Source organism: Protomyctophum bolini (genome assembly GCF_963924005.1).
Source record: "Protomyctophum bolini genome assembly, chromosome: 6".
In the NCBI taxonomy this organism is placed as follows: Eukaryota; Metazoa; Chordata; class Actinopteri; order Myctophiformes; family Myctophidae; genus Protomyctophum; species Protomyctophum bolini.
In genome coordinates, this window is record NC_137867.1 from 39,193,237 (window position 1) to 39,265,325 (window position 72,089).

At 42.8% G+C, this 72,089-nt stretch overlaps 4 protein-coding genes across 4 annotated transcripts; 2 read left to right on the top strand and 2 right to left on the bottom strand.

The window, feature by feature from the left end:
• Window positions 1-1,860: 1,860 nt before the first annotated feature.
• Window positions 1,861-39,029, bottom strand: nol6 (nucleolar protein 6 (RNA-associated)). Its single transcript, XM_080766346.1, has 26 exons — window positions 38,902-39,029; window positions 36,639-36,872; window positions 35,269-35,385; window positions 34,256-34,435; window positions 33,407-33,575; window positions 33,049-33,183; window positions 32,502-32,662; window positions 31,905-32,025; window positions 31,596-31,654; window positions 31,373-31,474; window positions 29,741-29,856; window positions 28,872-29,049; window positions 28,346-28,468; window positions 27,819-27,967; window positions 23,040-23,115; window positions 21,122-21,262; window positions 20,544-20,661; window positions 19,569-19,723; window positions 18,098-18,261; window positions 17,001-17,153; window positions 14,687-14,784; window positions 13,131-13,255; window positions 8,674-8,763; window positions 7,306-7,506; window positions 6,383-6,484; window positions 1,861-2,701 (listed from the first exon to the last, which is right to left on the bottom strand). Exons 1-26 carry the CDS (start codon window positions 38,938-38,940, stop codon window positions 2,552-2,554), a joined length of 3,456 nt encoding a protein of 1,151 aa, XP_080622472.1. The 5' UTR covers window positions 38,941-39,029; the 3' UTR covers window positions 1,861-2,551.
• Window positions 10,018-11,764, top strand: LOC308317383 (cocaine- and amphetamine-regulated transcript protein-like). The gene is made up of 3 exons (XM_080766351.1): window positions 10,018-10,214; window positions 11,254-11,337; window positions 11,447-11,764. The coding sequence occupies exons 1-3, from the start codon at window positions 10,077-10,079 to the stop codon at window positions 11,552-11,554; spliced, it is 330 nt and encodes a 109-aa protein (XP_080622477.1). The 5' UTR covers window positions 10,018-10,076; the 3' UTR covers window positions 11,555-11,764.
• On the top strand, window positions 24,091-27,750 carry LOC308317379 (E3 SUMO-protein ligase ZBED1-like). The gene is made up of 3 exons (XM_080766347.1): window positions 24,091-24,324; window positions 24,782-25,804; window positions 26,269-27,750. The coding sequence occupies exons 1-3, from the start codon at window positions 24,109-24,111 to the stop codon at window positions 26,818-26,820; spliced, it is 1,791 nt and encodes a 596-aa protein (XP_080622473.1). The 5' UTR covers window positions 24,091-24,108; the 3' UTR covers window positions 26,821-27,750.
• Window positions 39,030-46,322: 7,293 nt separating the features above from the next.
• On the bottom strand, window positions 46,323-51,862 carry fgf17 (fibroblast growth factor 17). The gene is made up of 5 exons (XM_080765320.1): window positions 51,435-51,862; window positions 51,282-51,318; window positions 50,777-50,954; window positions 48,023-48,129; window positions 46,323-46,770 (listed from the first exon to the last, which is right to left on the bottom strand). Exons 1-5 carry the CDS (start codon window positions 51,464-51,466, stop codon window positions 46,480-46,482), a joined length of 645 nt encoding a protein of 214 aa, XP_080621446.1. The 5' UTR covers window positions 51,467-51,862; the 3' UTR covers window positions 46,323-46,479.
• Window positions 51,863-72,089: the final 20,227 nt, after the last annotated feature.

Sequence of the window (72,089 nt, forward strand, 5' to 3'; positions counted from 1 at the left end):
CATATATGTACTGTATGACGAGCATATCACAAATTAAGTTGAAATGACCAGAAACGCACGAAAGGGCAGTGATGCAAATAGCCTGCATCCTTACTCACTAAAGAGAAAGGATGCAATCATGTCTATGTCTACCCTCCGAGGTCCAGGGTTGCAATACTGTACTCTAATGTTGTTGAAGTAGGACTCATAAAATGTCCCTGGGACCCATCTAAAACAACCACTGGTACACGGACCGGTGCCGGTACACGGGACATGTACCACAGCCACTGGTACGCGAGAAGTTAGGGCATCCCAAGTTTTCCAGACAGTGATTCACCAGGCTTTGCCAGACAGTGGTGACAAGTTGACTCGGTCAAATGAAGATATCAAGGATTTGTCAGCGACGCGGCATCACTGACTGTGGTTTATAAACTGCTTTGAGTCTGTGTTACTTCTGTGTTGCGTAGCACAACAGGGACATCACTGTCAAATCCGTGGCATATTTAATGTTTTTTTTGTGGCTTTCGCCTTTATTTTATATTTTTTTATGGAGGGACAGACAGTAGGCTGACAGGAAATGGGGAGAGAGATGGGGGGAAGACATGCAGTAAATGCCGTCGGGATCGGAAGTCGAATCAGACTGGATTACCAGCCAAGGTGCCTGGACCGCTGAGCCACAGCCCAGGCCAAATATCTGTGGTATCTTTACCGTTCACGTGTGTTCAGCGAGCAGCTCCAGCAGGGTCACAACAAGCTGTAGCTATATTTTGTCCCGCTCACGCTAATGAAACAAAACACTACACGGTATGTGATTATTACTACATGTCACAACATTCATGTATCAGAAGACGATCTAACCCAGGTAAAGTAATCTGTCACTTTGCATGTTTAGCTTTTGCACATGTGACATGTCCAAATTCATTTCTGAAAAAGACAGACCACCCCCCATTGAAAACATTACATTGAAAACCTATTTACATCACTGAAAGGCATTTAATATCCAGTCGACCACATCATTATTCCAAGAACCCCACAAGACATGCTGCCAGAACTGTCAGATCTACTGTCACCTCTATGGCCCAACCAATGTGATTTCATCACATAGTCACATTGTGTATCGCCATCTAGTGGCCATCAGAATACTTTCTCCTTTATATCAAACGCCACACAATAATGGCAGGACTGATGGATGGAGACAAACAATGCATGAAAGCATTGGAAAGAAGCAACACAAAAGCAGAGTAAACTAGAATGCTATCTGGCCCTAAACAGAGAATACACAGTGGCAGAATACCTGAGCACCGTGACCGACCCAAAACAAAGAAAAATCTTAACTAGGTACAGACTCAGTGAGCACAGTCTCGCGATCGAGAAAGGCCGTCATAGGCAGACCTGTATCCCGAGAGAAGACAGACTATGCACCCACTGCACACTAAACGAAGTGGAAACCGAGCTACACTTCCTAACCATCTGTCCATTGTACCAAGACATCAGAGACACATACTTCCCACAGATTACAACCACACACTGAGATTTTGAAAACATGACCAATGACAAAAAACTCCCATATCTGCTGGGCGAAGTACAACAATGTGCAAACACAGCAGCAAGATTTGTGAGTTGCTGTGATAGGAGAAGGATATCAAATGGAACACAACCACCCTAAAGACTAATCATTGTGTATATTCCTGCACTATACCTGCATCGAGTTATCTTGGTACACAGAAGTTGATCTATTGAAGATTCTGACCTTCAAAGTACATAATTTTTGTTTTGATTGTATTGCTGTATTGTTGTATTGTTCTTTCTGCTTTGGCAATGTAAACGTATGTTTTCTCATGCCAATAAAGCCCTTTGAATTGAATTGAATTGAATTGCATGAAGCAAGATTTAACAAGCATGCCTTTATTAGACATGGTGCTGTGTCAACAAAACAAACATTATACTTAAAATGATTATTTATCTTGTATGAATTGTTAACAGATTAATACAAAAACAAACTACCAAACAAAACAGACAAAAGAACAATCCAAAACACAAATGTAATATCTATAATACATCCATTGAAATTGACGGTTCATTCCTTTGTGTGTGTGTGTGTGTGGGGTCCAGACCAGTGTTTCCCAAACGTTTTAGCTCAAGACGCAAAAGAGAAATTGGAGGTTTGCCCAGGAGCCAAACTAGTGAAAATAGTTTCTTAAACCATTTATAGACATTATTAGATTCTATTCATTTTAATAATAGAAGTAGAAATAAATGGGATCCCGCACGGATGACGGTCTGAACGACCGAAACGTTGCTCAATAAAATGCTGTTAAGTGAAGATAGTGCGCGGGATCCCATTTTGTTTCTACTTCTCCAGTTCCATCCTGTCCTCTGTAGGTGTGCATAAGGACTTTATTTCTTCATTCATTGCATTTATGAAATACTTTTGAAAAACATTAATTATTAATTGATGAAAAGTTGAGATTTGTTTTTGTGTTTAAATCTTTTTAAATCATTTAAAGAAATGTATGAAACGGAGGAAAAAAAGGAGATATATTTCTACTACTGTTTGAGAAACAACTGGTCTCTAGACTGCCCATCTCTCGGTCCTGGCCTCCACTAACTTGACCAGGCCCTTCCCCATGATGCTGAAGTCCTCGATGATGGCCTCCACATTGGGGCTGGTTTGAGCCTGCTCGCCGCTCACCTCCACACGCCGAGCAGATACCTGGGATGTCTGGGTGACAGAAAGGGAGGCGCTGTGGCTTGATTGATTGATTGAAACTTGTATTAACAGTGTGCAGAATGGGTACAGTTCAAGGAAAGTACAGGTCCGATAAACCTCTTTTTACTATTTTGAAAAACATTTTTTAATTGTTCAAATAGCTGATCTACAAGCTCGCAATGTGTCGATGTTAATCGCTATTTGAAGAAAAGAAATTTAGGGATAAGGGGTAAGGTTCCGGTAAAAATAGGTACGTACTCAAGTAACTCAACCGCAGAACTTGAGTCAAAATATAGATATATATATAGTCCTCCTGGTCAAATATTACTCACTACAAGTGAAAGTTGCTCTGTCAAATTTGAAATAGAGTTAAAATGTAGTACTGGAGAGAAGTAATCTAAAGTAGAAATGACAAAGCGCAGTATATTTTAAAATATCAGTGCGTAGCTGTAATATAATGTAGAGAGCTTTACCCCAAACTTCACAGATTTTCCTGAAAAACTTTAAATAAAAACAATAATGAAAATATCAGATCTACAAGCTCACAATCTGTATTTTCACTATATTGAAATAGGGCTTAAGTGATAAATAATGTACTTTTTCCCTTCCAAGAAATGTAGAGTAGATTGTCTCTGAAATGTAGTGGAATAAAAGTATCAAACAATACAAATACGCAAGTGAAGTACAGATAAAACCTTTTTAGTTTTTACTTGTAAACTAACTTGTCTTTCCTCTTATACCCCAGATTTGGAACCGTTTTCCTGCTCAGACAAGTGCTGCTGATGTTTTTTCTCTCTTTTCTTTTTTACCATTGAACCGGCCTAAATTGAATCTTAACCATCAAGTTAAAATTCGTGTCAGATCCTGTGTCTAGTTGAGAAATGATGGCCTTTGACACAATCTAAATGTCTCAATAGAATAGTGGTGAGACAAAACCACAACCACCCCAATTGAATAATGTTATGTTGTATTAACATACAGTACATACACTAAAGGGTGTTCTGGGCTTCCTTTCGGAACTCGCACTGCGGGTGAGTTCCTGCAGCATCGCAGGCGTGCATTAATGATGGTAAAGATCACCCTCAAGTGTAATATTGCAATTATATATATATATATATATATATATATGTGTGAACCTTTATTGAGAAAAGGATATCCCCTTGAGATGTATATCTCGTTTTCGAGGGGGTCGAACAACATACAGCAAATACAGAAGAATGGACAAAAACAAACAACAAAGCTCTCCTAAAACTAGCCCACTCCCACCCCACCTAATCACCCGCAACATAGTATCAATAAATCTGTATATTAATGTAAGGATATAAAGATGTAAAGATGAACATACGTACACCGGAAGGCAAAGACAGGCCAAAAACCATAACAGACATGCAAATGCGATGTCCTGCATTAACAACATCCTTGAGTACAAACATGCACATGCACCTTAGTAGTTGAATGACAGCATGTTGAAGTAGACACTTTGAACATATTGAAGGAGTTAATGGATCTAAGGCAGGGGTTTTAACCTGGGGACCACCACCCTGACTGAGAATTAACCTGGGGACCATTGTTGTGTTGGGAGGGGGGATACCGTCGTGGTGTGGGGGAAAGAAATTAACCTTCCATATTAAACTCATGTTGCTGTTCATTGTAACTTGAACAAGCAGACACTTGCGGTTGATTATGGGCACATTTTTATATTCATTAATTTCATATACATTCTTTATAATGGTGACTCAACCAGGCGATCCGGTATGGTTTCCCTTGAGATTCTAACTCACTTTTCTGTGGAAGTTCAGAGTAGACTTCCCAGTAACTGAAATTTGTCACCAGATCATTTACTGCATTGTTTCTCAACTTGTGGTCAATACAATAAATTCAAATACGAATCTTCACTTTCCTACATTACTAAATGCATGGTCAGGGACCACATGCAACACCTTCACGGACCACCAGTGGTCCACGGACCACCTGTTGAAAACCCATGATCTAAGGGAACTAGGGAGATTGTTCCAGTTGAAAGGAGCTTTAAATTTAAAAGCACGTCGACCAACTTCTTTCCTGATGTTGGTGGGGACAAAGAGGTAAGGATAATCCTGATGTTGGTGGGGACAAAGAGGTAAGGATAATCCTGATGTTGGTGGGGACAATGAGGTAAGGATAATCTGTGTGCCTCAGGTTGTATGGTGAGCTGAAGGGACGCAGATATTGTTTCAGATATTCAGGGTAGTTAAAAGTAAAAGTAAAAGTAAAGTAAATGCATCTAAAGATAAATAGTAGCCAGTGAGAGTGTCTTCAAGCTTTTTAGTGTTAACCAGTTGAGACTCATACTGTACATGGCACAATGGTGGGTCATTAGGGACACCTCAATATAAATTGATTGTTATGTTACGTTGAGGGGATAGAGGTGTGTATCGGAGGACTTTTGGTAAACAATGTCAGCATAGTCTAATCTTGGGATGATTAGTTGTGAGATGATTATTTTCCTGACCTGAAGGGTGAAGCAGTTCATTGATCGATAGAGTACTTTCAGACTGAAATTTACTTTCTGGACAACAGAGGTAATATGAGGCTTGAATGGGAGTTGAGGGTCGAGCCAGAGGCCGAGATATTTTAATTTGTCCACCTTTTCGAGCTGTGAGCCATCAGCAAATATAATCCACAGAGGCAAAGAAGTTGGTCTTGTGGAAAAGAGCATGCCAACAGATTTCTTCTTATTCAATATCAGCTTGTTGAGACAGAACCATCTTTGAACGGCATCAAAGTCAGCCTGTAGTGTACGCTGGATTTGGGCGACATCAGATTTTGATGAATAGATGACTGTCATCGGCAATATAATTGAATATGGCAATCGGAACAGATTGTGGGCAGGTCATTAATAAGAACTCTGGGGTACGCCTTTCTCCATAATTCTAAATTCCGATCGGTTCCCCTGATACGAGACAGAACTATTATACAACTAAGATACCGGTAATCACTAAAAAGAAATCATAATTTTTTAATGACAGATGTAGACAGACAGGGAGGCGCCGGGTGTGGTGGGTTGATTGATTGATTGAAACTTGTTTGCAGAATGGGTACAGTTCAGAGAAAGTACAGGTAAATACACAAAACGGCTACGAGGATAAAACCAGAAAAAGCACTAAGACTTGTTTACATAATGATCCTCCATTTTCAATTCATCAACTACAAATTGTTGTTAGTCACGACACATACGGTGGAGAACAAAAGGCCCTATTTTTTCCGGTGCATTACCCGTTACCGATAAACCTCTTTGACTTTTTAGGGCCCAAAGTACTCGACCGCAGAACTTCCAAAAGGCAGCGCAGAGGTGCATTAATGACGGTAAAGAACACCCTCGAGTGTGATATTGCAATTATACAATTGCAGTTACCCTTAAAACTAAGATAATCACACAAAAAAAAGTTAATGACAGATGTAGCCACTACGACCACGAATGTCACAAGAAACTCGCTAGCCTTGCAACCCAGTCTGCTGCGCTCTGGGAGAACAGAGCATCTGATTTCTATGTTTTGATTAGGTGTTCCTTTATGCTAGTTCAAACAATCAGATTGCTCCCTCGAAATGACCCGTTGTATAATCTACCATACAGAATGGACACACCAGACCAGCATGAAATGATGCACGTTATCGGTGCCTGGTGGAAAAACGGGAGACAGACGTTGTTCTTACCTTGAACGGCGCCGAGATGAAAGCCTTTGGCTTCCACAGCACTGCGATCACTGTGCCGCCATAGGGGTCGTAGAAGAAGAGAGCCAAATCCCCAAACGCATCCTTTTGGAATGGATTAGTAACATACAGTATGTGTCACAACAGATGCCTTTCATCTTTTGATTACTCGTACAGTTTTCTCCTTTCGGGGAGGGGGAGGGGGGTGCCATATACTGTTCCCCGCAGGTTATCAGTTAAAAGGAGGGGGAGTGGTCTCTTTATCACCTCTAAGCGTCATATATGTGGGCTTGGCTCCCATTATGGAGATGTCTGAATCGATATCTGGAAAAGGTGATGCATATTTCTATGAAGCAGAACCCTTTAATGTGTTAAATTGCTTATTATTGGCAATGTCCAGAGTACGACAGCGGCGTGCAGCCAAGTCAATTATGAATAGATCTCATACTACCACAACCTAAATTAAGAATAAATAAAGAAGAATGAACAAATGCTCGCAGACCAAGGGCTCCAAAATCTGTGACGTTTCACTTTCAATCACACATTGTGTGATTGAAAGAGTGTCTGAGGAAGAGATCAAGGCTCGAAACGTCCATGGAAGACATGCTGACTTCCAAGGAATCCAAACGACTGAAACCAGTCGTGGTGACTGAGAACTTTAATCCAAGCACCTACGGTTGATTTAGTTGACTAAAATGCATGTTGGCGGGCCTTGATAACGCCATAACAGATGCTTTTACCACTTTGTCGCATGGGGGAAATAGTCGATCTACAAGCTCACAACACGTCGCAGTGCGATGCGACGAACATTTTTTGTCATAGTTTTAGCCGACGAAATAAACAGTGCACACATGCGCGCGCACACGCACACGCACACACACACACACACACACACACACACACACACACACACAGACAGCACTCACCCGGAGCTCTGTGAGGTAGCAGGACACAGGGTTGTAGCCGATGACGGGCAGGGCCCCTCCACTGGGGGCCACGCTGCCCTCCATGGCGCCCCGGTTGAAGATGACGGCGGGCGGGTCCACCGCCTGGCTGACCAGGGGCACCTGCAGCGGGTTCAGGTGGATGAGCACGTCGTAGGGCTCCAGCGGAGGACGCAGCGCGACCTGCAGCACACACACACACACACACACACACACACACTGGAGTCGGTGAGGAAATCAATGAAGTGCAGCGGCAAAGTGGCTGCCGTGGCACCCTAGGGTGACTTGACACGAGGCGGCCTCAGAATATTTCGATTTGACTTTTATTCATTTCACCTTTATTTAACCCATTTAGACCTGAGAACAGATTCTACAAATGTCGTCCAACTCCTGACATTTTTCAGAAAAACCTATGTTTCTATGTCAGCGGTGCTCAAACTATTTCATGTCAAGGACCCCCAGAATTATCTGTATTTGGCCGCCGACCCGATCTGGAAATACGTTGTTCCAGAAGCAAATATTTGATTTTCAAAAACGCTTGCTGTGAAAGAATATTATACTGGTATTCAAACTTTCAATGATTTGCAACATTTTCACGATAAAAAAAAAAAAAAAAAAAAAAAAAAGGCTAGCACACATCCAAACATGTGCAGATGTTGGACTGTACAATGATAATTTGGAATGAATCAGTGTCACTTCAGTTTAACCGTCTTAGACACTCTAAGACAGGGGTATAGGCCTGTCTCACAGCTATTCCCGTCCCCTTTCCAGACAGGGATGTAGCTCTGGTCCATGAGTAAGGTCATGGACCAGAGCTACATCCCTACCGGCTTTCTCTGCACCATTTAAGGCCGTTTCCAAATGTTAAATTGTAAGACCAATATTATTATGAAGAAAACAAGATGTTAAGACTGCTAAACCAAATAGAATTAAGTTCAGTACCTTCAGAAAACATCACACGGCATCACGTTGCGACGGGTTGTGAGCTTGTAGATGGGTGTTTGTAGATGCGTGTTTCGGACACGCAGCAAAATTACATATTTAATATTCTTTTGCTGCTGAGCGGACCGGTCTGAGCGGCGCGACTGGCGGGTATCAACATGAACGAATGAGCGAGTGTCACAACAGACCCCTGGAGCGAGGAGCGGCATTTCACCCCGCTCCACTTCGCTCGTATGCTCCAACGGCGTGTCCACGTACATTGTTGTTAGTGGGAATGAAAACATAGAGGGCCTAAGGCCGCGCAAACGGGGCAACATCCTGTTATCCACGTCTGTCTGAGGCAAATTCAAAGGAGAACAGGGTGCTGTTTTTTCCTCTTTTTTTTTGGCCAAATGGCATTATACGAACCTTGACATCATGTGTCTGGCTGCTGTCCATCATCTGGGGTTCCAGAGCCTTGAGGCTCTCTGCAGCCAGCATGACCACACGCTGTAGCATCTGTAACACACACACACACACACACACACACACACACACACACACACACTTCAGTGATATGAACCTAGGAGGATCCATAACACGACACAACAATGTCCCCCTCAAAAATCACACCGTGACCCCCCCCCCAGTCCAGACTGCAGTAGACTATTCCTTTATGCCGGGAACGTCACATCACATTCCACAAACTGAACAGCAGGCACACGGTTTGGCGAAGGAGGAAAAACAAAATTAGTTTCTAAGTTTAACGTCTAAAATGAACCTCTTATTACATTTCCGCAGCCACACCTGACGTTACTGCTGTTCCAGCAACAACAACAACAACAAACAACCACCGTTGTGCTGCTATTACAGACGTTGGCGATTGTAGCGCACCGGTTGATGAAGTTATATTGACCAACCTTATGGTGACACCTCTTTCCATGAGGACGATAATGGTGGTGATCACAGCATCAGCAAGAGAGCCAGGGTAATGTTTATCCATGCAGGCAATGACACAGCCACCTCATACACTTTATTCATCGACTTCAATACAATAACAAACTCTGCTCCTCCACTTTTCTCGTAAATGAATGGCCTACACTACAGTACTTCGTCATACAAGAATGTTCCACAAAGGTAGTGAAAATAGCAGATCTACAAGATCACACCGTGTACTGATGTGATGATGATGTGAGCATGTAGATCTTCTATTTTCAGTATTTTGGAGTGGTGCAACCACTCCCTTACGGAGTTGTGTGTAGGTGGCTGGCTGGCTGGGTGGGTGGGTGCCTGCCTGGCTGGGTATGAGCACAAAAACAGCATGGTTGTTTTTCACCACCTGTGAACCTAACACAAATACACACGCACATTTTAACTGTGTATATATGATGATTTCGGGTGTGCCAGTACAGTACAGTACAGTACAGGGACTGGCACACGGTAACTCTGTCATTTCTCAACCGTTTCGGACGCGAACTCCCCCCCCCCGAACTCCCCCCCCCCCCCCCCCCCGGGGACCCCCACACGGAGTTGCACCACTCAATTCACACGGGTGTGATTTTTCCTAACAAAAAATAAAAGTTCCAGTATTTGGTACAAGGTTTCCACCCCGACACAGCGATGGTTCATGATGCCGTTGTGTCTTTGAGGAGTGGAGGACACCTCTAAAGCAGGACGTCACAGAGGACCCAGCCCCCCCCCCCCAGCTCACAGGGGTATAAAACCACAACACAGGGACTCTGTGTGTCAACAACAAAGGTCTACGAGGTGGAAGGGAGACCACGGAGCACTGTGGACGGAGTAGGAAGCTTATCTGGGTCAGAGGACACACCATGGGGGTCTACCTTCTCCGTACGCTGCTGTGTGCCGCTGTGGTCTGCTGCCACTACCAAGCCGCTCACACCAGGGAGATCCAGTCTACGTATCTGACTTATTTCCTTTCCTCGGAGGACTCTAACGAAAAGAAACTGGTGAGAAATAAGTTTAGGCAGACTCTTAGTGAGCAATTTTTTCTTTTTTTAACCCATTTAGGCCCGACGTCGACATTTTAAAAATGTCTTCTAAATTCTGACAGTTTTCTGAAATACCCATGTTTCTGTATCAGTGGTGCTCAATATTTCATGTCAAGGACCCCAAAACTATATGGCCACTGACCCCCATCTGAAAATATGTTGTTCCAGGAACCCCTCAGAAGTAAAGATTTTAGTTAAAAACATTCTGAAAGAATATATTCAAAGATTTGTGCCGCATTTTCACGATTTAAAAAAAATAGCTAAAGTATAACATAATGCTTAAAACACCAAAAGGGGTTCTCACCCAGAATGGGTTAAATAGTTTTAAATATTTTATTCAATCAACACCACAGCTACTGATATATTTCAGTCGGACCATGTTAATTAATCATTATATGCATCTACTTATTTATATATTTACTTTTAATAATTACCATTTAATTATATTGTATTATTCCTTGATCATAATCTGTTAATACTGTATATAATTCCTAGATCATAATCTGTCTAAATTTCATTTCATATTTATTTATTTCATTTCAGTTTGGTTTTTACATATTCATTTTACATATTTTTCTTTTTTTTACATATTCCAAAACTGAAAAGAAAAGGAGCAGGAAGAAGATAAATCTTATTTATACCTGCCCCTAAATGAACATTTGTTGAAAATAGCATACAAAGTGGCAAATTGAGACGCATTGCAAACTGAGCTATTTTTTGCTAAAGAGATTTGGTGTAGAGGGGGAAAAAGGAGGAGGCTTAATATAGACCCCTGGGGTACTCCAGTCAATGAAGTACCGTTTTGTAGATAGGGTTTATAAAACCTGGAAAATCTGTGTCATTTTATACTGTATACGTTGGCTATTCAGAAATAGCAAGCTTGTACATCTGCTATTTTTGAAAAATCGTGAAATTGTGAGAACTACTGATTTAGAATGGGCCTCATGTCTGAATGGGTCAAGTGGTTAACACACAGAACTTGTGGTGTCGTTTGCAGATCAGTGATTTGCACGGGGTCCTGGAGAGGCTGAAGAACAACAGGTTCCCCCCTCTGGGGAAGAAGCCGAGTTATCTGCCTATGGTGGGTGATGATAATGATGATGTACACATTAATTTACCACCATGTAATAATATTACAAAATAATATTACTGGTGACACTGATGCTGATGCTGTGTTTCTATATCCACAGTGTGACGCAGGGGAACAGTGTGCGCTGAGGAAAGGCTCCAGGATTGGAAAGCTGTGCGACTGCCCCCTGGCCAGAACGTGCAACTCCTTTCTACTCCGCTGTCTGTGACACTCTCTCCCTCCTCGTCTCTCTCTATACTCTGTTTACACCGTCCTTTTTGACTGCTATGAAAGAACGAAACCATGACACAAAATCACTGACGACGACGCCAACTACGTTGAATGTATTTGTTAAAAGATTATATTTTGTCTACTTGAGTATTTACGTTTCCTCGTTACTCCATGACGATGGGCTCAACAATGTGGAAACCTCTGCACATTGTACAGTAGATGTTCTATGGTATGTTGAATTGTCCACAAGCCCCCTAGCCTACAGTATAAGATGCTTCGCTATAAAAACGTTGTCTCAAACAGTAGAGGATCTTAAAGGGATGAAGGGAAAAAAAATCTTTTTAGGTTTTCTGAGCTCAATTGCACCCAAGAAATCTGAACTAACATCAAGTAGATTTTCTGTGGTCTGGGGGTTTCTGGCTCAAAAAAGTGCTCCGATTTGCCTGTGGAGTCTTGCCTCACAGTCCACAGCGTGGACTGTAAGGCAAGAGTCCACAAATCCCAAATATGACATGGGAATTTTCCAGCAGGTTTTTTGGGTGTAATCGAGGTCATAAAACACCTTTAAATCACTTACATCCTATATATTTCATTGACCGCGGTCTTTTGAAAGTTATGTTAATGATTTTTTTCAGACCTCCAGTTCTAGGAAACACAACCGCTCTAAGGCAATATTAATGATTGATATAGTGATAATAGTGTTGAAAATGAGTTGAATGCCCCTTTAATTATTTTTCATCATTTCATTGGCGTAATTATTGCATATTTATGTTCTTATCATTGCTAGTTTTTGTCTGATGTTTTTATACTGCATGGTGTTTCAAACCTTCTCTTTTTACCTCAATGTGACTTCCTGCTCAAAAAAGGTTTATCCAGTATATCCATTATTGTAGACATATTTCAGTGTGTTGTAATACTGACACTATTTTTACATGTTAAAGGAAGCCGTTTATGTCAGTACTGTACAGTATCATAATTGGTAATCATTGTATGCTCTGTATTGCATATTATGTATTTAAGTATGTACAGTATACTGTAGGTGTAGGGTAGGTTGAGGGTAAGCTGTTGGCTAGGTGTTTTTAATACGTACATACTGTGTCTATAATGTCTATACACATGTGCAGACAGTGTATTTGCATGTTTTAGGGCGCGTACCAGCAATATGTCCAAGTTAATCAGAGTGACTAAAAACTGACTATATACTGAATGTGGCTTCTGTGAGTCTGTCATTTTATTGTTTCACTCTACCGACGAGTCGTCATTAGAAATACTCTTTTGTTTGGCTCCTTTTATTCACTACTGTTTTGCAGGTTGTACTGTTATGTCAACATCTCTTCATGTTAAATAATAATAAAAATGGGATCCGAAAGACAACGTGTGTGTGTGTGTGTGTGTGTGTGTGTGTGTGGAGGAAGCCTCGGTAATGACCAAAAATCAGTAGTGAGAGGACTGCAGATTGCAGGAATGCCCAAACCAACAGCTAAGGCATTGGCACAATTCTGTTCAGTATCTGTGATAATTGGCAGTCGCCATTGTGTGTGTGTGTGTGTGTGTGTGTGTGTGTGTGTTCTGACCTGTACACTAGGAGCCACTTTAGTCCATAGAGACCGCTTCTTGTCTTGGGGGCTGGCAATAAACATGACAGGCAGAGACTCCCTGGAGGCCATGAAGTCATTCCTGATCTCGGTGTAGTCGGCAGCTACACGTGACAGAGAGGAAATATGGGTGGGTGGGGAGGGGAGATTTGACCCTAGTCTAAAACAAACTGGGGCGTATAAACGGACCAGGATGTGTGTGTAGGATGTGGATGTGTGTGTTTGTTGTGTGACACAGATACAGTGATAGAGAGAAATCTACACTACATAAAACATTCAGCAAATATTGCTGATGTACAACCTTACAATGTGTCACGAGAAGCATGTTATTTAGGGTTTAAGTGGTTAACGGGTGTAGAACTGGTTCTGTTCTGGTTCTCGCACCCAATTTAGAACCGGTTTATAGTGTTTCGACTGAAGATCAATTGGTTCTTCTGAACCCTAAAATTGGGTTAGGAACTGCAACCGAAAGTTGCGCTAAAATACAAACTACAGTGGGTGTAGCTATTCTAGAGGTTGGAAGATGCAGATGCATGTAAATAAGGGTGAATTAAAGTTTTATTTTTTATCATAAAATAAAAACAATGCATTAGTCATACTAGTTTGATACTAAAGCTTGTATCTATGTTTAGCTCCTCCTGTCTACATGTCGTAGTGTCCTTGGGCAAGACAATGAACCCTAGATTGCCTCCAATGAGTCGGTCGGTGTGAGCTTGCCACCATTGGTGTGTGAATGTGGGAAGTGAGGACGCTGGCGTCGACTGTTCGCCGCTTCACCTCCCAATGTATGAATGAATGAACCATTGTAAAGTGCTTTGAGCACTTGGAAAAGCGCTATAATAATGGAATTCATTATAAATGTCACTACAGAAAATTACATTCTCACCGTGTTGTCACAGATAGTCTGTCTTTGTTGTTGCACGACACTTGCATGTGTGTGTAACCCACAAATCATATTCACTTTACATATTCCATTTTTACACATTCTTAAGGACTTAAACATCTTACAATATTGTCTGTCTTTCAAATATGCGTGCAGAGTTTACTTTGGGAAGCTGTAGGGATAGCGTTGTTGCACGACATGTGTATTTGTGTGTAACCCACAAATCAGCCCCATATCCACTTTAGATATTCTATATATATATATATATATATGCATTCTTAACAGCTTAAACATCTTACAATATTTGCTGTCTTTCAAATATGCGTGCAGAGTTTACTTTGGGAAGCTGCAGGAATCAACGCCCTCCGTTGATTACAATGGTTCTGCTTAAAACCAGTGGAAATGCGGGCCGGTTCGCTAGAAAGCCCCACGGTTCCAAGAATCTATAACGGAACCGGTGCTAGAGCCAAAGTTTATTTTGGTGGGAAGGAAAGGGGCATTTGAGAGTGCGCGGATAAACTGTGCAGTTCACTAGAAAGCACCAATGTTCCAAGAACCCACAAAATCACCAAAGTAATTTTGGTGGGAAAGAAAGAGGGCATGTGAGAGTGTGCAGATACTGTATGCCCTCTCCTCTTCTATGTGTGCTTACCAGTGAGCTGGTTGTTTAGGTTCACCACCAAGGGATTGTTCTTCCAATCAAAGGAAGAGAGTAGATGGAGGAAGCGAAGGAAGCCCACCTGAAGAGAACTGAGAGAGAGAGAGACATACGTTTCATGCACTTGACCTGGTGAATAACAAAGGCACAGATTTTAGTATGGAATATATAATGTAGAGGGCTGTCCACACCAAGCACTATCTATACATATGGTTCACCACTACTGTCGTCATTAGTTACTCTGCCATCTGCTTGAGTTAGCAAGAATTGTTTTTAAATATTTTTATAATTATAGTTACAGTTCAAAGCCGGCTTTTCTGTAATGCATGAAATGTAATCTGTATTGTAGAGTACGGTATGTTAATACAACATAACTTATACAATTGGGGTGGTTGTATTTTGCCTCGCTGCTCTTCTATTGAGCCATTTAGATCCTGCATGTGAGACGGAGACATGACCTTTGACATAATCCTGTTTGACCTGAAGGTCCAGATTCAATGCATCCTCCCTGAGCAAGCAGGCAGGCTTTGCTATTGTGAGTGGAGAAGATTGCGCAGGTCACCAAGGGTTGAATTCTGAATGTACTGTATGTAAGACAGGAAGTGACATAGCGCTGAATTGTTTGTGTTGTTTCTTTTCATTATATTTCGTATTGTGCTTTTGTTCCAACTGAGCTATTTTAGCTTACTAGGTTTCCAGCTCTAGTTTGTTCCGGCCCTCTATGTCCAGAAAAGCACAGGGATCTTTCAGGCCACCGAGTTACACCCTGGGCAAGGAAGTTGCAGGATTTTAGCGGAAGTATCGCCCAAGGAAATTACCTTGATGCTTTATAAATCAGTTTACATTCTCCGTGAATGAAGTGTTGTGATTGGTCGGGAAAATATCGTATCCGGGGGAAATAAATCTGACGGATGTTCCGGAGGATACATCCGCCGATAGCTTCTCTGCCTTACGTTGTGACCAGGCTTTTCTTTTCGCAGATAAGTACGCCTGGAACCCAGGCTAACCGAGTTATGGCCTTTTGAAGTGTTAAACACTGCTGTAGTGGCCCATATGTGTGCAAATTCGTTTTTTTGGTGTGGCTATTTTCATGGCGAACCCCTGAACAGTGTTTGTACCAAGTTTGGTACAGATTGGAGCAACAGGGTCGTTTAAATGTGAAAAGAAGTTTAATGGGAAAAACATAATTTCAAAATAATTTCCACCATATCTCATAAAGGCCTATACTCTCACACTGCGGGAAGGTGATTTATTACTGTAAAAATGCTGTGATCAGCAATAGAAAAGCATTTTAATGACAATTTCTTCCACCATGTCGCCCACTAATAAGCATTTTTTCTAACGCGTTAAGGATGACAGTATACTTGGACCCTTACATTTGACAGTGAAAGAACCAAATGATAGCGAATGATGATCAGAAGTTGGGCTCAACCCAAACTGACCAAACCTTGGTTTGGTGTGTCACAGATGTTTAGCAGCAATCAAGGAAGGGTCCAAGTATACTGTCATCCTTAACGCGTTAGAAAAAATGCTTATTAGTGGGCGACATGGTGGAAGAAATTGTCATTAAAATGCTTTTCTATTGCTGATCACAGCATTTTTACAGTAATAAATCACCTTCCCGCAGTGTGAGAGTATAGGCCTTTATGAGATATGGTGGAAATTATTTTGAAATTATGTTTTTCCCATTAAACTTCTTTTCACATTTAAACGACCCTGTATAATTATGGAACACAGACAAGCATTCAAATGCTTGCGAGCACGTTGTCAGCTTGCAGAAACCAATTAAGTGAAAGTGGTTAAGCGCATCTGTGGGTTTTATAAATATTGAACTAATGAAAAGTGAACTTGTGACTAACTAATAACTACAATTGGATTCAATCCATTGGAACACAGGTTATTTTTGTTCTATTTCCTGAAAAGTCATGGTTTTGGAGATACAAGGTTTCCACCCGACAGTGACAAAATTAGGCTTAAATTAACCCATTTAGGTATGAGGCGATTCTAAAAAAAAAAGTCTTCTAAATCCTAAAAGTTTTCTGAAAAACCTCATGTTTCTATGTCAATGGTTCTCAAACTATTTCATGTCAAGGACCCCAAAAAATTATATGTAATTGTCCACCAACCCCCCCATCTGAAAATATGTTGTTCCAGGGATCCTCCCAGAAGCAAACATATGAGTTAAAAACGTTCGCTCTGAAAGAATACATATTCAAAGATTTGCACCACATTTTTCAAAAAATAGCAGATCTACAAGCTCTTAGCGCGGAGAACCCAGAATGGGTTAAATTAATGGAGAACCAGTTACCCAGGAGGAGTGAACGGGGCCGGCTGCAGGAAGAGGAACGCCACCAGCAGGTCTGCCACGTTTTCTGTGACGTCGTCGCTGAAGAGCTGGGCACCCAACCAACGCTTGGCCAGGCGACACACTCCCCCGAAACACGGGTGCTGCTGCTGGAGGCTGAGGAGTGGAAAACGTGAGAGGTCAAGATACAGAGAAGTAGATTAACCCACTGACCTGAGATCAGATTCTAAAAATGTCTTCTACATCCTGACAGTTTTACATTCTGACCTGAGATCAGATTAAAAAAATGTCTTCTACATCCTGACAGTTTTACATTCTTCTGACCTGAGATCAGATTCTAAAAATGTCTTCTACATCCTGACAGTTTTACATTCTGACCTGAGATCAGATTCTAAAAATGTCAGTCGCTCTTCGATTACTCAAAAATAGCAGACCTACAAGCTCGTAGCGCGCCACTCGGTGGCGCTACGGTTAAAAAGGAAAAGAGAAAAATTAAGTGATGAAAATGAGAAATGCTTTAGGACTGGTGCAGATCAGAGTGATAAGATGCATCACTGCATCCAGCACGTATGCGAGGACTACAGTACTACAATGTGTGCACACAAACTAGTGTACGCACATTGTAGAAATACTGTAAGTGTGCACACAGTTGAGTAACTTATCTATATCTTCCATGGCCAATGGGGGATTTCCCTCTGGCCTTGGAGGTAGACGTTTGGTTTCCCACACTGGAGATCCGGGTTCAATGAAATGGTAAATAGTAAATGGTGCACTTATATAGATCTTTTATCCAAAGCCCTTTACAAACATTACAATCACCCATTCAAACACACATGCATACACCTATGGCGGAGGAAACCACGCAAGGCACCAACCTGCACATGGGGAGCAATTAGGGGTTCAGAGACTTGCTCAACGACACCAACTCTGGGGGAGGGGGGGGGAGGACCCGGGATCGAACCGGGATAGAACCGGGAACCTCACGCTCTACCCATGAGCCACTGGCGCCAAATGTGCTCGTTCGCTCTCTCTCACACACTCACACACACACACACACACACACACAACACTTGACTTAAATGTCCCTGTGTGAGCCGTACCCGTGCAGCATGCTGGTCAGTAGGGGCTTGTGAACGGTCTCCATCTCCAGAGCCTGAGCCTCGTCGTTGTCTCTGACCAGGAGCAGTCCCTCTGGGCTCACGCTCTCTCTCAGCACCTGAGGCTCACGCTTGTACGCAACCTGGATACGGAACGCTAAGCCGTCCTACACACACACACACACACACACACAGTTAATTTATTTTATTTCTTCATTACTGAAATAAACCATTTAATTTGTTTTTAATTCATGGAAAATGTTGCTTTTTGGTGGGGGGGTGATGTTTTCAGGCCGCAACCCCAAAATAATGCTGCCGTTGCCTCACGACCGCAACCTAACTCTGGAGGTAATTTTACGCACATAAACGTGCACATTTTGCCGCACGTGTAATGTATTAATCCCATTATGGGTTTTGTAACAATGACGGTTAAAATTAATTTGTAATCAAATTTACATTGTATGTCGCTCATTCTGTTGAATTCTATTCATGTGTGTAAAATATCTTTGATGACCCCAAAACAATTTCTCCACCCCCCACCGTCAAGTGTCCTGCGAACCCCATGTGTGAGGTCCCGACCCCGACTTTGTGAAGCCCTGCTCTAGCTGTAGTAGACTGGAACTCACCTATGCTTTCTATGGCATAGGCACTGGACATGAGACGAATTAATTAAAGCGACAGAGAGAGAGAGAGGAGTATCTCTGTGCGTCAATTTAACAAAGGTGCAGACGATCAGACATCAGCAGAGAGTGAGCGACATTTGCGCTACTGTATGCCGACGGCGACTTGAAGTGGATTTGGCCCCAGACTTTTTTTTCTCTTCCCTGGAAATAAAAACGTCTGGGTTTTCCCGAGGCTACAGGTGTAGTGGTGCTGCTGCTTACCTTCCACACGTCCAGGTGTGTGGAGCAGGCTTTACAGGTGTAGTGGTGCTGCTGCTTACCTTCCACACGTCCAGGTGTGTGGAGCAGGCTTTACAGGTGTAGTGGTGCTGCTGCTTACCTTCCACACGTCCAGGTGTGTGAGGCAGGCTTTACAGGTGTAGTGGTGCTGCTGCTTACCTTCCACACGTCCAGGTGTGTGGGGCAGGCTTTACAGGTGTAGTGGTGCTGCTGCTTACCTTCCACACGTCCAGGTGTGTGGGGCAGGCTTTACAGGTGTAGTGGTGCTGCTGCTTACCTTCCACACGTCCAGGTGTGTGGGGCAGGCTTTACAGGTGTAGTGGTGCTGCTGCTTACCTTCCACACGTCCAGGTGTGTGGAGCAGGCTTTACAGGTGTAGTGGTGCTGCTGCTTACCTTCCACACGTCCAGGTGTGTGGGGCAGGCTTTACAGGTGTAGTGGTGCTGCTGCTTACCTTCCACACGTCCAGGTGTGTGGAGCAGGCTTTACAGGTGTAGTGGTGCTGCTGCTTACCTTCCACACGTCCAGGTGTGTGGGGCAGGCTTTACAGGTGTAGTGGTGCTGCTGCTTACCTTCCACACGTCCAGGTGTGTGGGGCAGGCTTTACAGGTGTAGTGGTGCTGCTTTTGAAGCTGCTCTGCCATGCTGATGTGGAAGGCAGCCTTGAGGTGACGGATGGCCAGGCGGTCCTGAGGCCACTTCCCGCTGCCCTCCATGTGACAGATCACTGCAACAGGACAGACCCCAGGCTTGTTTATTTACATTAACCCATTTTTTTAGACCAGATTCAACAAAATTACTTCTAAATCATGACAGTTTTTCTGAAAGACCTATGTTTCTAAGTCAGTGTTTTGTTTTTTTTCCAAACCATTTCATGTCAAGGACCCCAAAAATTATATGGATTTGGCTGCCGACCCCCAATCTGGAAATATGTTGTTCCAGAACTTTGTTTTCTATGTTGTGTGGGGTTTTTTTAAATGGTGGTTCTATATGCACTGTATACTGCAACTGAACAATCTCCAAATCACCAAAGCCTCAATAAAAATACACCGAAAAACATCAAAACATTCAGGAGCACAGCTTTTTAGAAAACTGTGTGTGGCTCTAGTAAAGAGGCCTGTAATTCGGAACTAGCTAGGACATGAGCGCCCTCTAGTGGACATACTGTATAGTGTATATAGAGAGAGGAACAGAGACCCCTCAGCACCAACCGCTTTGATCAGCTAAACAATATTAAAACACACACACACACACACACACACACACACACTTGAATTATTTTATTTGGATCTGCACAAGAGGCGTAATACAATAGACCCAAAATAAATATATATAGCACATTGTTGACATACTATTACTTGACACTACTAGACAGGATGTTTGTTTTGGGTTCACACACACACGCACACACACACACACACACACACACACACTTTATTATGCACTCAATTGTATTTCACTTCACGCTTCTCTTTTAACTGCAATGATGAGCCTGCACAACTGTATTGGTTTTTTAATTGAATGTCGCCAAAGGATGACGTATGTACCTGTGACAGGGGTGATGTAGACGGGGCAGGGTTTTCCTTCCTTTGGAACCAGCGACCTTGACGAGGATTCTCTGTCGAAGAACCAGTAGTCCAACTTTAGAGGCACAGGAGGAAACACCTGGACAGGAGATCATGGAAACATCAGCAGCACGTCTACACAGGACAAGATCCATTTGTAATCCCTATGGTAGTTCAAGCATCCCCCAAACATATCATAGGGCTTAATTATGGCACACTAAATTCCACACTACATAATTCCACATAATAACTTTAACATAATAACATTGGTAAGACACAGATGGTTTAGAGTAGACTTTACATCGTTTCCAACCACTTTTGCAACTGAACTGTTCAATTAAAGACGAACTCTACCTAAAAATAGAAGCCGCTTGTGTTAATAACAACAATAAACAATAAATGATTATGTTCATAGCACCTTTCAAGTGTTTCATGAGTACAAGAGAAAGTAACCATAATAGAAGAATATGAGATATTGAACGGGGGAAAGGAACATTATAATAGAAATTAAAAAATGATAATAGATAATTATGAAGTGGATAATAATAATAATATAATACCTGTGTGTATCTGAGGGCCGGGTGGGCTCCTTGTACTGAGGTGACTGACAGAGGAAGACCCTCCAGCTTCCACAGCTTCCCACTGAGGTCATCAAAAGACTGAATGACCGCCAGACTCTCCTCCTCTCCGGTGCTCGGCACCTTATGGACACAGCGTGCATTGGACAAACACTTAGAAGCTATTGAATATTGAGTATTTAAAACACGCTGCACCATTCCTCTGATAACTAGGCTACACATTTTGCTTTTGTAGTAAATTCAAAGGACAGCAGTGGTGCAGGGAAAGCCTTTAAGGTGTTTAAGACTGGGAACCACTGCCGAAGCCTGTGAATGGTGACACTTAACTGTCAAACTTTTCAGGTGTAACAAAGTGAAGATTTTGTATTTTCTTCCACGGAACAGTGCACTAAGCTTTTGTGCACCGTTCCGTGGAAGTGCGTCAATGTTTATCAGAATTACTGAAAAGGCAGTTAGAATCTCAAGAAGGGTAAGTGTACCAGCTTGCCTGATTGAGTCATAAATAGGATATGTGCCCATATAATCATGTGCTATATCTTGCACGTATTTGCCATTTTTGAGGGGCGCTCCTATATACAGGTTTAATGTTTATTTTTAGTTCAATGTTTGTTTTAAAAACGCCATTGAAAATGAAGGGAACATTTACGTCATATTGTCTGTAATGACGATTTCCTGTATCAGCAGGGAGCTGTCAGTGGGCTGTGTAAGAATCTCCTTGAGGATGTCTTATGGTTCAGGCGCCTTAGGTGTTGGGGAGGGAGTCGGATAGCTTGGGCCCAATATCTTTTTATTGCTTTAAGTATATTATTATATTATCCTATTTTGGGCAGGAACCCCTTTTGGTGTTTTAAACATTACGTTATAATTTAGCTATTGAAAAATAGCAGATCTACAAGCTCATAGCGCGCCACTGAGTGGCGCGCTACGAGCTTGTAGGTCTGCTATTTTTGAAAAATCGCGAAAATATTTATTTCAGAAAACTGGAGGATTTAGAAGATTTTTTTTTTTTCGACGTCAGGCCTGAATGGGTTATTGATCTTCTTTCTACAGCTTGACACTTTTTTGATCTCACTTCCTGGTGGGTCTGTGTCTGTGCCTCACTTTATCCCATTCTGACCCGAGATCAGATTCAAAGAATGTCTTCTACATCCTGACCGTTTTCTGAAAAAGCTATGTTTCTATGTCAGTCGATCTTTGATTTTTCAAAAATAGCAGACCTACAAGCTCTGCTATTTTTAGACTTTAAGCCTAAAAAGGAGGTAAACTGGTCAAACACTGGCAGAAAGTGTCATTGGAAAGGGGTGCGCACGCTTATCCGACACACCAAAACTCTGACATGCTCAAATCACCCGTTGATCCCGACATGCGTTGATCCGACATGCATTGCGTCGTGCTTGCGGTTAGGGTTTGGGGTAGGCGGGTGTCGGACTAAATAATGACTGTCGGACTGTTAGTATGTGCAGGGAACTTATGCCTACAATTCCAGTATTTGTCAGGGTGGGGATCCCCAGTTAAAAAGGGCCCCCCTTTTTAACAGTATTCTTGATTTGATTTGATTTTTTTTAACTTTTCAGCTGCACCAAACTTGGCAAAAACACTGCTCAGAGAAAACTAGTCTTCTAAAGATGCCAAAAAAGTACAATGGATGAGATAAGTCGAGTAGAGAGTATAATTATTATCCATTATATATATATATATATATATATATATATATATATATATAATAAACTAATATATATATATATCTCCTTAGATTGGAGTCAGACAAAAATGCTGATCAAATCTGGGCTGACATGAGAGAATCACTGAGGTAGTGATTGGAACAGCGACGCCCTCTACTGGCTAATATCCGCAACTACGAGTATTATTATTAGCATTATATATTTATTTGTTTACATACCTCCCGTCCCACGCTGATGACGTCGTCCATCGCCGCCCCGACATACGTGACACATGTTTCAGGGATGTCTGCATGTCTACAGACACAAAAAAACACATACAAAAGATGTTTCAGGCCTGGGATGTCTGCATGTCTGATACAGAGAAAAACACACGAAAGAAGACAGGATTGAACGGACGATGATATTGACAGGTTACCCACACAACTGCAGAGTATAAAATATAACATTACCCAGGAAAACGTTGACCACACGGCCTGCAAAAGTTAATTCTCGACGGCGATTTTTTATAAATCCAAACTATAAATGGAGCAGATGATGAGTGAATACGACGAGGACGAAAAGCCCACGACGTCGAGCCTCGGATCCCGATGTGCGCCGCCGCAGTCGGAGGAGAACCACCACCACCGGCTCTCCTCCACCTCCGGACCCGCACGGCCGTTTAGAACGGCGGCGGAGGAGGCGACCTCCTCCTCCTCGGTCCCCATGCAGAACAACAACATGGTCCCGCTGCACAACACCAGCAGTTGCGGGACCTCCACCTCCAGCAGCGAGCTGCAGGTATGGCTGCCAGCCTGCCACTGTGTCATCACGATTGCACATTTAAGTTGACGATTGTCACACAAGTCGTATGCTTGTCGTATGCGTGTGCTTTTTATGGGTTTATCCTCGTAGCAGTTTTGTATTGACCTGTACTTTCGACTTTCGTCGAACTGCATGTATACCCATTCTACAAACTTCAATCAATTGTGATTAACAATTCAATTGTGTGTTTTTTTGCATTGAACTTTTTGAAAGGCTTCGTAATCACAAATTGCACAGGGCAGATATGACAATGTAGAAATAAAGAAAGAAATCACTGAGACATTAAAACATTAATATTTTGCAAAAAAAAATTGAAAAGTGGAAATAATTGATCTACAAGCTGCTATTTCTGAAACCGTTTGAAAATGTATGGACATTTATCAACATGGAAACAATTGACGCTTATGCAAAAAAAAATCACACCTGTGTGAACTGAGTGGTGCAACTCCCCCCTAATCTAACCTGCAGGTGGGCTTGAGGAAGCGCATGAAGCGCAGCTCCGTGTGGGACGTGTTCGTCAAGACGGACAACGAAGTCCACTGCAAGCTGTGCGACGCCAAGCTCAAGTACTTCAGCAGCACCACCAGCATGATGTACCACATCAAGAACAAGCACTCGCACGCGCCTCAGGAGGACCACCACCAGGGGGCCGGCGGCGGGGACCCGCCACAGGCAGCCATCGAGGCCATGTCGCACTCAGAGGTGACTCTTTGACAGACGTCATGTTTGTAGTGTCCCAAACGGGTCCAATTTGGTTCGATCTGGACACTCTCAGAGTTAAGGTCAGTCCACTCCAATGCAACTGCAACTACTACTTGCAACCATTAGGCTATCCCCGAATCTGCAACTGGTCAGTCCTGACCGCTGCAGTTTCTTGCAAGTGCATCTGGGTTGCAAGTTGTGACCACACCAGTTGCATTGGTGTAGCCTACCCTGAATTTTAATTTCATTATTTTTGAATGGGCATGGCTAGTGATTCAGGGACTGGAGAAAGGCTAGCATTGGTGTGGTCTGGCCTTTCTAGTTGCTTGTTGTATTTGAATGACCATTTACCATGTCATTTATTTATTGACTAGGGTTTAGACTGTTCTTGCTCTCTGCAAGTGGCTCTGTATAAGCGTGTCTGCTACATGACTAAATTGTAAACTTGTAATTGCAGATTACCCAGCGCATCTGTGTAATGATGGAGAAGGACATGCTTCCCCTCAGCATGGTGGACGGCGTAGGATTCCGCAAACTGCTGGCTTACATCGTGCGTGACTACACCGTGCCCACAGTCGAAGAGGTGACGGCTCACGTCGAATCACATTTCCGCGCAAAGGCCCACGAGCTGAGGCGGCTGCTGGACACGGCAGAGGCTGTGGCTCTGTGCACGGAGCGCTGGGCGGCCATGCCCGCCGAGCGCTACATGACCGTCTACTGCCACTTCATAACGGAGGACTGGCACGCCAGGAGGGCGGTGCTGCAGACGCACGGCATGCCGCCGGTCGGCCATGCACCGTCCGCCAGTACTACGGACGACTTTGCGGAGAAGCTCATCGAGACGGTGGGGGGCTGGGGACTCGCCGGCCGAGTGACCGCTTGCGTTCGCGACGACGCAAAGAACGCCACGACGGCGGCCCACAGCTGTGCGCGCGTCACCTGGGACTCCGTGGTGTGCTTCGCCTGCGCGCTGCAGTCGTCCGTCAGCCGCGGTGTGAGCGGCGACGTTCTGGGTGTCGTCGCTGCCGCTGGCAAACTGGTGAAACACTTCAACCACAACTCGCACGCGGGCATGGCTCTGGAGCTCAGGCAGGTCCAGATGTGTCTGCCGGGCCACGCGCTGATCCAGTCCAGCAAGACCAGGTGGGAAACCATCGGGGACATGTTCGAGAGGCTGATCGAACAGAGGTGGGCCGTCAAAGCTGTTCTGTCTGACCGCACAGTCACCAGCAGGCAAGAGGCCCACGCGCTCGACATGAAGGACGAGTACTGGCAAATGATCGAGGACATCACGCCCGTGATGGCTACTCTGAAGTGGGCGATGACGGTCATGTCTGCCGAAACGGAGGCGTCGGTCTCCAACATCTACCCCATCACCTTCAGTCTCCTCCACACTCACCTCACAGCGAGAGAGCACGAGAGCAAACTAGTCTCAGAGTTTAAGATCAAGGTTCGGGAGTCATTGAGGAAACACATGGAGGTAGGCACAGTCACAACCGCCTAGCTTTACCATGTAATGCTTTCATTTAGAGTAGACAGGCCTGATAATTTGGAGATCATCAGAATCTTTTTATTGGCCAGCCAGATACAGTATATAGTTCCCGTACAAGGAATTGTACTTGACGCATTGCTTTCACATAGAAAACATACAGCAAAATACAGCAAATTACAACAAGCCACAGGATCCATTTATCACTTTATTATATAGCCTTCATCCCACGTGCAAATTGCTTTTCAGCTCATTTAAGCTGGTTTGATAAATTGATAAATGAGGGCCTATGTGCTTATACTGCATCTCTCAGTGACCTGCAGAAGCCAGTATATTACCTGCCTATGTTGTCGGTCGTTTGTTTTTATGTTGACCTGCATACATTTCCTCCGTGTCATGTACCTCACACTCAATAAAAATGTTCTGAAGCAGCAACATTAATTCAATGTTCACAGGTTGACGCTGGTGACCTGGCCTCCAAACCAGCTCTGATGGCCTCCATGCTGGACCCTCGTCACAAGCACCTCAGCTTCCTGACACCCACTGTGAGACTGGCCGCAAAAGTCAAACTGCATGAAATGGTTTCAAAGTTGGACATGATAAGTAGTACCGTTTTAGCTGCCAAGATCGAAAAGATGGAGACGTTAGCCACGCATCCAGTCAGCCAAGCATCCCAGCCAAAGGCAGGCGATGCCAAAAACGCAATGCTGTTACTCCTAGGCGACAACTACAGCTCGTCTTATGCGGATGACTCTGAGGCTCAGGTTGAGTACTACTTAAGAGACATCTCACCCTCGCTGGACATAAATCCTCTCGACTGGTGGAGGGTTAATGGACCAAGATTCCCTGGCCTGGCAATTTTGGCAAAACGCTACCTATGCATACCTGGCGTATCGGTACCTTCAAACCTGATGTCCTTGGAAGACAGAAGGACATACGCGAGAATGCGGACGAGACTCAGCCCAGAGCATGTCGACATGATGATCTTTTTAAATAAGAATGGGTAGTAAAGGAGCCGTCCTTGTAGACATTGTACTTGAATGTGGACATTTTACTAAAGATATATGAATATCCGAATATATATGCATATTATCCATTATCTGGATTGTTATTATTATTTTTAGATCGTGGAGTTAAAGCAGCACTATGTAACTTTCCTCTCTTCTACCCCAGATTTGAACTCCGTTTCCTGCACAAGTGCTGGAGTCCTATTCTTTACCATTGTGCCAATAGAGCCTGCCTGCTTGCTCAGGGGATACATTGAATCTTGACCATCAGGTCAAAACCCTTTGTTCAGAGAGACATGACCTTTGACACAATCTAAAATGTCTCACTAGAAGAGCAGGGGGACAAAACAGCACACACCCCAATTGTATAAGTTATGTTGCATCAAACATACAATTGGACGGAATTCAAATCTATTCATAAAAGAAAAGTTACATAGTGCTGCTTTAAGTAGTTGTAGCAGCTTAGGCATGTTCCTGGTAGGATGTTGAATGTGTAGGCGTTTACATATGGTTGCCTTTATCTCACAATTCTACATGGTTATATAATGTTCTGCTTAGTCTGTGATTCAGATGTACAATATCAAGATCCAAACCATTGTGCATGATGCAAAACTGGGCCCCTGAAATCACCCTCTCTCTCCAATAGAAAAATGGAAGATTACCGTCCCTCTAACGATGTTGTCGGGCAGAAACCTTGCATCTATATAATATTGTTTTTAAATGTACATATGTAAGCTCACAACGTGTCACGAAGCAACATGCTGTGAGCTTTCAGATCTGCTGGTTTTGGTACGGTTTAGAAACAAAGTTGAAGTGTAACCACTTCAGTCTGTCTGTGTGTTTTATAAATAGTGAACCTATTAACAAGAGCTTGAATCCATTTAAGCTCTCTACTACTTTTCCTGAAAAGTAACAGTTTTTCCATGTGACTAACCATGCGCTAACCATGTACTTGTCTTGACAAACTAAATTGTGCCCACTCGGGTAGAAATACATACAGCTCTAGCAGGTGAGTGATGATCTGTTTGGGGATCAGTCTTTTCTGGCAATCGGTCTGTCCTTTCCACACCACCGTTTCAATGATGGTTCCGTCCGGGAAGCGCCTCAGGTCGGATAGAGGGCCCCACAGCTGGCGAAACTGCACTGCCTAGAAAGAGAACATACTGTAGGTGTCTGTACTGTACATCTGTCGATTCATGTTTAAATGCAATTCATTTGGTGGACTTTTTAAGTTATTGCAAATACCCAAGTTCTGAAATTGTGTTTTCAGAACCGTTTACCCAGCAGTCAAAAAGGGAACATAAAATGTTATTCACTATTTGGTGCACAATAGCATATTGTAGTAGCAGTATTTTATTCACTCATGATCACACAAAATACAAAACTTGTACACTGTATACAATGTTATTACAATAAATATAGACAGTATATAGGCCTATTGTGTATCTCTTTAACTGGAATATTTTACAGGATTTATCACTAGCTCAATTATTCCATCAAAAGAAATTGACACACACGTGTGTACCTTGGGGCTGTCTGCCGGTGGACCTCTCTCCAGGACGGCTGCTGCTTGCTCTGGCCTCAAGATCAACCCAAACGTTAGGGGGGGCTGAGCCTTGTGCTGGGGGGCTGCACTCTCTACGGACCACTGTGACCATAATGTATGCACAAAGGAATAATAATATTACACTTGATGAATGCAACGAAGCACGGAATGCAACTGCTCTTTGAAAGGTGTATAAGATAGAAAATGAATGGAGAGTGGGCAGGGTTAAATATCAACGTCATATCAATGTTTTTTTTGCGTTGTACAACACTGAAATAGTGATATAGCCAATATTGATCTATATTGTGTTATATATTTTCAGATGCCAATTACATAAAAATATTGGGGTCCTTGACATGAAATCTTGCGCACCACTGATATAAACATAGGTATTTCAGAAAACTGTCTACCTTTTTAAAATTTCGACGTCAGGCCTAAATGGGCTGAAACACCAAAAGGGGTTCCCGTCCTGAATGGGTTTTAACTGTAGCACCCCTAGTCTTACCTCCGGGTCAGGAGAGAGGGAGTGGGTGAGCAGCTGGACCCTCTGGCCCAGACCTCGCCGGAGGATGGACAGGATGTAGGGCAGAGCTGTGTGGACGTAGTTCCCACTGTGGTCCATCAGTTCACCCAGCAGGTTGAGCTTTTTACAGCTGGACTGAAGCTTCACCAACTCACAGAGACTGACGGTTGAGACAGAGAAAACAAAACAATTTAACGTTGGGTTTAGCCGAGCGGTTCTCAAAGCTTTTTTTTTTAACCCAGAATGATATGCTTTTGGCCGCGGACCCCCGTCGGAAAATGTTTTGTGCCAGGAGACACAGCAGAGAAAATGAAACACTATTTTTCAAAAACATTAATGTTAAAAAATGTGACGGATCAGTTTCAGTTTTCTGAAAAACCCATGCAACTACTTGCAAGCATTATCCCCAATGGAAGTTGTGAAGAGTTGCATTGGTGTGGACAGGACTAAAGCCCAAAACACACCAAAGGGTCGGTAAAACTGTTTTGTTGCAAGGAGTTGCGACTAGTTGCATTGGTGCGGTCTGGCCTTTAGTAGCACTTGCCAAAGCGCTTGCCCTAGTCTTGATGACCTTACAGGCTTATTCAAAGGCTAAAATGACATTTAGATAGCACGTTATGTAGACCTGGCATCCTATAGTTTGTATAGTACAGACTATAGATGTTTTTGATATTATACCGTTTAGACTGACGATGGGTTCTTGGTTTATCTGCTATGATCCTAGATTACTATTCCTATGCATTTGATGTAGTACCTCGTGTTTTCCTTGCCTACCATAAATGGCTCTGGATTAAGAGCGTCTGCTAAATGCCTAAATTGTACGTATAACAAAGTGTTGAACAGGCCCTTACTGGAAGACGTGGTCACATGTGCGTATCATGGGTTTGGGGGTCATGAGGAGTGCGTGGAAACCGTCCACAGTGGGGTCGTCCCAGAACTGCATGGACGACGATGCCTCGTGCTGCACCTGAGGAGCGATAACATTTGGGAATGTGGTCAAACCACCATCCATGACATGTGTTAATAGTATATCAATGGAAATCTGTGTCACGTCTGTCAGGTCAAGGGCCCCCAAATTGATATGCATTTATTAGGCAGAGGACAGCGCATTTAAAAAAGATTTGGTGCCAGAGGCCCTCATAAGAGATCTTAACAGTTCCTGTGTCCAAGACTTCCACAGACGTCCTGGGAATTACCGCTATGTGGTGCCCAGGACGTGTGTGGACGTCTTAAAAATAATATATATTTTTATTTATTATTATTTTTTTAAGGCAAAAATGACAAATATAACATTGGGCACCCTGGGTCACTATTTTGAAAGTGTTGTGTTTTTTGTGGCTTTCGCCTTCATTTTATATTTTTTTATGGAGGGACAGACAGTAGGCTGACAGGAAATGGGGAGAAAGATGGGGGAGTGACATGCAGTAAAGGCCGTCGGGATCGGGAGTTGAACCCGTGGCACACTGCCAGACTGGATTACCAGCCAAGGTGCCTGGACCACTGAACCACAGCCCAGGCCCCCATAAGAGATGTTAGTTGCTAAATTGAGTACAGAACTCAATTAACTAACAACTGTATTACTGTATGTAGGTAGTAAAATGTACAACTTCCAACTGGCTACTGGCCAATCACAGCGCATCCTTGCACAAGCGGTATAGGCTTTGGTATGGCGCTGGACCTTTGGGTGTCACCAGCACACGTTAAAAGTCCTCAGATTTGGCTGCTACATCATGTCATGAGTGGGGGCATGTTGATTTTTGGGGGAGCATGAATAAGACAAACATTAAAAGTCTGTAGACTTGGCTGCACATTACATCATAATCGAAATCCAGGCAAAGGGGCTAGCGCCCCTCAAAAAGTTCAATAAGTAAACAAAAACTGAAAAACTTTGCACAATTTCTGATTCATTAAAAAAGCGTGCCGTGGGTTCGACTCCCGATCCCGACGGCCTTTGCCGCATGTCATCCCCCCATCTCTCTCCACATTTCCTGTCAGTCTACTTTCAACCTATCAATAAAGGCAGAAAAAGACAAACAAATATCTTAAAAAAGGGGGGGAAAAGCTGTGTGATTAAACGATACGGCTGTATCTTCATAATAATACAAAGCATACCAAATAGCATGCATATAAGGTGTCATCAGTATCTCACACACAAACCACAGTGCCAAAAATAATTAATAGAAAACAGATTAACCTTTAGGAAATTCAGTATCAAAATGCTTCTCCTTGTAATAATAACCAGTCTCTATCCGGTGTCTATGCCAAGTTGAAACCTCATGGTACATATTAACAGTATCATGTCGAATACTGTTGAAGTGAATGGATATAGGGGATTTTTCATCTTTTGTTCCGATACCGTTTTTGTTCTGTGATCCTGGTTCTTAACTCCCTTTTTGTTTTTCCTACGTAGCAGAAGGCACACGGTCATTTAAGGAAGTGCTTTGTAATCTGTCACCCAGTTTATCCAAATAAAAAGAGTTCACCTGTTTGTAGGTGCAGGCTGTCATCTCAGCACACAGGTTGAGGTGACCGGAGGGGTCCACAAACACCACCTGGAAAGCACTATGAAAGTCGGCCAGGGACGGCTGCAGGGGAAAACAAAAAGGAAAGAACGATAGAACAAAATGTATTCTAGACAGTACACATTCTCTTCAAAGAACGAAACAAAGAGGGTTCATAAACAAACTCTGGTGCCAGGCTACTCACTGCTGTTGAGTCAGCATCTCTGGCCAGGGTAATGCCATTACTGGTCAGGTCCGTGGAAGCTGAGGTTAAGAGGGATGGAAAAGTTGGAACACAAGTAGCAGCATTATGATAATAACCAATATAATATCCAGACATCAGTATAGCCGAGAGCAGATTATACAGAATAATAATACAATTAGATAACAGCAGCTAGTTTGTTGATGCACAAAGCCTAATTTATACTGACACCATTGTGCGATGGATAGTATAAATTATGTGCAACTATTCTTGTTTCAGGTCTGACGGACAGGACACGGTCAAGATTCTCACCCAGGAAGTGCAGGCTGTTACGGAGCAGCTGATAGGCTGTCATGCTGTTACCGACTCTGTGGGTGGTCAGGAGATAGGCCAGCAGCATGGAGCCCAGGAAGCCGTTGAAACATCCTGTTCCCTGGGAGAAACGGAGAGCATGAAATATATACACAGATACTCTTTAGGTTTATTCATACTCCAATGTTAGGTGATAAGGTGACCACCACTACAACATGACGTCACGCCGTGGTGCTAAGTGACTCACTGCTCACCCAAACACATCTCTCTGTTTTTATTAACCACCGTTCTGGTGATCACCTTATCACCTAAAACTGGAGTATGAATAGGCCTTTAACAGACATGACACAGGTCGACAGTGTGTAACAGGCCAAATTGTAGATGCATGCTAAGGCATGTTGCAGGACTGCCTTTTTGAGCAGTCGACAAAACAGAGTAGTTTGCAGCACCTTTTTCCTTTGATAATGCAAGGCAGAAGATAATAACGTCCTTCACTTTTGAATGATTTACCTATACACAATAAATAAATAAAAATATAATAATTCCAACATTCAAAAGGTATTCCTTCAGTTGAAAAGTGACTTTATGGCCCCTTACCTGGTCAAGTTCTCTTTGTCGGAGCCATACTTTGAGCAGGGCCACTCCGTCTGCGAAGGCTGAGCACCTGGAACTAACGGCAGACAGGAACTGGAGGTGACTCCTGGGCAGCAGGTCCCCCAGAATAGAACTACTATAATGTGGAGTAGGAGGTTCATTCTCTGCATGGACAGACAACAACAACAACAACAATATGAAAAGGTTATTGGGACACATAGCCGTATGTCACGATTATGACATTTTACATGATGATTAATTGTCACACAAATAATTGCGATTAACGATTGAATTGTGGGGGTTTTTGTCGTTGGACGCTGGAACATCTGAATAAATTTACATTTCTGTTTGGCTTTGAAGAATAACCTAAATATACAAAGAAATGAAGACATTTGTAAAAGAATAAAGTGACACGGCCAAAATAGGGATGCCAGTTAAGATCATTCGAAACATGTCTGGATTTTTGGACTACCTCCTAACAGACAATCTTTGGTGATCCCCCCCCCCCCCCCCCACTAGTAAACACTGCCTTAAAGTCACTAGTTCTCACCAGTTTGGGAGCCCTGGACGCCAGTGTACCACTCTGTCCGAATGTTGTTCCTCTTGGGGTGGAAGCGGCTGGGCTTGAAGAAGCCAGGAGGGGGGCAGGCGTGGACGCGCACGGTGAACCGAGAAGATTCCTTACCTAATAATAGAAATTAACATTATTAGTACGTAGTATAACAGCCACTCAAGGGGCTTACAGGTTATTGTGACAAATGTTAACGCTGGACATAATACGAGCGCACCTCTTCCACATATAAACTCATAACCGGGCTGGGAACGTTATTGGACAAGCAAAATGAAAGTAATACATCACACATGGAATATATCTAGTTATTTATGGTGTCCTTTTCAATGATTCACACCTGGAGGGGTCAACAGCAGAAGGGGCCGGAGGCGGTTGCCGTGGAGACAAGAATAGCGCATGTCTCCGATCTCGGAGGAGGAAGCAAGATGCTGTGCCAGGCCTGCCAGGTAGAGGGCCCTCTTCCTGGGGTACCTCTGGTTCAGAATGTCCTTGGGGTGAAGGATCTCCTGATGTCCAAGCACAACCAAACATTTATCTTGTTGTAAAACATGCACTTGTTACTCAACGTTGCATGACCTAGATTTTATCATCACTGACAGATTCTAATGTGGCATTCCAGGCCTGAAGCACGCCCATTTATATCAATAACATTTAGAGCCCGACTGATGCCAGATTCATTTTCTTGGTCTGATGCCAATCCAGATTTTGGAAAGTCTTACCAATGTATGTCAAAAAGTGCTAAATCAATCCTAATCTTTCAGAAAAACTCAATAGAAAAATAAAAAAGTCCAGATCTATAAGCTCACAATGCTTTGTAATGACTTGTTGTGAGCTTGTAGATGTGCAATTTTTTGTTTTAAGTTTTGAAGAAAAGCGTCTTTATCGCCTATAATTACATCCCATAGGGACAGCACGCAGAATGAAGGTGGTTAAAAAACACTTGTGTGAAGTGAGGGGCACTCTTTTCGTCATACATCACATTGTATGAGCCAATCAAATCATTTCAAATTTGGTACACACCAACACACAAAGCTGGTCATAGGAGGGACTATTGCCCCTCAAAAATCAGGACACATCGGCGGCATAATTGTCGACGGCGGCGTCATCAAAAGAGTCAAATAAAATAATAGACGATATAATGGCCAGACTGATGTATGTATCGACGTGGGTGCAGCAGGCGACTTACAGCAGGCATCGTGACAGACAGGTCCACAGTGACACGAGGTTTGTTGCAGGTACCCAGAGGGTAGCTACCTATCAGATCCACAGAGGTGGGAGTAGCCATGTGGAACTTGCCCTTGGTCACCTTGGGCACCAGGAAAAAAGGAACCTTTACCGTTCCAGTCAGCCACGACAGATCACTTATCTGCACACAGGGAGGAGAGACGGAGGGACAACAAACACATTAGTGAAAGTGTTCATGGTGTTAGCTCAATGAGCAGACATAGTTTGAAATAAATACACTATTATTTGAGAGTCCAGAACACTAGTTCTCGGCCGTGGTCTAGACTCATTTCCTGTGGAGTTTCATAGCCATTTCCTTTAGTCAAAATGTAACTTCTACCTGAACAGCTAGAAAACACAATATGGCTCAAATCTGTGATTCTGGCTCCAACAGCTAGAACGACAAAATGCAATTCACCTCCTAAAATAGTAATCCAGAGTTAAGAAAATTCACACCTGTGTGAAGTGAGGGGCGCTCTTTTTATCGAACATCATCTCATACTGGCCAATCAGAATGTCCGTTGCCTGTGATTGGTTAGCTGTCCGATTTGCTCGTCTACATATGACGTAAATTATTCCTTCATTGTCAATGGCGTTTAATGTTTTGCCGTTTAATTTACGTCATATTTAGCAAAATTTTGAGCTAATTTCTCCGTTCATTGTCAATGGCAAATCTTGGGGACAAGATTTAGTGGACATGTGACCTGAATTCCCCCGTCATTGTCAATGGCAAATTTTGAGACGTGTGGGGACAAAAGCTGTATAAGAGGTTTATTATTCCAGTTATTAAGCACTTAAGCCCTTTAAACTTCATTATACAACGAACATCAAAAACAGCGTGCGTTACGATACGTTGTGAGCTTGATATTCTATTTAAAAACATATATATAGATAGCTAGCTTGAATGACATGCCCAAAATAGTGAAGTCAGGTTGAAAAGAGGTTAAGAACTTGTTGACACCCAGGAATACACACCTCAACGGCTGGAGATGTTGGCACCGTTTGAAGCAACTCGGTGACTGATTGGACGAAGGCATCGATTTGCTGTTTCTTACGTTCACTCAGGGCAACCTCTTTCAGCAACTCCTCCATCTGTCATCATCATGATATAAAACACACTGTTTTTAATTGCATATTCAGACCTGCATCCATTTCACCCAAAGAACATAGTTATTGCATTAGGTTAGGACCATAGACTGTAAAGAAATATGGACAAAGCGTTCTCCGGGTCTGATATGGACGTAAGATGAAGCCAGTCAGTCCTTGAATTGTAAATCGCCATCTTTGTAGATCCGTTTGGGCCCAGCTGGCCATTGGCTTGCCCAGACAACGAACGGGGGCTGGCTCCCGATCATACAGTAGACTGTAACGGTAGCCACGCCCCCTCAGAACATACGCGACTTAATTTTTTTAATAAATGGGACCATAATTTTAGGAACTAAGGAAATTAAAGTTCATATAATGGCCTGTTGTGGCGCTGTCATTGGGCTCAAATAGAGCCCCATAGAAGTCCATGTATTTGAGCCCAACTTCACCTAGACTGTATTACCTTAATAAACATGGTCATGAATACTTTTTGCTTCCAGTCACTAGTTTAAAGTCTCATTTATAATGTCATAATATTCTTTTTGGAAAATTATGGTCCCATTTATAAAAAAAATTACCATAAAGTCGCGCATGTTCTGAGGGGTGTGGCTACCGTTACAGTCTATGAACGGGATCCCCCACCCACTCGAGTCAAAATAAAAACCAACGAAGAAGGGGGGAAGTCCCGCCTCGTTGTCTGGGCCAGCCAATGGGCCAGCTGGGCCCAAACGGATCTAGAAAGATGGCGACTTCCAGTGCAAGGACTGACAGGCTTCATTTTACGTTCATGTTAGACCCGCTGAACGCTTTGTCCATATTTTTTACAGTCTATGGTTAGGACAGTGGTTTTCAACCAATGGTCCAGGGACCACCACTTTCCAGGTGGTCCCCAACTAAATGATGGACAGTTGGTAACCAAATGGACCCTTATAAGTCTTTAACTCTTGAGAGTGTAGTTGTACAATGAAACCAAATGGACCCGTAAAAAAATTAGTCTACAAAATTAGAGAATGTAGAAGAATTGTTATTTTGATCAACGTTTGATCAGCCTGTTATCTCTCTATAGCACCAACATCAATACAGCAAATCCTATCCAATGATAACAACATATTCTAAGTTTTGGGTCTGAAAGTCTAAATCTCATCAAAATGAAAGTCAGTGGCTCAAACGCTGAATAAATAATGGACCTTGATATGAAAAAGGTTGAAAACCACTGGGTTAGGATAACGTTTAATGTTGCATCATCATGTCTGTCTGACCTGCATCTTCAGCAGGCTGCAGTGGAACAGGCTCTCGGCCTCTTTGAGCTGGGTCAGCTCATCCACGGTGGGTGGTCTGTACAGGTCATTGCGGGACATCTTGATGGGTCTGGCCACCAGGGTGCCCAGGCCGTCTCCATCGTCCGGTTTGGTTCGTTTAGCTTTAGTCGGGCCGTCGTCATCCTGGTCCTCTTCTTCATCCTCTTCGCCGTGGGAAGAATCCGCCAGAGGCATCTGTGCAGTGGAAGCAGACGTACACGTCACGTCAGTTAGTCCTTCTGTAGGTTCCTGTTTTTAGTAGGTTTGCACTTTACAACAGCAGATGGATGGATCACACCCTTCCTCACCTTCTTTCACATGCCTAGCTCCTTATTCTAAAGGCCTATAGAGCACCGAAGTCTGACGTCAATATCGGTAGAGGGCGCAAATCCACGGGTTCATGTACTTTTTATTTGCATTGTAATCCTCATAGGGGATTTTAGATTGCCTCATATAAAAACTGTTTGAAAGTCATCCCGGCCGTTTCACTCATATGGATATGAAGAATCAACTGACTGAGAGAAAACGCTATCGTTACTGCTATTGAATTAGTTACATTTTTGCTAGAAATATATGATATGTGAATGAGAGACTGACTGTCGCAAACGATACAGAGACACCTCCCTTACAATAACGCAGAGACAGCTTGTTTATTTTTGGACCACAATGCTTATATGAAACAATTTTAAGATGACCCCGTGTTTTTCTCCATAGAGAAATTACTTCCGTGAACCAGGCAGAACCAGGGGATGATTGTCAGGACTTCGACGCTCTATTCATACTCCAGTTTTAGGTGATACGGCGATGATTTCCTGTTTTTGTATAGAAGCCATAAACAGCTATATAGAATATTTGTACGTCTCAAAATGTTATGATGAATTGAACATGGTGGACCCTATTGTAAACAAGTGTAATGCTTTATAGTGTCGTCCACAGTTTACAGTTTTGTATTGACTTGTGCTTGAAAAGTACTGTAATTCTCCAATCTGTTAATAAATCTTTCAATCAATCAAACCGAAAACTACAACATGACATCGGTCGTGGTGGTAAGCGACTCACCGCTCATCCAAACACATCTCTATTGGGTTTTTTGTAATAATCACCGGCATTTCAGTGGTCACCTTATCACCTACAACTGGAGTATGAATTATATGAATACGCCTTTAGTATCAGTCATCACCAGTCCACGCTGCTTGACTATTAACACTTCTCTCCTTGCTGATCTCCTGGCATGCTCCTTCAACTGAATTATACCTGGTCTTTTTCACTTAGTAGTTAGTTCTCCCCCTTTTGAATCCCTTTCACTTGAATCCCTTGCTGGTCGCATCCAATTCAAAACACTGGTGATTGGCATACAAGGCCATCAATGGCATGATGCTGACATGACACTTGCCATCCTTTTACCTTCAAGACATGATCCAATTCCCACATCAACTAACTGTCGTCTGCCTCTCCCTTTCCCATGACACCCTCCCTGACCAGCTCCAAAGGTCTATGTTCCCATTTGGTTCCCCAACTGTGGAATGACCTCCGACCCTGATGCAGAGTCAGACTCGCTCGCCCTTTTCTATCTCACCCTCTGGCGCTCCTCATAACCATTTTTGGTTTTGATTTATACTTTAGTCAATATTAAGAAATGTAAACAGCAGGTACAACAACAACAAAAAACATCCAGCGCAAACAAAGTTCTGGGGACTTATTGTTTCCATTGTGGTCCTATTATCCCACTTCCTATTTTCTGATGCTATTGGGCTATGCAGATCAATGTTTGACTGACCACAAATAGGCATGTTATTTAGTCTAGATAGCATGATGTGTAGCTCTTGTCCATAGCCTTCTACTGCTTCTTCATTCTGCCCAGAATCGTAGAAGCAGTAGAAGGTTATGGACCAGAGCTAGCATGATGTTTAGAGTTTAGACAAATTGTAAGTTTGATAGCTAGTACATATAGTTGTACATCGTACTTTGTCACACTGTCTTCAACAAATACTTTTGTTTAGTTATTTATTAGCCGATTCTGATACGAGCATCTGCTAAATTGTAACGGTTTACCTCATTAGAACACGGTCAGTAATAATTATAAGAAATGATTCTCTCATCCATCTCTGGATGTAACGTGTGGGCAGTAGTGGTGTTGAAGTAGCCATGCAGCAGGCTGCTATATATAATGCAGCTCTGATGAAACCTCCCATCATGTTATTATTCTGAAAGACTACATTCTTACCTCCTCTGTATCCTCCGCGGCCGTTGTTGTGCTGATCATAATTGTTCCTGCTTTTTAAATCATCCACTTCGTCTGTGATTGCAATAACGAATATAGGCTACCGATACTTTCTTTCACCATTGGTTTTCTTTCACATGTGCAATGGGTCACCCTAACACCACTTCCTGGAGGCTGGAAAACATTTCTCTGATTGGCCTGAGCGCGACTTCAGTGAACGCTGATTGGTCCTGCTCTCACTAGGTCAGTTCCCTCACATTTTGAACAAGGTAGGTTGCATGAGCAGCACCCGGGCTACTATAAAACATGTCATTTAAATGTGTAGTTGCATGTCGTTTCCACACGAGAGCGCAATACACTCTCTATAGACCCCCAGCAAAGTTATTGCTCGAGATCTCTTCCTGACCTGTCAAATCTAATGAAAATGTGTTGTGAGCACTGAGAACTGAAGACCACATCTCTTGGAAATAGCACAGGCTATCTTTCTTACATTTTTATTTGATTACTTCTGTATACCAATTTATTAGAATCCCTTGCCATCTATGAACGAGAGAAGATATTCTGGCAGGTAACAAACAAACAAACAAACAAACAAACAAACAAACAAACAATTAAATAAATAAGTGTTTAGCAGGTCGACTACAACTCACAATGTCTCCGATATGATGATTGTGCATTGTGGACTTGTAGATTTTCAGGCTTGGTCAGGTCGTATATATACTGTATTCTGTAACACTTGTTTTTGTTGACCCTTTGGCATCAACAGCCTTCTTGTCATTACAGTCACTGTAATGACAAGAAGTGACCCATAACTGCACAGTTTAACCTGAAGGGCTCAGTAAGAGTCTGCTCCTCCTCATCCTCTGACCTTCACCCCCCCAAGTTCAAGTCACTCATGGGTGACATGGGTAATGTGCAGCCACAACTCGCCAGTTTACCAAGTCGCCACGGCGAAAGTTCTTATGCTAACATGCAGCCTTCATCAGTGGAGAATGTCAAACTCACAGAGCATTCATTTCCAAAGTGATCAAATTATTTTGTGCAATTAAATGGTCAGCTAGATAATGATAAAAAGGTGAGTATGTGAATAGCCTACCAATGATAAGTATAGGCCTACCATTTCAGGAATTGTTTACTAATGAATTACATTGTTTCGGCTAGTTCAAATATACAGAATCTATAAGTTCAGAATGTGTCCATTGAGATCGGCTAGATGGACAATTTTAAAATGTTTTTCAAAATAGTAAAAGAATGGCAAAGAAGTTTAGGGACAAGGGTTAAGGCACTGCCGAAAATAGGGCCATATATCTAACGCAGCCTGACAGCAAGTTGTTGTCGGAGCAAAGGTTGTGGGCCTGAGGATTAACATTTCCCAGGCCGACAACATTTCCTCCGTGTCACTCCCCATCTCTCTGTCACACTGCACTGGTCACTCATATGACAGATATACGCACAAAGCCACAGGTTGGAGCAGTTAGCACCGCTCAGAAAAAGTAATAGATAGAAATAATAGCCATGTTATGAACTCTAACAAGCTGATGATGGCTGAATCAACTCTGGCTGACAACAGCCATTCACAGGGATTTGAGGCAGGTGACATCATCAAAGTCCTTGATGATGCAACGACTGTGGTAATTGTTCAGTATAAAAGATTTGATAAGATGCCCTTACTGCAAAAGTTTACAGGTGTAAAAAGGACACAGCAGCCTCTAACAGTGCCATTGTAGTCCAGCAGGTGCACCTCTATTAAATAAGCTTAAAGGATGTTCACTTTGACAGCTCTCGTTCGTAGTACTGAAAAGTCACTGGAAGCAACCACAGATGGTCTGATGATGCTGAGGAAATGGAAGAAGGAAAGAAACCAACCAGGAGAAAAGGAAGCTTTGGTCCAGCAGGACTTGCTGGTAAAGGAGGCCCTGACACTGCTTCCGGAAGACGAGGGAGCGAACGAAGGGAAAGACCAAGACGTCGCCACCCTACAAGACAGTCAGACAGAAGAGGAGAACAAGGAGAGGTGCTTCATGCCGTTGGGGACAGATGCAGCCTCGAAGTTGCTGGATTACATGGATAGACTAGAGGCCGATTATAAGGCTCTGTTAGATTTGAACAAGAGACACAACAAGGATCTCGGCAGGATTTTTGAGATAGACACAGCCTGGAAAGAGGAAATCCATAAGTGTGAAGAACACTGGAAAAAGTCCTTAGAAGAGGCTATGCACAAACATGACAGGAGGCTAGAAGAGCAAAATGAGATGAACACTGTCACCTCCAGGAGACAAGAGTTCATCACAGAGGAGAATGAACACATCCAATGCCAGCTGGATCTAGTCAAGAAGGAATTCCGACAGAAAGAGATTCTTTGGGCCGAAGAAAGGCAGGTTTTGAAGGAAAAAATGGATGCAATGCAGCAGAGCTTTAATGAAAAGATGGGGCCAATGCAACGGAGTGTTAATGAAAAGGTGGAGGCAATGCAGCAGAGCATTAATGAAAACATGGATGCCATGCAGGAGAGCTTGAATGAGTTGCAGATGCGATACAGAAAGAAGAGGAGTGTGTGGAGGAGATTGCTCTTCAAGAATAAAGAGATGACATAGATGATGGATCGAGACACTGGTCAGGTCACAGAGCAGAGCGAGAGATCAGGTTGAATATGATGTCCAGGAATAAGTGTCCAAGGGCGGGGAACATGGCCAGAGGGAGCAGAGGTCATGCATGGAATGGACAATACAGAGTAAGCACTGGACTGGGTGTGAGCAGGCAGGGTAAGCCAGAGCAGCAGCATTAGGATAGAAACAGACAAGAGTACTGGACTGAAGGCAGAGCATCGAAGAACAGAAACAGGACAAAAGTGCCGGACTGGCTGGGGGAAGGATGGATTGGGACGGAACAAACATGCACAGATGTGAAAACAACAACAAAAACAAAACAAAATTAACAGAGCACACAGCGACGTTCAAAAATGCCTTCTAAACAAGTAGACAGGTTTACTGACATCAGAATCACAACGCTAGACCAAACCGACCAAACACTACAGTACAGGAAATTAGCATCACAGGACTTGAGTAGTTGAGTTGGAATGGAAATGGTACTGAGAGGAATAGTCAGACAGGAATGCGGACTGAGAGAATGACTATAGCTAAAACATGACAAGAACACAAACCCAATGACAAGCACGTAAACAAACATGCACAATTGCACATGCAGATGAGAAACCTTATAGACAAGCTGCAGAGATGTCAGAATGTAATGTTAGACAGGACAGAACTGGAAGAATGTTACAGTAAAAGGCTAAGGTAGACGGAACAGGTACTGGGAACATACAGAAATAGAGCTACCTAGACAACTCCATAGACTGAGCCAATATAGATATAGATTATACACTCAAGATGTAATGAACACAAAGGGAAATCAAAACAGGATAGGTTAAAGGGAATGAGTTTAGGTGGAACAGTAAGGTGGGTGTGTCCGAAGGAGAGACAGGGCAGAGGTAGGAGAGAGAAACAGATAGAGAGACCAGAGAGCAGGGGAATCAGAGGGGAAAAGGGAGCAGGCCGTGACAAAAACAAACAACCCAAAACAGGACACCGGAAAATGAACTAGGACGCAACGCAATACAAAACAGATGTGACAAAATAAGAAATAAAAAACAGAACACCAATAATGTCATTTGCAAAAAACATTTTTTTTAAGTGATGTGAGTGACCTGAGTGGGTTGACTTCAGGCAGAGCTCCTTGGAACAGCATAAGTCTTCGGGGCAGCCCACTGATCATTTCCACAAAGTTTCATGAAAATCAACCCATCTGTTCTTGATTTGGATCTTGGACCTTGAGTGTCACTAAATTTGACCGTAACTCTTTGGAGCAGCCTGATGATTCATCGGTTATTTTGTTCACACGCAGACATACTTATTAGTATTTTATGACATTATTTGACAGCACAGTGTTATGTCACGTACAGTAGGCTAAAGTATCACTTGATTATCCAATGGATCAAACCTCATCTTGTGTTCTTGCCAAATTTCATGACAATCCACACATTAAATGGTGCATTTATATAGCACTTTTATCCAAAGCGCTTTACATTGATGTGTGCATTATACATTCACACACCGATGGCGGAGGAAATCATGCAAGAATCTGAGAAGCAATAATCCACTTATCTCCCCAGTCAGAGTTCAGAGTTTTAATGAATGCAGAATTATGTGTAGGATGTTAATTTACATACAAATGTGAGGGCCTTTATTTATTTGACCTTTTTATATAATTTATTTTAAACCAATTCATGCCAGTGTGCCAGAGATCACCCTTCTTTGTGCCAATGTTGGCACCAGTGCCAAAGGTTGCTTACCCCTGCTATAGAAGATCACCCCACCAAATAATCATATTTGAATGGGGACTCCTCCCCCTGACAACTTGGAATTGTATAGGAGTTGAGGCATTACATTTAGTTTGACTCAATTCCACATAAATCCTGAAAATAGGTGCTCTAGTCTACAAGCTTGTAGACTTGTGTAAATACAAACATTGAAGACAAAAGTGAGGGCAGAAAAGTGAAGACGGAAAAGTGAGGACGCAAATTGTGATTACATTACATTTGTGATTTGATTGGTTGAGCATAGAATGTGAATGTGATGTATCATGATGTACAGTATGTGCGTAAATCTCCAGACCCCGACTCTCGACTCATCTTCTCTCCATATCATTTCAAAATGATAGACACTTTACCATTGCTCTGGCGACTTGGCAAGTCCTGCACAGAAATGAATAGCTGCCTTAGTCAGACCTATAAGTGGTAAGGGCCTATAAGGGCAGCTACGGACGGCTGCAATTCGAAACTGGCCCCCGTAAAATCTGAATCCCCCACCCACCCCCTCTCCCCCCTCACTGTATTCTGTTTCTTTTCCCTTTTTACCTCCTTTATGATAGTTTCCTGTTTTGACTATTGTGTATTCATACGTGGTTTATAATCAATTTAATTGTAATGTAATACAGCTGTGAAAGTAATTAGGGAAACTATACCCATACCATACCATAGATCGAGTTATAAGGAGTCAGCTGAGCTGACACTAGGCTGACCAATCACCTGACCAGTCTACTGACACCAGGGTGTAGTGTGCGCACGGTGCCACTAGGGAGCACCGCCGCGCCTCTTATTGAGTGGGATTCAGCATAACAGTAGCCTAGTAGTATAACCTTTACTCTAAGAGTATAACAGTGGTTTGGTGTTCAACCATTTTCATATCAAGGTCCATTATTTATTATGCATTTTGAGCCACGGTGGACCACCATTTGATGACATTTAGCCTCTCTGATTGGCCACTGTCGAGGTGCGTGTGAATAGGTATGCTCTGATTTAGCCTCTCTGACCCAAAACTCATTAGAATATTTTGTTATTGTTGTGGATAAGATTTTGTCCACAATATCCATGCTGTATCGATTAGGAGTAATAACAGGTACACTTTGATCAAAATAACAAATTCTTCTACATTCTCTAATTGTGTAGACTTCTTGTAAATGAAGTAATGCAGATCTATATTTAACAATAACATGGGCATTTAGTATCATCTTACACTCTCAAGAGTTAAAGGGTACATTTGGTTACCAACTCTCCATCATGTAAGTTTAACTGCAGGGGACCACTGGTACGTTGAGAACCACTGACCTACTGTCTGTATGTTATCCATACACATACAGACTTGATTCATATTGATTCATAACCTTTTCTGAATTATATAGATTTTTATTTTATTTTTTAGAACAGTGGTTCTCAAACTATAGGCTATTTCAAGAAATAGATTTTGAGGGTTTGACATAAATAGTCTAATCCTTTACAAAGTATACCAGCCTTTCTTTGTTCTAGCAGTCATTTTATAGGCCAAGTCATTTGTAGTAAGTCTTTTAAGTAATTAATTGAAGTGCTGTATTACAGTATTACAGTATAACATATTCCCAAACTTTATTTTACTGTGTACACCTCCATGCTTCCGACATACTATTGGTCCGACTGTCATTAGAACGACAACCTACCTCAAACCCTAACCTAACTTCATGTTCGCCAACCTTAATCCGGTCACAACCTCAACGCATGTTCGCCAACCTTAATCCGGTCGCCAACCTTAACGCATGTTCGCCAACCTTAATCCGGTCACAACCTCAACGCATGTTCGCCAACCTTAATCCGGTCGCCGACCTTAACGCATGTTCGCCGACCTTAATCCGGTCGCCAACCTTAACGCATGTTCGCCAACCTTAATCCGGTCGCCTACCTTAACGCATGTTCGCCAACCTTAATCCGGTCGCCAACCTTAACGCATGTTCTCCAACCTTAATCCGGTCGCCAACCTTAACGCATTTTCGCCAACCTTAATCCGGTCGCCCACCTTAACGCCTGTTCGGATTGTTCGCCAACCTTAATCCGATCGTTGTTTCCGCATGTCGGTCCTATGGTATAAGCATGCGCACCCCTATTTAATGAGGATTCCTTTAAACCCTGTAGCCTAAAGTTCGTTAACCGGGGATCCCCAGGGGCATTGTGAGCTTGTAGATCTGCTTTCTGAATGTTTGCCTATTATGATGCTATAGGGTTCAAGCCCTATATACTTTGTTGCACTGTGAATAACGCAACGCATCTCGGTGCACTGAGACTTCTGGCAATATTTGACAATTTTCACTTATAATGCCATGCCAAAATAGGGAACGGTAATGATGTATTAAACCATTTAGACCTGAGGCTGATTCTACAAATGTCTTCTAAATCCTGACAGTTTTCTGAAGAACCAATGTTTCTATATCAGTGGTTCACAAACTATTTCATGTCATGGAGCCCCAGAATTATATGTAGGCTACATTATTTGCCACTGACCCCCATCTGAAAATGTATTGTTCCAGGGACCGACCAGAAGCAAAGATTGGAGTTAAAAACGTTCGCTCTGAAAGAATATATATTCAAACATTTGCGCCACATTTTCACGATTTTTCAAAAAGCTAAAGTACAATATGCCTATAATGCTTAAAACACACATAACCATTTAGACCTGAGGTTGATTCTACAAATGTCAGTTTTCTGAAAACACATTATCACATTATCTCTGGTCTGGACCTCCAGAAGCAAAGATCTGAGTTACAAATGTCCACTTTAAAAACCTATATATATTCAAAGATTTGCACACATTTTCACGATATATATATATTTTGCAGATCTATAAGCTCAGAGCGTGTTACTTTGTACTGCGCTATGAGCTTGCATAGCTGCTATTTTTAAACAGCCAACGTATTAAAAAAGAAAGAATGGTTAAAATGACACAGATGCTTTGCTTTCCCAGTTATAATGGGTTAATGTCCTCTCACTACAACGCTGACATGATGAAACACCAGTGAACACATACACACAGGACAAGTGAATATATCCATCTGCTTTACTCTCTTTCATTATTTACACATGATCATTTTACAGCAATATTACTTACAATTTCTTGGGATAACTGTTTTTTACCTATCAAAAATATACAAAAATAAAGTTGCATCTGTTTTCGTGTTATTATTACACAAGAGGCTCAGTCCTTTTTTTCTGGCTGCGCATGTTTAGGAAGAAGTCTGTGATTTCCTGTTCCGTTTAGCCCGACGGGTGGGAGGAAAACGCATGAACTCAAAGTGTTTGGTTTGGTCCATGTTGGGGAAGGGAGGCGGGCCCTTGTGAAGTCTCTTGATGAAATGGACCTCTCTTTGGTTCTCCCTTGTCCTAGAGGCTTTGATGGGCCTCCCTTTCCTGGTGAAAGCTACATACCAGCCCTCATACTTGGCATTCTGGAAGGCTGTGTAATTGTTCTCTAGAACAATCTCTGCGAAGATACAATCCCTGCTCCTTCCATTGGGCTGGTGAGAGGACGAGAGTAGGGAGGAAAAATGTACCTTGTGTTAGAGAGAAGTCGTCAACACTCTTACAGTAGTACAGAAGACACATACGCAGAGAACTTATATTGAGTTTTTATACAGAGCAAACTCATTTCATCTTGGGTGTCAGTTGTTAATTAGTCGTCATCGACAAATGTACATGTACACTGATGTTTTGGCACACAACCTTCTTTGAGCTGTATTTTCAACATTTTAATCATATTATCTAAATATGTATGTATAGGACATGTAACATAGCTGGCAACTAACTATAGGTATACAGAAATTTTACAATTTCTGTATACCTATACACGCCTATGCAAAACCGTTTTTTTAGGAGAGCATATTTCTTTATTCATTTCCTATCAACAGATGTTACCAGGGTATCAGCTTTCAACACTTGTAAAATCTGTTGAGAGATGGATCCATGCATGGCTTCTCATGGCAGCCAGACAGATGGATACATCTTTTCCATTTCCACGAAGGAAGTGCTTTTGTAACCAAAACACAATGAGAGTTAGTAGTTCTCTCCCATTGGTTTCAGCTGCTTGTCAGTCTTGTCAGCAGGAGTCTGTATCCATCACTAAACGACTGAGGACTATTTTCCAATAGATCATGCCCATGGACAAATAGCCACAAAACTTGACAAATATATTACATCTCAAAGTTGAAGCCAGGGTGGAATGGGCATGGGCCACATGGCCCACCGGTGACAAGCAGCTAATAATAATTGGAGCTATATTTTGTAAGTACTGTAAACATGTTTGCCAATTACGAAGGGGCAGATATATATGTTGGAATAGATATAAGCACATTACATTATTCACTGTTGGTGAGATAATCCTGCTATAAATAGCAATCATGTGTTCTACGAACATAAATAAAATAAAAACTATTTCCATCTGCCCCCATTGTGTGTGGCATTATTCTTCGAAACATGTAAAAACGTCATTTTGAAAACGTTAAAGAAAATGCCTAAAAAGACAGCAGATCTACTAGTTTTCAATACATTGTGAGCTTGTATTCAACATTTTCACCTATATAACGGCACGCCCCAAAGTACTGTACGCATGCCAGGATTAATGCGGTTCAAGTAATTAAACTATTACCTATCCAGTATCTGTTGCACTAAATTTAGCCTCACAACTGTTCTGTTCTCCATCCAAATCAAGATTACAAGGCATCCACTTTACTTCCTTTAAAAGAAAAGATAATGCAGGATTTTATGTCATACCTTCCCAACGAGTTTCCCCCTTCGGTTCATACAGAGGTATCGGCCGCTTTCTGCGCCTCTTATGCGCACTCGACTGCCAAAGGTGTCTGTTTCTACAAATAATCGAGCTGCAAAAGAGAAGGGGGGGGGGGGGGGGGAGTTTAGACACTGCAGAAACAACTCCGTCGCCACACATAGAAGTTAATGCAGCGAAACACACAGTGACAGACACTTAAAGAATTACAGTATATCTCTGCTGTCGGGAAGAAACCACCAAACTCAAAAATGTCCATCTTTCAGGAAATGAGGAAATCCTTGTATTTTTAAAACAAAGCAATACTACCTCATCAAAGTTGATGTTGTGACAAATCTGACAATGGATTTATGAGGTTTTTTTCTGAAGTGCTTTTTTCTTCTTTTCATTGGTTCAATATATTGTTTAACCAACACACAATGGGGGTGTTCAATAGCAGTGATTTAAAAACATCAAAAATGGAGTTGTGGTTTCCTCCCCACAGCAACAATATGTTTTTTTATATCTTAGAAATATAAATACAACGATATGCTTTTTATATCTAGAAATTGTGGATAGACTTTCACTGATGATCATCCAAATGGCAGTGAGGATAAAAGATCCATGCATGTGTAGACACATAATATTGTAGGCTATTATTGACAGGAACATTTCTGAAATGCACTAATCAGGAGTTTACAGCTTTTGCTTCTATTAAACCAAATGATATTGATAATTAGCTTGACTGTATGAATAGGCCTGCCAGTCAATCATTATTCAGTCAATTGTAATGTATCGAAAATAAAAGAAGGGACAAAAATAGGTTCTCATTGAATACACAAATATGGAGAATCTTTTTTTTTGTATAATGGTTTTGTCAACAAAGGAGTTTGCATATAGGCCTCAATATCATTGACTACCACTTTGTACCTGCGGTTTTTATCTCCTTTAAAAAGGGAAATGGCACTTAGACGCAAAGGTATTGCCTTTTTGACTCGACTGATGTTATTCAGTAGCCATCAAGTACGTGATGATGGAATACACACGTCTCAACAAAAACCTTCTTTCCTGAATGCATTCTCGTTTAATTGGAGGCATTAGGCATTACAAAAACAATGTGTATTGGGCACTACACAGACAATAGACTCGTTCTATCAACCCCTAATTCGCCAGACGATGGCTTTGCAAAAAAATAATTTACATGTATAGCCTACAGGCCTGACAACACCTCTGGGCTCACAGAGGGAGGGAGGGACTGGCAGGTTGAGTGGTGGTGTGGCCTCCTTGGTTTAAACTTTTTAGTTGGTTGCTCCAATCCATCACACTTCACACACGCACACGCACGCACACGCACATGCGCGCACACACACACACACACACACACACACACACACACACACACACACACACACACACACACACACACACACACACACACACACACACACACACACACACCAGTGTTGCCATGTCTGCATTATTGTAAGCGACTTTGGGCTTGTTTTTCTGTAAAGTTGCTTGTAAATATTGGTTGTTGGGGCATGTTGGGGCATGGTTCTATTACAAGTCTAGTTGCTAATTTGGGCGTGCTTCTAAATGTTATTTAAACCAGTGGTTCTCAAGCACTTTCATGTCAAGGACCCACACTATAATTAGCCTAACATGTAGGTAAGGCGTAATTCCCATCTGAAAACAGTTTGTGCCGCATGGGAACCATCTTATGAGATTTGGGTTGTTAAAATGTTTTGAAAATATATTTTTCACTATTTTCCCCCAAAATATATATAGCCTAATAGATCTACAATCTCACAACATCGTGATCCGTTGTGTGCTGGTAGATCAGCTATTTTCAAATAGCTAACGTGTTTAAAGCACAAAATGATCATGTGTAAAGTCATTTTTTGGGGATTGTTTTCATAGACCTGGTTGCTTATTTCTCTCGCAAGATCTGGCAACGCTGGCTTCCATAGGTCAGTGGTTCCCAAAGTGGGGTCCGGGGACCCACAGGGGTCCTTGGGGGCATTCCAGGGGGTCCCCAGATATGATAGATAATTTATATATATATGTAGGCTACACAAATTAACATTGAGTTTTCAATATAAATTGGGGTGCACCTATAAAAATGCCATTACATAATGCATGTCAAATTGGGGGTCCTTGAAATTAAAACGGTTGAGAGAATAAACATCTTCATAAACATTCTTCTCTTATGGGGGTCCCTGGCAAATATTTTCAAATGGGGGGTCCGCAGGCTAATAAGTATCAATTTGGCAGGCGGTCCTTGACATGACAAAGTTTGAGAACTATATGCCAGTGGTTCCCAAAATGTGGTCTGGGGACCCCCATGGGTCCTTGAGGGAGTTCCAGGGGTCCCCAGCTAAATGATAGTTTTTGAACCAAATGTAACTCTGAGACCCCCTTTCCACCGGTTGGTTCCCAATGGAAACCGGTTCAGTTCTTTTTGGTTTTTAGTCCATGAGCCAGAGCTCCAAAATTGGTGGGGAAAAACTAGACCATAATATATGAAATTGTTTATAGGATAAATACAAGTAAATTAATATGCATGATAACCCTTCCACAGTAGTAGCTTTTTCATATTTTCTATTATTTTGCATATTTCCCTATATACATAATGCCTCATTTGCATATTTTAACATTTAAAATGTGTAATAAAATAAATCATTGTCTTCGTGTAAGTAATCAACTGGGGAAGTTTCATAGTGATAATCTAGTCAGTCAGCCATGCATCCAGCCAGTCTTACCATAAATATTGCCGTCTTCAGCTGTCGCGGTGATCCTCTTGCCGTGGATCTGGACATGCTTGCCGCTGGTGCGGCTGTACAGCTGGTAGATTCGGACCTGCCGCCGGCTGAGCTGGTCCGTCACTGCGCCTTGCGTCCTCACATACTGGTTAAAATTAGGAGACGGGTGATTCTCCCCCTTTTTCATATACAAAGGGAAAAATAATAAAATCACATGTTTTTTTCCTTTCTTGCCAATTATAATTAACCTGCTGTAAACAGGATTTAATAAACGCACACTGCCAGGCGTTATAAATTGCTTCATTTCAAGCAGGCCTATATGTTTTCTTTAATCAAAAAATATTTTTCAGAACAGAAGGTGCAGTGATTTGGGCTTATAATTTAAGCAAACGGAATCCTTCCCAAATAAAAACGTTCGCGTCTGAGGTCTTGTAGCTAGGCCTGCTATATTATAGGCTACTAATAATTTGACTGCCTGAAAGTTGCAAAAGTATCTTGGCCTTACCTGAGCATGACACCACAGCACGAAAAAATTAAACGATCTGTAAAGAAACAAAAATAATATTAAATTGCATATCAGTCTCATGGTCAGTTTAGAACATATATACCGGTAGGCCTATATAGACTCTTGCCGTGTGCAGGGTTGTTTTATACTTACATATATATACAGCGCTGGTTAATTCCATACATCCTCTTCGTATTTAATCCGATGAAGAAATGATGCTTCAGCCCAATGATGATATCCAAGGACGCCGTAACAATAATACTCCAACAGAGGTCCGTTTGGTAATACACACACTTGACCTGTCCATCTACAATCCTGGACTTTTAAGTCCATCCACGTTACAAAAAACCCCCACTGCTCTAAAAATCTCTCGAAACAACAATTTCGAGCATTTCAGTTTATTGATGCTATAGAATAATATATCGATTCCCAATTGTTTTACAGCGAGAGCAAAGGATTGTTGAAGAAGTTGCCCACTTGGAAATATCCGCTTGGTTTATCACAAGGAGATCCACCAAGATCCATTATTGTAAACAATTAGTTCTTCCTTTTTGGCATCACTGAGGAAATGTGAAGCATTCCAGGTATAGACCATGCACCGGTGTAGCCTATACTCTCACGAGGGCTGCCGTGTTAATTCCAAGGTTTGAAAAGTCCCCTGTCTGTCTGTCTTTCTGTCTGTCTGTCTTAGCACAGCACACTGTGAGCCTGTATGTGGTCAGTGGTTAAATGTTGAAAGGCAGATAGATAGCCCCTCCCATGTGCGGAGTCTGACATTTTTGTATTGTGGGTGGGCAGCAGGGGCAGGGCACACACAGGACCCCAAAGATGTTCTATCTACCGACCCTTGAAGGTTTGCTGCTGAAAGCATTGTGAATTACACGTTCCTAATTGATGTGTGCAGTGCATATAGGCGTGATTAGCCTATTTCTAAATCTATTCCCTGATCATTTAAAAATATAAATATAAAAATAATATGGCATTTCTTAGTTTGAACACACCTTCCTCTAGTTCTCTCTCCCCCTTTCAGCCCCTTCCCCCGCCCCTCCTAACACCCCCCCCCCCCCCCCCCCCGCCGTGTGGCTAATAGGTCGTTATTGTACCATTGTACTTAAAACGAGTATACATACGATGCCATTGACTCCTTTCCTTTGTAGTTTATTAGTCTCACTTTCCTCTTCATGTCATAATGGCTTCCAAAACAAAGGTGAACAACAGTCCTAAGTCAGTGTCATCAGTAGACAATACAATAGATACTATGCAATCAACATCAGCTGAGTGACGGGATACACTGCAACTTCCAGCCATTGCTTTAAGTCAGTTTTGGGATTCAAATGGGATGTATTTATTCAATGACCGTGTTTAGTTTACAAAATAGAATAGATTAATAGAACATACAGATTTGAATGATGATTGTAATGAGGGTTTCACTGTTGGATCTGTCTATAGGCCTACTATAGACAATCTAACAGTGAAACCCTCAGTAGTGCAAGTACATTTATTCAATTAAAATTAGCCTACCATACTAAAGTATAATTTTGAAGTATTTTTTACTTTCTCCGGTATTTCAAAATACTTTCAATACTTTTACTTCTATTTGTAATATACACCTCAGAGGCAAATATTGTACTTTTGACTCCACTGCAATCATTTGACAGCTTAGTTCAGTGGTTCCCAAAGTGGGGTCCGGGGACCCCTAGGGGTCCCTGAGAGAGTTCCAGGAGGTCCCCAGCTAAATGATAATTAGGAACCAAATGGACCCTTATGGGGTCTGTAGTCCAGGTTCCATTTGTACACTATCAGTTAAATTAATTTGATTTTGACCAGAGATAGATAGAAATGCCATTAAATGGAGGACCGTAGCCTAATTCAGGTCAAACCTGCATGGGGTCCTTGAGATGAAAAAGTTTCAGAACCACTGGCTTAGTTACTATTTAACTTTGCATATTGAGATTATTATCACAAAACATACATTAACCACTTCAGCCCTTTTACTTGTGTAACGGAATATTTCTTCATTGATTGATACATTGATTCATTGATACTTTTACGCAGTTAAAATATGCAAGTAGGCCTTCCATCACGGCTGGAAACTCTTCATTTCTCATGAGCTGCACTGTTCTTATAATGAGACAAGGTTTTGGGTGCATGCAAAACAATGTAACACGAGCCCCCACTCGCATTCTCCTGCCCCACCACCACCACCCCCCGTACCCCAATGCCCCCCCCCCCCCACACACACACACACACACACACACCTCCACCCCCCACGTCAAAGGCAGTAAAAGTTGTAAAATACAGCAGTTAAGCATCTCTGACATGTTGACCCGCTTCTGCCTGCTGCCCTGGGGGTGACAAGAGGCTTGTAGCAACTGACACTCACAGGCACAGTAGCAATTGATTCCACTTGTTAATGTCACTTCTTAAACACTGTCAATCACGTCACTGCTGTCCATCAATCAAGTTGCCACTTGACTTTTAGCCACGCCAAAGCCTTTCGACCTGACGTAAAAATGTTGAGTTGGTAATGAAAAATGAAAAAACCCCACATTATAAAGCTATATACGTCGTGTATTGAGAGAACTAATAACACATAATTGCACTGCACAGTATATGATGTATGCACGGCCATGTGGCTTGTGTGTGTATGCATGTGCGTGTGCGTGTGTTTATTTGCATAAGCCTGTGAGATGTCCACATAGCAGAACGAAAATAACCCCCGTCTCAGTATATGTGCCACAGCGACAGACACCCACCCCATCACCTGGAAAACCTATTTGCTGCCCGAAAGAATGTGCGACAAGCCGGCTTGATATATGATCCAATGTAGTCTGCTTGTACAATTAAAAATAAAATCAGAAGGAATTCCCCCCCGTCGGCCGATATACATACAGAGGTTTACGTCTCATCTCCACAGGGTCGACTGCACAGCATGCTTTACACATCATGGTCAGCATATGATCCACTCACTGCAGGGCGAATAAATAAATAAATGGAGCAAAGTATACGTAGCTCTGTGCTGCTATATGGTGATGCAATGAGAAAATGAGATTTACATCCACTGCTCCGGTACAGAATAAGCACATTTTGGAATATATATATATATACGTGCGTGCATGCTTGCGTGTGTGTATGCCCAAACCTTTCAGTGGTACATTTCTTTTTAGTTTCCTCCTAAAAGACATGATACTTTGGAATGAAGCGCCTCATTTGTTGCTTTGATGAGCCGTGTTTCACAGGGGCCCCGCCAGTCACAAGTTACATACTGCTAAACGTAGAAACATGGCAATGGATGATGTTTAGCTCTTATGACTAGACTCCAATTATAGGAGCTAACTAGAAGAAATGTTCTGGGCGGTGGGGGGGGGAGTCCAAGGGGGGGTAGCTAGCTAGTGCAGGAGTCTGAAGGGGACAGTGGACTTTTTGCAGTAGCTGCGCTCATCGCTGTGGAATTCACACCGATCTCTGGCACGCTGCGTTTCCATGTCAGCAATATGTATTTGGAAATGGGGGTACACAAAGAAAACACATGCAAACAAGCACGAGATCTGGAGATGTGAAAATGCCACTCTGTGCCCGCATGCAGCCTTCACGCCCATCTCACCTATACAACTCCCCTGGCAACATTGTGGTCATGTGCATGCATTCACACACGCATACACGCCACGCACGCGTGCACACACACATGCGTGTATGCACGCGCACACACACACACACACACACACACACACACACACACACACACACACACACACACACACACACACACACACACACACACACACACACACACACACAGCAGTTTACAAAGTGACGGTGAGATCTAAAGGCCGTGCAACCTGATCCTATTTATTCATGTCTCCGCGGGCTTTACTGGTTCCAGCGCTGAGATAGAAATAACCAGCCGTTCATAGATAAAACAGACACCTCTGACTGACCATTACGGAAAAGGTGGAGATTTTACACACAAAAGAAATGTAAACAAGTTCTGTCAAAGGCAATATAGGAAAGGAAGGAGTCGTTATGATGGTAAAGTTAACAAGAGAAATCAGCGACCATGGTCAAGAGTATAAGTACTGTAGGTATTCCTTTTCTAGCTCGGTGGTCGTGAGACCAGAGTGGAAAAGTCACGTCAATGCTGTAGTTGTCAAACCTTTAATTGCAAGGATCCCCATAAATAGATGGTCCTTTTTGTACAATTCTCAGATGAACATATAGTTTCCCTTTTTCTGGCCATGTCATAACATATAATGGGGCTGTCATTCTGTAGAAACAGTCGCTCGATCTACAAGTTGTGTGCTTGTACTAGATCTGCTACTTTCACCAAAGAGATTTGGTGTGAAAGGGAAAAAAAGGAATGTTATTCTTCTGCACAGCAAAATACGATTACTATATTATTGCTGTTAGTTTCTCTCAGAGTCAGTGCAAAGATTGACCCCTGGGTCAATGTAGATGGAAAATGGAAAATGCCCCAAAAAAGTTTAAAAAAAAAAGGCCACACTCATCTGCTGATAGACTTGGAGGTGAGGTGCTGGAGTCACAATTAGATATGAAAAAATCACACCCGTGTGAAGTGAGGGGTGCTCTTATCAACGTACATCATCACGACGTAACATGTCTATTTGCTCAGAGACTATGACGTAAAATTGTCCATTCATTGTCAATGGGAATTTAATGGTTGTGTAAGACGAAAATCTACACAAATAGCTAGCTGAACATAGGAGGGGCTAGCGCCCCTCAAAAATAAGGGGAGGCTCTGCACACTTAAATCTGTGCAAAATCGGGTATTTTTTATCTATTGCAAGCTTTCGGTCTATTGACCTTCTTCAGGCACAATCAACCAGTGAGATATACAGTATAGAGCGAATAGGTTCATCACTTGATTGGTAAAACTGTCCAAAGACACCTGTGTCAAAGGAGAGAAGAATATCTCATGGGAGAGGAAAATGGAAAATGTCAACACTTTTTCAACCTTTTATATGAGGAAACCCCCCCCCCCGATATGAGGCTATACTGTAGAACAAGTGAAAGCAGGGCTGGTGGTCTCCAAACAGCTCCCACCACATCGTAAACATCTCCACCATAAAGAGCAACTGGTCACTCTTTTCTGACCCTGCCAAAATAGAGGTAAGGGTTCAGAAAGTGGGTGGTCCCCCCCCCCCCTATATGAATGATTAAAAAAAAGAAGAAGATGAAAAAAAAGCTGGGATGGTTCGAGAGGATGAGCTCAGACAATTGGCCCATTCCTCATGCCTGCTGGGCAGTAGCGCGGGTGCATGATGGGGGCATCCTCTGTGACCCCTTCTCTCACGCCACCCATCCTGCAAAATTAGGTCAGTCTGTGTTCATTTAACTCGAAGGCAGCGCAAATGGAACCAAATGGACCCGTACAAGGTCTCCCTCCGAGGTAAATCGACAGCCAGGGTTTTACAGTGTAGGTCGTATATATATAAAGCTCAAAAACAATGTTCAAAACATTGTGATGTTTACAGTTGTTTAGCAAAGAGTGTCCCTGTACGACGCTATAGAATAGTAGCTAGCATTTAGGGGAAAAAAAGAGACCATGATGAATGTATATATATATTTTTTAACTGATGTCATATAATCAGTTCTAAAAATGTACAATTCTATACATATTACAAAGGCTAGTGACCCTTTGGTGTACCCTAGCCATTTGCAAGCTGACCATTTGAGCTGGCCAAATTTGACACAGCTGACACGGGCAACAGAGGCAATAAATTTGAACTAGTTCCCCCCCTTTATCCTTGATGAGTATTGACCTACAACCCTTAGAACACACATGCACGCGTCGCACGTACACACACGCGCGCAGGCACGCACGCAAATCTATGCACACACACACACACACACACACACACACACACACACACACACACACACACACACACACACACACACACACACACACACACACACACACACACACACACACACACACACACACACACACACACACAATTGTTGTTTGTGTTAACAATAATTAATAATAAAATATCTGTGCACAAGTGTATCCCCTTCAAAAGGTGACATGTAAAAAAAAAAAAAAGATAAAAAGAAAACAGCTGAAGATGTAAACTCACAATGAGTGAATTAAGGTGAATAAATTGAGAGGTGTCGAGGGGGCTTGGAAGATGACAGACACAGCATTGTCAGAGAGACCAGACTGTGTAAATCCCAGTGTCCCGGCCGGGACTCTGGCGATGTTGGACAGGTGAAACCCGAGTTGTTGATCCACCATTAACACCCCGGCAGTTGCAGACAGGCTCTGACCGCTTCATTGGACGAGGACGAGAAGCTGGTAACATGTCAGACTTCAAAACTAATAAAGTGAGTCACAGAACAGCCACTCACATACAGAGGGAGGGGGAGGGGGGGGGGAAAGCGACAAGGGACACAAAGAGGGAGAGACTGAGCAATACAGACAAGAAGAAAGAAAGAAAGAAAGAAATGGAAAAAGAAAGAAACAAGCAAAGAAAGAAACAAAGAAATGAACACTCATTCAAACCTTTATTTATATTCTCGAAAAGACATTGAGGTTGCCCTCGTTTGCAGTGTCTTCGAGATACATCACACACAGTCCAAGTACAATTTCATTTCCACATCAATATTCAGATCAATGATAAAAAGTGATAACATGACAACACAAGTCGAAGCAGTTGCAGACATTGGTGGGTATAGGTCTGCAATCAAATCAAGATTCATATTGAGCGTATGTTTTATGGGAGAACAGATCTTTAACAAGCAAACAAACAAACAAACAAAAGTCATGGAAATAGCCGGTTGCTGCTGACCGACCAGCTCCACCAGTCAGAGGGCTAGACAGTGTCTGCCCAAGGCAGCACAGCATCTGTGTTATTTTTAAGGAGCAAAATGTCAGCGAGCAATGAACATGCTCAAGGAACATATGTAACAGGGTTAGAGACAAGGTCACGCTGGAGCCATATCACTTTCTGGGGGAAGCCACCGTCGGTAAATGTGTTTGACACAGATGTATAACTGCTTTCAAGGTCCAGAGTTGAGGACGAAGCCTGCATGCGCAGGCTTAAGCGATACTCTATCTATCGCACGATGGTGTCAGTTCTTGTCTGCGAGCGCCACCCGTTCTACTAAACACAGTTGTCCGCTGTGTGTTTGTTACTAAAGCCAATTCAGACTATAAAGAGTGGTCTTTGAACATTTTTGAAAGGTGACAAAATGTCTTCAGTGACACATCCATCAACACCTGGCGTGTGCCTGGTATTGTTGAATGTTTACTGCACAACACTGAAAGACCAGCACGGTATAGACTATAGAGAACACCTAATCCCATTCAACACAACACATCTTCACAGAAACCCTCAGGGGGGACATCTTAAACATCGACCTGGGAGAGCCCGGACGGAGCAAAACAAAAGGGGGGGGAAAAGCATGCAAACAATGTGACCTCTGGACACCGGCATCAGGAAAAATAGCCATTTATTAGAAATTAGTTATGGATCCAGAAACACGTGACCTTGTGCTCCCCGAGGACACATTAGGCCATTATATTTGACTGGTTTGCGATTTCAAGGACTCATTGATGTCCATTTCCAAGATTTATTCTGTCATCAGTTGACGGTCAGTCTGCAGACATATGTTACTGATGTCACTGGGCCTTGTAGTCCAAACATGCATGGACCCCGGAGGAATTCCTCAGCGGGGTATCCTTTGCAAAATAAAATTGACTTTTGTAGCCGAAGAAAATGTATTATCTTTGTCTTGAGGAACAGAGGAGGTAACTCTTGTCAACGCAACTAAATAATAGTGAGATAGTGCTCAATAGTGAGAATTATATCTGCCACAACCTATACATTTAACAGTTACAATAGACTACCGAAGTCCTGACATCACTTGCTCTTCTCCTGGTTTGCGGAAGTAATTTCTCCTATGGGAGAATGTCATTGGGTCATCTTAAAATCGTCTCATATAAGAATTGTGGTCCAAAAATAAACAAACTGTCTCTGCGTTATTGTCAGGGAGGTGTCTCTGTATCATTTACGACAGTCAGTTAGTCAGTCAGTCATATTTGATACTTTCTGTTTCTAGTGAAAATGTTACTAATTCGCCAGCAGTATTAAACATTAGCGTCAGTTGATTCTTCATATCCATATGAAGTTCTTATTTGTCTATGGGAATTCAAAATGGGGAAAAAAACAAAAACAATACGATGTGAAATTACGTCAGACTACGCCGCTGTGTAGTTGTGATGTAGCATGCAAATCACAGCATTATTACGCTTATATCCACAATCATGTTTGTAAGACTCCCCCCTAAACACCCCACACAGGCTATCCTCCACTTTAACCCAAAATCTGCCGTCTGGAAACACCCCGCGGTGCCACCCGATGGATCGATGCCATCACCAGGGACCTACACCAACTGGGCTTATAGGCCCTAGCACTGGACCGACCCAAATGAAGCACTGGCCTGACCTAATGGTCGGAGATTGGTGAGGCTGATTGGCTCTACTCCAATTGGCCGCCGAGCAAGAGACCTGATGATGATGATGATGTTTGTAAACTTGCTGATACTTTGGGAGTACCCGGATGGCACCTAGCTTGGGGTCATGGATCCCTGTGGATCCAGCTTTAAATAATATTACATAATACATATTTATTATCAATTACACACCCCTTGAAGCCTTGAATAAATGGCGATTGACCCGGTAGATAGATAGATGATGGTTACCCACAGCCAATCAACTGTCGGGCCTGGCACACTGATTATGCGACAGGGTAGTCTACCAGTGAAATGAAAGCCTGGGTATCGAGGCTAGTCTACCAGAGACGGCACAACAAGCACTGTATTGAAATGACTTGATCATTGTTGTCACTGTGGGTTAACATGGAGACGCAAAAGTTATTGAAAACGCTGTAGTGTGCAAAACAGGTGGCTAGGTGGCCGTGTGACTGTGTGCGCTGCCAGGCCAGTCACGCATGCGTAGAACCGCTGCCGTCCTACTTCCTCTCACAGCTGTTTGTTTACGTAGTAGCGTGAGTGGCATGAGTCGACGTGAAACAACGTGAGCTATGACTTCACATGTTTTGCGATTTCCCCTGTATTTCCTGTTTAGATGGAGACACGAAGCGGATCGTTTTCAAAGATTCCCACTCTGGAACCCCCACAAAACTCTGTTTCCTTCTTTTTCGTCCAGATTCTTTTCAGTTTTCACTCAGAATAATTAATGTGTGTGTTATGCTTGCTGCCAGTCATCTTGTAGCAGATAACGTTTTGACTAATAATTTCTGACATGACTTATTACGATTGCTCTATGAAAAAGAAGAGGTGCATTGAATGTAATCTGAACCAATATTCTTATCTTTGTTATTACATTTTTATTTAGCCTACTAATTTAGCTACATCCATTGCCACACGTTGGGCCTCAATTCGTGCCAGTGTATAGGTCCATTTGCTGAGGTTCTCTGCCTTGCATTTTGTGTGTTATACTTGCTCATTCCCTCCCATCTCCAGTATGGTCGCCTAGGTTGTTCTGGCATGAGCGGCCGGCGGCCCCCAGTAAAGCGGGCGGTGGGCCCCCCAACCCAAGCCCCAGCTGGTGTGTGGAGGAGTGGTGTCTGTGTGACTGTGGAGGGCTTCTTGATCTAGGGGGCAGGGGCAGCTGTCTGCTCTCTCCGCCCCTTTCCTGTTCTGATCTCTGCTCTGCAGTTCACACCTGATCACCAACGACTGCACTTCACACAGGAATTTTCCATTTTCTATTTTCTGTCACCCGGCGGCCCACTCCCGCCCCCACCCCCACCCCCACCCACCACCACCACCACCGGGAAGACAAGTGGTGTGCCCTGCGAGTCGACGCGCTGGCTAGCGAATGCAGAGCCAGACACCCAAACCAAGCCCTGCTGTAACACAACAACACCTACCCGCCTGGTATTTCCAGTCTCACTTCCATGACTCAGTTGGCAGTGGAAAGCTATTCTCCGTTGTTGTGACTATAACGCAGACCGGGGCAGACATAAGTAATGCCGCATCGTTCTCTGATGACGGACTTATCTCTGTTATTTCAGAGACATATTGATTAACAACTATATAATTTCAGGCTGATGGTGTTTCCAGTGAACGCTGGCTTTTATTGACACCAAATCTGGGTCACTTCTTTAAACTGACCTGGATGAAAATGCTATAGTACCTGGCAGTAACCTTCGAGACGTTGATTTCGTTAGACTAAAACTATGAATGTTCGTCGACTACACTTTTTAACTGACGAAATAAAAAATAAAATAAAACGTAAAACACGTAAAAATAAAAACGTAGACTAAATATATTGCCAATTTTGTCAACAAATAAAAACTAGACTAAAATGCTAGGGAGGGACTATAGTGGAGAAAAGACAAGCATGCAACAGAGTGTAACATCTGCCATTACGCCGCTATCGAGGCCTGCCAAAATACATTCTATAGTCGACAAAAATCAACTGTAGATTTAGTCGACTAAAGCTAGACTAACAATAAAAACATTTCAGATGACTCAAATACGACCAAAACTAAATTACATTTAATTCAAAAGACTATGGCTAAACTAAATAAAAAATGTTGCTGTCAAAATCAACGCTGCTTCGAGATGGTTGGCCAATCCACGCCAATCTCTCTTCACATCTGGCCCCTCCTCCCTGGGATCAGGCACAATGCCTTTCTGCTTGCTGTTATATATACCACATAACGACGGCCTGTCTGTTATATACACCACATAACGACGGCCTGTCTGTTATATATACCACATAACGACTGCCTGTCTTCCTATTGATATGGCAGAATTTCTGACACTAAACGCGTGAGACCAACTTCCCTTGTAGATTCTTTATTAACGTGCACTCAGTATACACGGATGCTTCTTCCTGGCTCACAGGCCGGTCTCTCCCACGAAGCATAACATAACAATCACAGAGTTATACCTTATATACAGTCTTAGTCCCACCCACAAGGCGGACCAGAATGAGAGCAGACAGGATGGGGAGGTGAATACGCAAAGGACCATTTGTTTACACACAAAGGAAGAGGAAGAGGGGGGGGGGGGGGGGGGGGTGGGACGGAACAGGTGAGAAGGGAAGGGGGGGGGAACTTGCTCTCCCAACATGGACAGGAAGAGACGGGGGTTGTGAGGTGGAGCTGTGGAGAGGATCTAAGTGACAACCGCCAAATGTTGCCTCTCACAGGATGTCAGGTTGTCTAGACGAACCTAGTGTATTCAATGAGCTTCAAATGAGCTTTGATGATGGAAATTCCTCGTCAAATCCTTCCTCTTGTTAATTAAAACAACAGCTTAATTAAACAATAATTTGAATTTTCCATCAATATCAAAATAATACATCATAATACATTTGAACAAAATACATTGTAAGCATGGTTTAAGCAGCTGCGTCAATGCGATTTTTTTGTTGAACTTTGTGCATGTTGTCGTGAAGTTCAGTCCTCGTTCTCGAGCAGCTTCACATAACTTCTCAAGTCAACTTGTAATTGTAGCAATACATAACTTCAAGTCAACTTGTAATTGTAGCAATACTTTCCATAAAGTTATGTGCAGTGTCTATGTCCCCACATTTATAGACAAACTACACATACTCCTCTATTTTATTTTTTATTTTTTTTTTAGACTGATAAAAAATCACTGATGTGCACTCAATCACTAGCTCATTTATCACTTACATGGAGACTATATATTTTGACTAATAAGAAAATCCTGTAGGCTTAACAATCCAAATCTTATCTAATTTACAAAGGATCCAAGAAATCCCTAAAAATGATACTAATACAGTACCCTGTTGATTTAGCACGGCAAACTATAACATAACAAATAGCCCAGAGACATTATTTTCCATTTCATCCTATGAGTCAGGTGTGCCTGATTTTGGTTAGGAGATTTTGTACTTGGTAATGTTATTTTCTATATAACACAATTTTTACAATTTACACAATACAATTGTTTTGACAACACAGATCAATCCCACTGCCTCTCTCTGTTGACAGCTGCAATGAGACACCTGTTCCCCTGGCTGCATCGGCGGCCATCTTCTGATAGGGGTGTGTGTGTGTGTGTGTGTTGTTGAGGCGGTGGGCAAGTCACATGTCTGTAAATCATATGTGAAGTTCAGTCCTCGTCACGTGCTTCCTCTTCCGCTTACGTCTGCTTTTTTAGCAATGATATCCCCCTGGTTCATTCCTGTGGTCCCCCTCGGAGTCATAATCTTCTTCATCCATGTGGTCCCCCTCGGAGTCATAATCTTCGTCATCCCTGTGGTCCCCGTCGGAGTCTGAATAGTCTCTACTGTCCACTCTTTGCATGTGATGTCTTTTTGACAGCATAGTAACCGCGCTAATCATTGCAAGCTGAAGGACTTCTGCCTTGTTTTTATCCTGTTTCTTCTCTTTTTTTTTCATCTCGTTTTCGACGTCCTCTGCATGAATTGCATGTTTGATGATTTCTGCCGGATCAGCGGTTCTGTAGCCAATGAGAGATTGTTTCACACGTTTAGAGAGTTTGTCATGCATGTTGCTTATTAGCTGGCTGGCCAGGAATGCTTTTGCAAACGGGTCGTTGGGGTTTTCCCCTCCCCCGTTGGTCAAAATGGATTCCTCCAGGCGGTGGCGGAACTGACTGATCGTTTCATCTTTGCCCTGCTTACAGTTCTGCACTTCAGTCAGATTTAATATCGTTGGGAAGAGTGTCATAACCTTCTCACACACTGCATCCACAGCAGTCATGTATCTGCGATTGTCCTCAAATTGTACAAGGACAGGCCTCTCATTTTGATACATTTGGGCGACATCTAGGACTGCTTGCATTTTCGAAGGTTCCATATTCTTGGCACAGATGTCAAGTACCTCTTTCATTGTAGGTCTGTATGTACGGCAAAAGGCCTGCAGTTCTTTAGTCCAGCGGCATCCTCCCACTTCAGTAGGCGTTTTCAGTGTAGCTGCGTATTGGCCTATGTCGTCTGGAGACCACAGGCGTTGTACCATCATTACATCGCCGTACGGATTGGCTACTTCTATCATGGGGCACTGTATGTCAGCCAGCAGTATGTTGTCCCCGTCCTCCTGGTCCATCCATGGGTCAGAATAAAGTCCATTTGGGGTGGGGACCCCGCCCGGCAGGCGACAGTACTCTGATGCACCCTGTGTACGTCTCGCTGTCCCAGGCCCTCTTCTGTGTGGCGGTGTGCTGCCCTGGGTGATGGTGGCACTGCTGCGATGAGGCGTTGTCCTCCTATGTTGGCCAGGAGTGGACAGATGCATAGATGGGAGCAAGGTCTGTGGTTTTCGAGATCTTGGCTGTGTCGTGCCCGCATCGCCACTGTTGGCCAGCTCTGGGCCAGAGATGCCAGTGCAGGATGGAGCTTCTTTCAATAGGCCCAGTGCAGCAGAAACCAGGATCGTCGTTGGAGTAGTCAGGCTTGTAGTAACATTCTCCAGGCTCAGCGCAGCGGACACCAGAATTGGAGTAGACGCCTGTAGACCCCGACTGGCTTGCATGGGGGACTGCTGTGAGGGAGACAAAAAAGAATTCTGAGGAGCCAGTGGTCTGTCCTCTTCCCTCAAAGAATATTCAGGGGGAGCAAGTAGCTGGCTCTCTTCCCACAAAGAATCAAAGTTTGGTAGTTGTCTCATATCACTTTCTCGTTGTCTAAATTGTGCTTCCTCCATCCACAGTGAAAATACCTTTTTGTGGCGGTCACATTTGTCAAGTTTATGTGTCTTTACTGATTTTTTCTTTCTCAGTTTCTTCTCCGCTTCTTTTAGCAGTCGCTCTAAGGCAAGCAATCTTATTATACTCAAAGAGCCTTGTTCCGGAAAGCCCATGCGTTTCCACTCATCAATGCAGCATAGCGCTTCTGTACCATATTTTTCAAACATGTCTTGCATAACCGAAGACCATCTCTCTTTGTTCTCTGTGGCCGAAGGGGCACTTTTTTTATTCCCCATATTGAAATACTGTCAGCTTAAATGCAACACGGTATTGTTTGTCTTGCTTGACGTTCTTTTCTTTACTTAAAGCAAGCACTGTATCTTTATGTCATTCTGTGACGACAACAAATTGTATGTTGTATTGTAACAGTTAAACAAGTTGTCTTTGTGCTTTCAACTTAACTTTCTTTGCAAGCACCTTTCTTTATGTTGTTTCAACAAGGTTCTTTGGCTTGACTTACCTGGCAAGCACGGTTCTTTGTGCTGCAGCTGACTTAATGCAAACAAGGTGTCTTTATGTTTTACAATCTTGACGTTAATTCAAGGTCTCTTTTCTTTTCTCTTTTTTTTTTTTTTTTTTTTTTTTTTTTTGTCAAAATATGAGAATTAGCACTTCAATTGTCTGTATAAATGCTTTACAATACATACAGAGATCTAGTCTATTTAATCTGGAAGGTTCTCACCGTTTCAGTGTAGCCACAGGTTTTTTTTTTAATCCAGGCGTTGAAACTCCATAGATGCAGACTCTTCTGTAGATCTGTCCTTTGGAGCCGTTTCGTTGAGATCTGTCCTTTTGGAGCTGTTTATCTTCCGGAGTTTCAGACGACACAGGACCCCACTTCTCGACACCAAACTGATATGGCAGAATTTCTGACACTAAACGCGTGAGACCAACTTCCCTTGTAGATTCTTTATTAACGTGCACTCAGTATACACGGATGCTTCTTCCTGGCTCACAGGCCGGTCTCTCCCACGAAGCATAACATAACAATCACAGAGTTATACCTTATATACAGTCTTAGTCCCACCCACAAGGCGGACCAGAATGAGAGCAGACAGGATGGGGAGGTGAATACGCAAAGGACCATTTGTTTACACACAAAGGAAGAGGAAGAGGGGGGGGGGGGGGGGGGGGGTGGGACGGAACAGGTGAGAAGGGAAGGGGGGGGGAACTTGCTCTCCCAACATGGACAGGAAGAGACGGGGGTTGTGAGGTGGAGCTGTGGAGAGGATCTAAGTGACAACCGCCAAATGTTGCCTCTCACAGGATGTCAGGTTGTCTAGACGAACCTAGTGTATTCAATGAGCTTCAAATGAGCTTTGATGATGGAAATTCCTCGTCACTATACAACCTCTCACACAATACCATCAGTCACGTATTGCACAGACATAATGACACGGTCAAACAAGCCCTGATGGTGACACTGTCCACGGCCTTTAAGAACTAGAGGCGGCGGTCGGTGGCTATCGAACAGTGGTGGTGGGGGTGGTGTAGCGCAGTGGTTCCCAAACTTTTTCCATGTCAAGGACCCCCAAATGTACACTGATTAGCCCACGAACCCCCCATTTGAAGAGATATGCCGGGACCCCCATAAGAGAAGATTTTTACGGCTCTAGCAGTGATTCTCAACCTGTTCAATTTCAAGGACCCCCAGTTCTATGGACCCCCCCATTTAATGGCATTACTATCTCTGGGACCCCCAATTTATATATATATAAATGTACACTCTTTGTGTACAAATATATATTACATTTGTATACTCTGAGAGTATACAAATGTAATATATATTTGTACACAAAGAGTGTACATTTGTACACTCTCAGAGTTACAGACCCATAAGGGGCCATTTGGTTACAAACTATCATTTAGCTGGGGACCCCCTGGAACTCCCTCAAGTACCCCTGGGGGTCCCTGGACCCCACTTTGGGAACAACTGGTGTAGCGGACGATTGTGTCAGAAAGGTAATCAGGCGCTGCTGCTGAGACACTTTTTTAACAAACACGTAAACTGCAAACTAAAGTACAGAGCAAAACATAGGGCAGGATTACCCAAGCAAGGGGTTAGATTAGAATGTAATGTTACATTTTCAAAAATGTAAAAGAAATAGTCGATCTACAAGTTCACAACGTGTCACATTGTAACACATTATGAGCTTGTAGATCGGATATTTTCAATTGGTTAATTCCTAATGTATTTTCCTATGTTTGATGATGAGGAAACATGCACACATTTAACACAGTTTGAAATGTGTGTGTGTGTGTGTGTGTGTGTGTGTGTGTGTGTGTGTGTGTGTGTGTGTGTGTGTGTGCGTGCGTGTGTGTCTGTGTGCGTGCGTGCGTGTTTGTGTGTACCATGCAGGTGACTGTGAATGTTATAGGCTATACATGTTGCATGGGAAAACAGTAGCAGTTCCATACATTTCCTTGGAAGCCGCATGGCTTTAAGTCCTCATCTTTATTTAAAACAGGCTCCTCAAAGTTCAGGAAATCAGATTACACAAACGTTAATGACCATGCTGTGCACTTCATTAGACAACAGGAACTCAGGAGAGCATGGGGGTGTGTGTGTGTGGGGGGACGGGGACGGACGGACGGGACAGCGCACAATGCCACTGACAATGGCACACAAAGTAATGGAAGTGATTGGGCTTACCTTCTTGTATAGGTGGGAGATGGTAGCAGCTAGTGTTGCCAGATACTGCGAAAGAAAAGCAACCACGGTCTATGAAAACAACCCCATAAAGAAGCGACTGGGCCAATCTATAAGCTCACACCGGGCCACGATGCGACACGTTGTGAGCATGTAGATCTGCCATAAAAAAAAAGATATATATATATAAAATATATTTTTGAAACATTTTTAACAACACAAATCCTGTATGGGGTCCCTGGCAAAACATGTTTTCAGATGGGCGGGGGCATGGACGAATAGGCCTATATATATATATGTATTAATCTGGGGGTCCTTGACATGAACATGAGAGAAAGCACTGGTTTAAACAACAATAGCCCAAATAAGCAACTGCACTTTAGAAACAAGCCCAAATAAGCAACTACACTTTAGAAACAATCCCAAATAAGCAACTACACTTTAGAAACAAGCCCAAATAAGCAACTACACTTAGAAACAAGCCCAAATAAGCAACTACACTTTAGAAACAAGCCCAAATAAGCAACTATACACTTTAGAAACAAGACCAAATAAGCAACTATAGTTGCTTATTATGTTTAGAAACAAGCGCTCCGCAAAGAAAAAAAAGGCAAACCAATATTTACAAGCAACTTTACAGAAAAACAAGCCAAAAGTCGCTTATAATAAGCGGACATGGCAACACTGGTTGGTAGCCGGAGGAGGAGGTGGTGGTGGTGGTGGCATGGCGAGGTGGCGGGGGGTCACAGGGTCATAGAGGGAGCAGTGTAACAGGACACTTTCAAAGACAGCACTTAAACTCTTAAAAAAAAAAAAACGTACAAAAAAAAAACAAGTGCGGCTCCTCTTTCTTTCTGCTCACCTGCGCGGCCCTCGTTCTGAGCCTCGTCATGTCTCTCTACCCACCCAGCAAGTCACTACAGGACCCGTTGCAGGAGAGGAGAGGAGAGGAGGCTTTAGAGTTTACCCAATGCAAAAGCAGTTCAGTATCCTATATACATAATCTATTATATTGGACTTAAACTAGTCAACGCACGCACGCACGCAAGCACTTGAAACTAGTCAACACATTATTCTACTTCTGCTCAACATATATCTAAAATCTGATATATTTGTTGAACAGAAAAGTACATGTTTAGTATTTAGAAAATGGATAACACCTTTGTTGAGTACTATATACGAATAACAGTTTAAGTCCACACTAATTATCCATAATGTATAAATGATGGATAAGGGGTAACAACTAGGCCTTTTCGTGGAGGGGTCAGAATAAAATTTGGACTTAAACTGTTATTCGTCTATAGTACTAAAATATGTTAGCTATTTTTTCCAATGGGTGGCCGTGTCTGCCTGTCTGTCTGTCTGTCTGTCTGTCTGTCTGTCTGTCCGTCCGTCCGCTGGCAGCCTTAGGTCAAGCTCACTAGGATAGATATTTTCTACACTATTACAATTGATATGTACAGTATAGTGTGCTAACTATATATTAATGTGGTTAAGAGTTCATTTTGACCATCAAGACAGCAACAGCTGTGGGTGATTCAATTTGTGATGAAGCAATTAAAATGGACGCTATATATGTGATCAATGAAGGATGCCATGGGCGCTACTGATCTGCAAGTCTGCATCACAAACACAAACAGATGGAGCATGCAAACGTCTTCCTAATGCCATCAATGAACAATCCCCATCAAAGGGATGCAAACACAATAGATAATAGATACCATAAATATGGTGCTTGGAAGGCTTAACTCACAACTCGGCTAAACTCACGTCACCAGGCTTCTCCACACACACACAGTGCTCAAGTGGCTTTTATCTTACAGGGTGCCAGGATAGAAGTGTTTGATCTTTGTTTGGATAAGAGGAAAACAAACGCAGATACAGTGCTAATAATACACCACATGCTGTAGGTAGTAAATGGGATGGTTGGAAGGGAGCTCCATGTGTTCATTAGCATGCTATTAAGTAGTAATTTGGTTATCTTTTTTTTGTTAATTACGCAGTAATTGGATTCCGTTTGTTGTTTGTGTGTGCATTATGTGTGTGTGTGTGTGTGTGTGTGTGTGTGTGTGTGTGTGTGTGTGTGTGCGCGTGTCGCCTACGTGGGTGCTTGATTACCTATATCTTAGCTATAGATATGCTGTCATTATGTGATGTGGCTCATGCGGTAGAGCCAACAGTATATCCAAGGATACACGCAGGGCCGGATTTACCACTGGGCTAGGGGCCGACTTATTAATGATTAAATTGTAAAAGTATTGCAATCCAATTCAAGTGAGATTTGTGTTTAGTTATTGCAAATTACTCTAGCTTTTGAATAGTATGCAGAATAAACAAGTGATGTTATCAATAATAACGTGAATCTGGACAAATGCAAAGAAACCGCTGTCAAAGAGTACCGCCTTTTATTCATGCAAAAAGCCACCGTGACTTTTTGCTCTCTCTCTCTCTCTCTCTCTCTTGGGTTGTTTGAGTTGCCTAATAGCGTTTGTGCAGGGAGGAGGGCAGGGGGTGGCAGGCAGCTTCCAGCAAGGTGCTTAAGTTCAGATGGGACACACACATATCAACAGATGGAGCGCTAGTCAACAGAGGAGAGCAGATAAAGCCTGAGATTTGAGAATGGATACGGTTACATGTGACTTCTGATAGCTCGCCACATTCCAGAGAAAATGTCTTTCTCTCTCACTTCACCACTTCACCCACCGTCGCCCCCCACCCCCCCCCCCCCTTCCCTCTCTGTTTTTCTCCTGCTCTCTATACTTTTCTCCCTCTGTCTCTCCCTCAATCTCGCTTTCTTTCTTTTCTATTCCTCCGCCTTCTACCCTCCCTGTCGTTTTTTTTTCTCCCTTCATGACTTTTTCTCTCTGTCTCTGTCTCTCTCTCTCTCTCTCTCTCTCTCAAGCTGTCAGGCTGAGTCCATGGTGGGGGGGGTTCTGCCTGTCCATCACAGCCCCCCCATAGCTCCCAGTGTACGCAGCCAGTCACACTCCAATTAAAACAGAAGCTTCTCAGAGAGGCACCCTCCATGGGCTGACTGCATGCCTGCTTGGCTGGCCTGCATGGCCTGGCCGGCTGCTTGTTCGCCTGATTGACTGCCTGGGCTGACTAGCTGAATGCCTGGTCGGCAGGCTGGTTGGCTGATTAAGGAGCTTTTTGACTTGACTTGGTCTGGCGTACTGGCTTTCTGGTTGACTGACTGACTGACTGACTGATTGGTTAACTGTTGGGTTGGCTTGTTGGATGGCCTGCGGATTGACTGACCCCTTGGCTAGTAGACTGACATTTTGGATATCTGGCTCTGTGGATGGTTTGACGACTGAAAGGCGTACTAATAGCAGCACTAGCATGCTAATGTTTATCTGCACACTATATCGATCAATCTGACAGATTCTCCTCACCCAGACAAAAATATACGAGAGGCGTATCCAATCCATCATAGCATAGTTTGTTGTCGTTTTAAAACAGAGCAAATCAGAGTGCTAATCAGCACAGTGTTTTTGAGTGGTGCTAGCCACTCTGTCTGTCCCCATGTGTCTGTTTGTCCGTACAGAAATAGCGTTTGTTGCCCACCAAGTGTCACTGTTGCGCAGCAACGGGCGCGCACGCACACACACACACACACACACACACACACAAACACACACACACACACACACACACACACACACACACACACACACACACACACACACACACACACTGTTTATATTACTCCTAAACATTTTGCCAAACATCACACACACACACAGAAGGGCACACTAACTTTTTCTAGTTCGTATTGTAATATAGCCTACTGTAGAACTTACATTTATAATATCAAATCAAAAAAGGATTTATTGTGCACCTGTAGACCAGCAGTCAGAGTGCCTTCATGCTGCAACGAATACTGGACTACTCGCCCCGGTGCTTGCCCGTTTTTCCTCCCGGAATTTTCACCAGTGAGGGGGATAACTTTGTAATATGCTATTGGCTGTTTGTATTCTTTTTGGAAAAATATAAAAAGATACTCCTGTGGAAAGGCTATATTATTTTACTTATATTGACCCTACAAACAATTTAGTATTATTTAGTATATGTAAGGTTTTGCCCACTCAAATGGTACCTCGTCAGATAATCCCCACATATCCTACAACAACTTCTGTGAATAGACTTAAATTATAAATAACAGACTTAAATTATATTTGTACTTAGCCTCTCATGAAAGTTTATAGTTAGAGAAATTCAAAGTCCAGCCGTCTGCTGTCCAGCCTCTCCCACCCCTCACTGGGGAAAATTCTGGGAGGAAAACAGAAACGGGGCGAGTAGTCTTGTTACCGCTGCAACAGTGTGGGAATAAAGATTAGGCATCTTTAAGTGATTTAAGACGCCGTCTTTTCCGTTCCAAAATGAATGAAATTAATTGAGAGCATTTATTTTGG

What these genes read in the sequence shown, in the direction of transcription:
- LOC308317383 (XM_080766351.1), top strand. Translation starts at nt 10,077, where the DNA reads ATGGGGGTCTACCTTCTCCGTACGCTGCTGTGTGCCGCTGTGGTCTGC. An exon ending in ACTCTAACGAAAAGAAACTG is followed by an intron (nt 10,215 to 11,253) that starts GTGAGAAATAAG and finishes TGTCGTTTGCAG; the next exon opens with ATCAGTGATTTGCACGGGGT. An exon ending in AGCCGAGTTATCTGCCTATG is followed by an intron (nt 11,338 to 11,446) that starts GTGGGTGATGAT and finishes CTATATCCACAG; the next exon opens with TGTGACGCAGGGGAACAGTG.
- LOC308317379 (XM_080766347.1), top strand. Translation starts at nt 24,109, where the DNA reads ATGAAGCGCAGCTCCGTGTGGGACGTGTTCGTCAAGACGGACAACGAA. An exon ending in AGGCCATGTCGCACTCAGAG is followed by an intron (nt 24,325 to 24,781) that starts GTGACTCTTTGA and finishes TTGTAATTGCAG; the next exon opens with ATTACCCAGCGCATCTGTGT. An exon ending in CATTGAGGAAACACATGGAG is followed by an intron (nt 25,805 to 26,268) that starts GTAGGCACAGTC and finishes CAATGTTCACAG; the next exon opens with GTTGACGCTGGTGACCTGGC.
- nol6 (XM_080766346.1), bottom strand. Translation starts at nt 38,940, where the DNA reads ATGATCAGCACAACAACGGCCGCGGAGGATACAGAGGAG. An exon ending in AAGTGGCTCCTAGTGTACAG is followed by an intron (nt 8,764 to 13,130) that starts GTCAGAACACAC and finishes TGTGTGTTACAG; the next exon opens with ATGCTACAGCGTGTGGTCAT. An exon ending in GCTACCTCACAGAGCTCCGG is followed by an intron (nt 6,485 to 7,305) that starts GTGAGTGCTGTC and finishes CCATTCCAAAAG; the next exon opens with GATGCGTTTGGGGATTTGGC.
- fgf17 (XM_080765320.1), bottom strand. Translation starts at nt 51,466, where the DNA reads ATGTATGGAATTAACCAGCGCTGTATATATAT. An exon ending in TGCTGTGGTGTCATGCTCAG is followed by an intron (nt 50,955 to 51,281) that starts GTAAGGCCAAGA and finishes TATATGAAAAAG; the next exon opens with GGGGAGAATCACCCGTCTCC. An exon ending in GGGGGAAACTCGTTGGGAAG is followed by an intron (nt 46,771 to 48,022) that starts GTATGACATAAA and finishes TCCTCTCACCAG; the next exon opens with CCCAATGGAAGGAGCAGGGA.